The sequence below is a fragment of the Lactuca sativa genome, chromosome 9 (assembly GCF_002870075.4).
Source record: "Lactuca sativa cultivar Salinas chromosome 9, Lsat_Salinas_v11, whole genome shotgun sequence".
Taxonomy (NCBI): Eukaryota; Viridiplantae; Streptophyta; class Magnoliopsida; order Asterales; family Asteraceae; genus Lactuca; species Lactuca sativa.
In genome coordinates, this window is record NC_056631.2 from 216,381,059 (window position 1) to 216,445,160 (window position 64,102).

At 35.5% G+C, this 64,102-nt stretch overlaps 1 protein-coding gene and 7 non-coding genes across 8 annotated transcripts; 7 read left to right on the forward strand and 1 right to left on the reverse strand.

The window, feature by feature from the left end:
• The first annotated feature begins 9,672 nt into the window (after positions 1 to 9,672).
• LOC111919262 (U5 spliceosomal RNA) lies at positions 9,673 to 9,790 on the forward strand. The gene has a single exon (XR_002859441.1). It is a non-coding gene; the product is annotated as a U5 spliceosomal RNA (small nuclear RNA).
• A 32,693-nt stretch (positions 9,791 to 42,483) lies between these two features.
• LOC111919261 (U5 spliceosomal RNA) lies at positions 42,484 to 42,602 on the forward strand. Its single transcript, XR_002859440.1, has one exon. It is a non-coding gene; the product is annotated as a U5 spliceosomal RNA (small nuclear RNA).
• Positions 42,603 to 44,032: 1,430 nt separating this feature from the next.
• LOC111919260 (U5 spliceosomal RNA) lies at positions 44,033 to 44,150 on the forward strand. The gene has a single exon (XR_002859439.1). It is a non-coding gene; the product is annotated as a U5 spliceosomal RNA (small nuclear RNA).
• A 1,874-nt stretch (positions 44,151 to 46,024) lies between these two features.
• LOC111919264 (U5 spliceosomal RNA) lies at positions 46,025 to 46,139 on the forward strand. The gene has a single exon (XR_002859443.1). It is a non-coding gene; the product is annotated as a U5 spliceosomal RNA (small nuclear RNA).
• A 6,960-nt stretch (positions 46,140 to 53,099) lies between these two features.
• Positions 53,100 to 53,171, forward strand: TRNAE-UUC (transfer RNA glutamic acid (anticodon UUC)). The gene has a single exon. It is a non-coding gene; the product is annotated as a tRNA-Glu (tRNA).
• A 362-nt stretch (positions 53,172 to 53,533) lies between these two features.
• LOC111919265 (U5 spliceosomal RNA) lies at positions 53,534 to 53,652 on the forward strand. Its single transcript, XR_002859444.1, has one exon. It is a non-coding gene; the product is annotated as a U5 spliceosomal RNA (small nuclear RNA).
• Positions 53,653 to 54,073: 421 nt separating this feature from the next.
• Positions 54,074 to 54,191, forward strand: LOC111919266 (U5 spliceosomal RNA). The gene has a single exon (XR_002859445.1). It is a non-coding gene; the product is annotated as a U5 spliceosomal RNA (small nuclear RNA).
• A 3,540-nt stretch (positions 54,192 to 57,731) lies between these two features.
• Positions 57,732 to 60,497, reverse strand: LOC111919237 (WD-40 repeat-containing protein MSI1). Its single transcript, XM_023914849.3, has 6 exons — positions 60,089 to 60,497; positions 59,590 to 59,928; positions 58,518 to 58,670; positions 58,313 to 58,434; positions 58,121 to 58,216; positions 57,732 to 58,013 (listed from the first exon to the last, which is right to left on the reverse strand). The coding sequence occupies exons 1-6, from the start codon at positions 60,431 to 60,433 to the stop codon at positions 57,758 to 57,760; spliced, it is 1,311 nt and encodes a 436-aa protein (XP_023770617.1). The 5' UTR covers positions 60,434 to 60,497; the 3' UTR covers positions 57,732 to 57,757.
• Between the last annotated feature and the right edge of the window lie 3,605 nt (positions 60,498 to 64,102).

Genomic DNA, 64,102 nt, shown 5'->3' on the forward strand with positions numbered 1-64,102 from the left:
AAACAAAAGTGGCCTAGCCTATTTTTGGAGTTTGGAGAGGTGTCCTTTTTTAAGAAGCCTATAAAAAGTTAACTTTTTAAGCTATTGTTCTGATGCTTGATTGTGAAATACAGATGTTTAGTAGTAAAATGTTGGATTTTTTTTAAATGCTTGATTGTGAAACCTCGCTTAGATCTAATAATTGGGAAAATATGAACTCTCGGAAACGGTTAACACTACAAATTAACCAATTGATACTTGTTTGACATCGATAAAACCAACATTTGCATCTTTTGTATATTTGACATCTATCACACCCGATGCATGTCATTCTATGAAAAGGAATTTATAACCAAGGTAGGACAAATGGAGAAAGTATTGTCATTCTATGACCTTAATCCTAAATAAAAACTAAAAAAAATGGATAATTCAAGAGCACAGCTGCTAAGATTACATGCATGAGTCTCCTACCAAACAACAAGATGCTAAGAATGTCTATTCTTGGGACTCCATCTAACCTGACAACGCCAATTGATTAGTTGGTGTAAGAAAAATGTTAAACAGGTAAACGTATGAAGAGCAGTTGTCAGTTTTGGATAATCAAACAACTTCACAGTCTTGTTGGTTGAGCCCATAAAGCCGTAATAAAATGCCAACACAAAAACATAAATCCATTGTCATCCAGCGGTTAGGATATCTGATTTTCACCTAGGAGACTCGGGTATCAGGAATAAATCAACATAATCGGTTACATTAAATAGTTGATTTATTTTATCTTGTAAATTATTCTCTATATATCTTCATGTAATAACTTTATTTTGTTAATATATATTCAAATCCTCCCATATTGGCGAGGTATCCCTTTCAATTATCTTCCTGTAATAACTTTATTTTGTTAATATATATAAGTTTTTTTTATAACAGTTCTAGTGTGGCATCCTCACCTATTGTTGCAAAAGTATCAATAGAGCCGGTTATGCCCTCCGGGCGGCCTTGTTCCTCTTGTTTTGTGCCGGAGCAGCCTTCTTTTTCAAACCCAATAGCCTAACCACAGTCCAATGATGGACCACATGCAGTCTCCTTCTAGCCCACTTCATGATGATGAGCCCACCAATACGTCTAACGCTTCATATCCAATACCACAACCACAACCACCGTTGAATACAAACCAACAATCTCTTTCAACTCATCACATGAATACACAATCAAAAGCTAGGATTTTCAAACCTCGACACCAATTGGATTTAGCTCATACATCTTCTCATGCTCTTTACTCGGCTTTATTTGCTCAAAAGGATCCGAAAGGATACAAATCCGTTGCTAAAAACCCAAAATGGATGTTAGATATGCATGAAGAAATGACAACTCTTCAACAAAATGACACTTGGGTTTTAGTACAGTGCCCTACTACTGAATGTCGTCAGTTCCAAATGGGTGTTTCGCACAAAGTATCATTCAGATGGATCGATTGAACGCCTCAAAGCATGACTTGTGGCTCAAGGATTTACTCAAGTTCCGGTTCTTGATTATTCTCGTACATTTAGTCTCGTTGTTAAGGCATCCACGACATGTATTGTTTTGTCTCTTGCAATTATCAATAAATGGCGTCTTCATCAACTTAATGTAAAAAAAAATTCTCAATAGTTATTTGAATGAAACTGTATTTAGGGAACAACCATCTGATTTCGTCGACCCTCGTTTTGCTAATCATGTTTGCAAATTAAAGAAAACATTATATGGCCTAAAAGAAGCTCCGCGAGCATGGTTTCATCTTCTTAGTTCATTTCTTATTGCAAAAGGTTTCAGGTGTTCTCGGTCATACACTTCGCCTTTTGTTTTTAAACGGGAAGTGTGCATTATTTATCTTCTTGTTTATGTTGATGATCTCATTTTAACCGGCAACAACAAAAAATTTATCTCTTCGTTTATTGCTAAACTTCATCATGAATTTGCCATTAAGGATCTTAGTGACCTAAACTACTTCTTGAGTCTTGAAGTTTCATATACGGATGATGGACGCATGACATTCTAGATAGAGAAAATTGTCTCCATGCTAAACCAGTAGGTACACTTCTAACCGCCATGAGATATTCATGTCCACCGATACCTCATATTCTAATCCAACTGAGTATTGCTCGTTAGTGGGCATGCTTCGGTACTTGACCATTACTCGGTCTGATATTTCATATATAGTTAATCAAGTAAGTCAATTTCTTCAAAACCCTACAACATATCATTTTCAAGGTGTTAAGAGAATTATTCGTTATATCAAAGGTACCATTTCTTTTGGGCTTACTTTCAAACAGCCTAATGACACATCTATTTTGGGTTATTCGGATGTTTATTGGGCTAGATGTACAGAAACTCGGAGGTCCACATCTGGTTACTCCATTTTTCTTGGGGGTAATCTAGTTTCATGGAGTGCTAAAAAGCAACCTACATTTGCTCGTTCGAGTTGTGAGTCGGAATATCGAGCAATGGCAAACATCGTTGCTGAAATCCTTTGGGTCACTCACTTGTTGCGCGAACTTCATGCTTTAGCGCCAGATCGCCCAACTCTATTATATGACAACCATAGTGCTCAATTCCTAAGTCAAAATTTTGTAACGACCCAATTTTTCAAAGAAATTTTTCATGTTTAATTAATCAAACAAATTTCCATAAATCATGAAATTCCAAAATAATTGTTTTCAAATCCACATTCATTACAACTTTATATTCAAAAACATCGGAGTGTCCCGTAAAACATCGGTGGGAGAGTGCACGCCGTGCCATCAAGCCTTGCCCTTGCCCTTGGGCTCAAATGTACCTGAAACAAATCCACAAATTGTAAGTTAATGCTTAGTGAGTCCCCAAGAGCATACCCCACATGCAATCCACATATCACATATCATATTAGTTATAAAGCTATCTTGACTACATAACATATCATATTAGCTAAAAAGCTATCTCTACCACATATCCTTGCATGAGGATGCCATGGGCTCCCCCCATGGTCTTTCTCTACTGGACAACCATGGGCTCCCCCACATGGTCTTACATCCAAGTGCCATGGGCTCCCCCCATGGTCTTACATACAAATATCACAAAATCACTAGCATGCAACTTAACATAAAGTTAACTATCATACCATATATCTCTACTACAGCTAGTGTACCACATATCATAAAAATGGGCCGGCCTTGGTGCCTTAGACCCATTGGTATGGTGAGAAGACTCACCTCTGGAATGCTGAACTGGTAAGCAGAAGTCATATATGTCCCACGCTACCTCTACTCAACTGCCTATATCATTAAGTGATTAACTTAACACCAACCCATAAATACCCTCAGAGTCAACCCTGGTCAAGGTCAAATTCAAGGTCAACAATCAATGCTGACCTCAACTCGTCGAGTACAACCAACAACTCATTGAGTTCCTTGCATAACTCGTCAACTCGCTAAGTCACTTGAATGACTTGTCGAGTTCCATAATGTTTTCGGCCGTGAACCCTCAGCCGCAAACTCCTGACCGCAAACCCCTTCTAGTCGAATACCCCTTGGTCATAAACTCCTTGGCCGACTCGTCGAGTTGATAGGGGAACTCGCTGAGTCCCCTTTCATGTTTGCTTGTCGCGATCATACAGGGATTCCAAGGCTTATATTTGAAGCCCTAAGGTACCTATAAGGATAAAGTTTCCAACTTTACCTTTTAGAACCATTCCAAACGCTCTAAGGTCCTTCATAAAGGTTGGAAAGCTCCAAAGCTTTTCCATTTGATCCAAAACTTTAGGGATCTGAAATCCCTTTTTTCCAGAAAGGTTCCTAGTCCTCAAAACGTCCCAAAGATGGAAGCTTTATGGACATGCATGTCCAATACATGTCTTTATGGAAAAATAGCCAAAAAGAGGGAAATATGCCCTAAAACCCTTGCATGGTGTCCTTACTCGACCAAAAGCCAGATCTAGCCCACCTTGGGACCATTTTGCTCTGAAGATTCATAAAGTTGCAAACTTTATGAATCTCATGCATGCATTCAACAAGAAGGGTAGGAAATAAAGAGTAAACTCAAGATCTAGCCTTATTCTTTGATAAAAATCGAGTCTTGAAGACATACAACAGTTCACAAGATGATTAAGCTCAGGGATGGGTGATTGGTTTGCTGGATCTCCTCACTATCTCCTTCTTCTTAAGCTTCACAGGTTACTCTAGCTCACAAAATGGAAGAGAATGGGGATTAGGGTTAGCACTGACGTTCTTAGTGTTTAGAGGCTAATGGGAGGTCAGACTCAAAGCTCATTAGGAGATTATATAGGGTGCAAACCCTAAAATTAGGTTTTTGTCTTAACAGCGCTTACTCGCCGAGTCGGACTTCCAACTCGTTGAGTAGGGTGTAAATCTCGCGTCCCTGAGATGACTTCTACTCGATGAGTTGGGCTCCCAACTCGCCGAGTCCACCACCAAAACCCTAGATCTTACATAAATTAAGTAATACCTGGAAGAGGTGTTACAAATTTGGTGTCTCATAAACGGGAAAAACATATTGATCTTGATTATCACTTTATTTGTGTTGTACAATAAATTTGAGGAACCAAGCTTCAGGTGGCTGACATTTACACAAAAAGTCTTTCACATCCACAGTTTGAATTCTTTCGAGCTATGCTTCATCTTGGACCACCATTGTCTCGCTTACGGGGGATATTAGTAATAAATCAACAGAATCAGATACATTAAATAGTTGACTTAATTTATCTTAGAAATTATTCTTTGTATATCTTCCTCTAGTAACTTTATTTTGTTAATATATATTCAAATCCATATTGGTGAGGTATCCCTTTCAATTATCACACTAGCTTCGATTCCCACAAGTGAACTTTTTCGTATTTATCAAGAGATAGAAGTAATAATAATTCAAACCCAAATTCCAAATGTAAAAAAGATATCCAAAAGCATTAAAAGAATTCATATTTACAAACGAAAATAAGCTATACAAAAAGAAAAAGAAAAGAACTAAATCGCCTGAAAGGCCAAAATCAAGCGGCTACCATATCATTTGTAGTACAACGATCATCATACAAGTTGTAATAAGTTGAAATTAGCCCTCAAAAACAAAATCTGGAACTGGAGCTAGACTCTGGAGAATGGGAGGATCTAGAAGGCATAATGCATAAACTTCCAAAACAGTTGTTAGTATTTTCATCTGAAAAGTCATTACGATTTTTTATGTGAAAACAACAGTTAGTATTTTTATCTAAATAGTGCATAAACTTTCAAAACAGTTGTTAGTATTTTTATCTGAAAAGTGCATAAACTTTCAAAACAACTGTTAGTATTTTTATCTGAAAAGTCATTACAATTTTTTTGTATAAAAACTATTGATAAAATGATTTTTTTTTTCATTTAAGCTATTACTTACCTACTAAAATCGGTTAGCAAATTATAGATGTTTACATTAGTTTCCTGGCAACATAAGGTGTATCACGTTGGGCTATTTTGGCAGATAAATAATGAATTAAATGAAACAAATAAAATTATAGTAGTAGTTTTTCTACCATATATATATATATATATATATATATATATATATATATATATATATATATATATATATATATATATATATATATATATAAAGGAGGTTGTAATCATTTTTTAGTATAATTAATGGTGAAACTATAAAGACTATAGTTTAAAAGGGTGTATAAAGTAGAGTTAATGGCATTCCCACATCGCAAGGTAAAAAAAATGTAGATTTAGAAATACATGTATAAATAAGGCCCTCCAACAGGTTATGAAATCATGCAAGCCATGTGATGAGCACAAAGCGAACTATTCTTTCGCCTTTTACTAAAGAACTAGGCGAATGCCCGCGCGTTGCGCAGAAACACCTATATAGTTGAAGTCTTTACAAATATATGATTTTTTAAATATAACAATAACGTTGTTGTTAAATTTGATATAATAATTTGTATATACTAAATTGATATAATATATTTATTATTTTGAATTATATGATAATATATACATTTATTATAACTTCATAATCTCAATCATTTGAATGACTTCTACCCGCGAGTTACACATGAATAAAATTAAATATAATATATGATTTGATGTTATTTATAGTTGTTTTTATTATTAATTAATTTTTAAAAATTTATTTGCTTAATGTTTTAATTTCTATCATTATAATTATTTAAAACATCAAACATTGTTTTTTTATTTTAAAGCTAACAATATAATCATTTATATAGAGTTGTTTTTAACTATTGTTATTGTAAGTTATTTTAAGCTACTTATTTGGAAATTTTTAACGATTATAAATATATATTTAATAAATATTTTAGTTAAGTTGAGATTACAATTTAGTTTTTGCTTTTATCACTACAATTTATCACTTTTAACTATTTACAAAATATTTTTTAGTTTTTTTAAATGGAACTGAAATTTATATTTGAGTTGACATTGTAATGCGCAATAACACCTATATAGTTGAAGTCTTTAAAAATATATATTTTTTAAAATATAACATTAACTTTGTTGTTAAAATTGATATAATAATTTGTATATTATTTTTATATAATATATTGATTATTTTGAATTATATGATAATATATAAATCTATTATAACGTCATAATCTCAATCGTTTGAATGACTTCTACTCGTGAGTTACACATCAATAAAATTAAATATTATATATGGTTTAATATTATTTATAGTTGTTATTTTTAACTAATTTTTTAAAATTTATTTGCTTAATGTTTTAATTTCTATCGTTATAATTATTTAAAACATTAAACATTATTGTTTGATTTTAAAGGTAACAATATAATCATTTATATAGAGTTATTTTTAACTATTGTTATTATAAGTTATTTTAAGCTACTTATTTGAAAATTTTTAAACATTATATAAATATATTTATGAAATATTTTAGTTAAACTGATATTACAATTTAGTTTTTGCATTTATCACTATAATTTATCACTTTTAACTATTTACAAAATATTATTTGGTTTTTTAGTGGAACTAAACTTTATATTTAAGTTGACACTGTAATGTTATATTTAAATTAACAATTTAAGTATTTTGTCCAAACTGTTCAAAAATTGTAGCTTTAAACTTATAATGTTTTACATGCAATAACATTTTAAATCTAATAAATTAAGTATAATATGTTAAAATTTAAAGAGATAACTTTATAAATAGAAGTAAAGATATTATTTTAAAATTGAAATTTAGTCTATTTATGATTACACTTTAGGTTTGATATTTATTTAACCTTATTAACTAACTTACAATCATTATTAGAAAGACACTACAATTTTTCACTTTTAACTATTTATAAAATAATCTTTGGGTTGTTTAAGTTAAATAAAATTTATATTTAAGTTGAGCCTATAATGTTATATTTTAATTAATAATTTAAGTATTTTATACAAATTGTTCAAAAATTATACCTTTAAAATGATAATGGTTTACATCCAACAATATATTAAAACTAATAAATTAAGTATAATATGTTAAAAGTTAAATAACATAATTTTATAAGTAGAATTAAAGATATTATTTTAGTTTTGAAATTTAGTTTATATATGAATACACTTTAGATTTGATACTTATTTAACCTAATTACCAAATTATAATTATTATTATAAAGAAATTGAAAAGTCATGGGAGTTTCAAATGAATGTGGTGAAAGGAAAAAATAATGGGGGTTTCAAATGCATGAAACTCAAGAAAAAATGATAGCTTTATAAGTATGTATGATACCGTGTGTTCTTCACATTAAGTGGCACACGTCTATTTTTCTATTATAGGAGAGGTTTCCCTTTTGGGGATGCTTCTAACTATTCATAGTTTTAAGCTTCAATTGTGCAATTGGTAAAAAAAAAAATCAAATGCTTGGTTGGGAAATTTGTTGCAGAAAAATAATTTATGAACTATAAAATATGAAAGCATTTGTGTTATATTGATCCTTTGGCTAAAGATGAAGTTTGATATTGTCTTTGAAATGGTTACAACTACAAGTCATATGATACTTGTTTGACATCTAATGGGCCATGAAAGATACGCCATAAAAGCTATTTTGAGTTATGGGAATGAGGGCATTCATGTCTTTTGTGTAGACAAGAGATCGAGGGCAAGTCTTTGCCCCATCTTGTTCCATTTTTTTGTATGTGGGAAAAACTGCATCTTTTTTATAATTGACGTGTGTCTGGCCAGTGTATGCCAAAAACAATACAACATGTTCTACCATATCCATTACTACGTAACCAACTGGTCGTAAGAGAATATAAACTACGCTACAAAGTTTTTTTTAAAGCTTATTGATATATGTAACCAGTTACTCTTTTATTTACAAGATGAAAAGTTAGAGTAACAAAACATAGATTAAGAAAATGAAAAAAAAAACATTTGCCTACTTATATTTGTTGTCTTTGTATGAGGATTGGGTTAGTCTTCATTCATTTTCAACGCAATCATCTTATATTCCAAAGGTTAACATATTATTTGATAAGTTCAAAAGAATATTACCCAAGTTTGAACAATTTATGTGATCATACTAAAAATCTAATTGTAAGAAGTTACACTTATATTCCAAAGGTTAAGTACACCTTACGTCCTTACCTCCGCGACTCCTCTTAACCTATTAAGACTTGTTGTATGCATTAAGTTAAAAAGAAGTGCTCCTATATATCTATCAATATGGATTAAGTCTTGTTTCTATTAAGTAGTAAAAAATAAACTTCACCTTAGACATTTTATGGGTCATGAAACAGTTTTTATATAAAAAGATTGGGAATTTATTGCATATCTTTGAAAGTTGGTTTGGAAATGAAAGCTACAGGCACAACAAAGGCTATTTTCATAAAAGGTGTTTTATTTCAACAACCAAATATTAGAAATATTTGTAACTGATTAGTAACATTGATTAATTTTGTATTTGAAAACCACTTGATTTAATGTCATAAATTAGAAATGCTTCATTTGTGTAACCGATAAAGATTTGTTTTTGTGCAACGTCGATTTCCTTGCCATAGTATCTGGAGGACCATAAATCAAATTTAGTCAAAGAAGTTTGCACAAGTTCGTAGCCATAAGATATATAAATCCCATCAATGAATGAAAATAAAAAAAAAAACTTATGATATAAATTCAAGAGAGACTATGACAAACATGTTTCACTTATCTGGTAAAAATGTGAAATTTTCAGTTTATTGCTATGAGGTGGTACTATTAAAACTAAAATTAAGTTTCAAAATAATTGAATTACTAGTAATTAGGATACTATTTGCTACTAATCTCAGGGCACCATAGCATGTCGAGAATAAGGGGGGACATACTAGACATAACCACTCCCTTGATTGGGGGTTGTGCCGCCCCGCCTTTCGATTGATACATAGTTGAGGAGGCCGATCACGAACGCAACAGGTGTGGGAGCGACCCTGGTCAGGGAAGGCTAAGACAACGCCTTGCATATGGGTAGCAAGAGGGCGCTTATGCCCCGACGGTAGGGGCTTATGCAATTTGATAGTATCTTTGGAATTGAAAGAAAGGAAACACCAACTTTCATTTACTACTAACACGTCATAATATAATAATTCAATATAAAGAAGTATTGCTACATTCCCACAGTGTTAGTTGAATGGAAATCTACAACTTTTACAAACCATATAAAGAAGGCCCTTCACCATGCTTTAGAAATCATGCAGCCGTGTGATGAGCACAAAGCGAACTATTCTTTCGCCTTTTACTAAACAATATCGTGTGTTCGTCACATCAAATGGCATATGCCTATTTTTGTAGAGGTGTTCTTTTATAGAATACCTCCAACAACTAGTTGTTCTAAGATTTACAAATTGTTGATAAATTTAATTAAGAGAATAAATGTTATTATCCAAAGTATCCAATGCGTGAAACTCAAATTTTATCTCCTTCCATACTTCACAAGCAACAGCTAGTTCAGGACTCCATTTGGTAGCCTCATGGATAATTTCATTACCCTCAGTAGCAAGATCGCGTCCCTCGTTAGGAGCTTGTACAAATGCTTCTAGAGCTACGAGATTAGCTACGGCACCAGGTGCATTTCCCCAAGTGATATTCAGCTTTGAAGTATATAATATAAGTGTTTTCCTCCAAATGCTTGACTATAAGACTAGCTAATAGTATTAAATTAGGAAATAGAAAAATAGAAACCAAATTAATTAAGATATAAACATTTGTGCTTTATTGATTTTTTGGCTAATGATGAGTAGAACTTGAAGTTTGACAGCAAACACCACAATCCATTGAAACTTATGGTTAGAGATGCAGTAGGGACGGCCTACCCAAGCTTTGGCCAATCAATAGATCAAGCGGGGTAGGACAACGATCCTCAAACATGCTATTTTTTAGGGTATTCATCCCAAGCCTCAAACAGACATACTATACCGGGTTCTTGCAACCTGCCCGGGTTTATACTCGGGCCGACCAGATAGAGCCATAGAGGGCTTTTATACTTTTTTAAAAACTTTGAAATTTTTTAACATGAAGATTTGAATCTTATTAGGAACAATTGAAAGTAAGATGTTATAATGAACAAATCAACGAAACTGCATTGCTATTTTTTGCTTCTAATCCAACCTAAACTAATTATTTATATTGGTTTTATGTATTTATATAAAAAAAGGAATAAATATCAATATATTTTTATAGATGTTGATCTTGGTTCTAGGTACTCGACTATAGGAAAGTGTCTTGAGTTGGTTATAAATGAAAAAAATACCAATATATTTTAGTATGTTATTCAGAGCACCGTAGTCTCATTTCTTTCCATTTCATGATGAAATGAACGTATGATGATATATGAGTAAAACAAGTACAAGGAAACTTAAACAAATGAAAAAGAAAAAAAATCGGAATCATCCAGACCTTCCTGAGGAAGGTCAGGTAAAGTCCATAGGCTTTAATAAGCTACTTTCAAAAGAGGGAGGGGTGCACATCTACTTGTTTGGCATTTCAAAAGAAAGTTATATAAAGCAAACCTTTCAGGTTAGAGAAATCCCACATTGGTGGGGAAATGAAAGCTCCGGAATGGTGTTGTAATTTATATTTTTGGTTCAATTTTTTTTCAATTATGGTTAAGTTTATGTAATGTTTGTGGTATCCTTCAAGTAAAGGTATTATTTTTGGTCGATGTGTATATATAAACTTTGCAATTTTGATACCAAAATGATAGACATTTTATTTGACATAGGGACTAAAAAAATAATGAAAATCTCAAATTAGGACCAAAACTAAAAGATAAAACCTTTTAGGACCAATATTGATAAAAGACAACTATACTTAAGGACCAAAGATGTAATTCATTCTAAAGCCATAGGGAAAATGACATTGTAGCACATTGTTGTATTGCTTTCGTCCGGATTAGGTCCTCATTATTTGTTTTTTGCACAGTAGATCACTTCACTTGTTTTTAAGTGTTGAATAGGGGATTGAGCCCTAATTGTATTGGTTTAACGGTTACATAAGGTTAGCTAGATCCCTTATAATGGATAGACCACATGTTAGACATGTCCTCAAGGATGCGTTTCCATGATAAGACCCTATACTCCATCTGGTAGCCCTTATCATTTATTATTCCCATTTTTTGAGCAAATGAAAACCAAAAATAGTTATCTCGATGTATCCATCTTCATCTTCCTCTCATCAACAACTACGAGTTGTAACCACTACGAGAGACATTAAGAAGTGCTTCCGTGACTTTCTTTCCAAGGAACGAACCTCTTGAAATTCGGATAACCCTAGATGTTGCTTCTACGTTGAGGTTCCGATTTTGGTTCCATTAACTATATCTAAAGATGTATGCAAAAAATTGTGAAATTTATTTGTAAAAACCCTACATTTTCATTTGGAAAAACCCTTATATAACATCTACTCTAAGTTTCCTTATACTCATCTTCTGCTTATGTAAAATTTGGTTTGTATAGTGACTCCTTATCTATGCATATGTAACAAGTGACCCTAACTAAAAGTTTTTTGCAAAATTGTGTTCACTCTTCAAATACTTTATCTAGAAGGTATCTTCAACACCCATCCAAGATACCTATAACATGAATGTGCAAGTTGTTGGATTAATGTCTAAGTCCATAACTGTAATTAGTAAGACTTGACCCGACTCGACATGGTCCATTTGGGTTGTATGTCATCATGCATTTTGATAGACTATAATGAGAGAAATAAAACTTAAGGTTGGTTAATATATTATAAGTTCTAATATATTAATAAGATTATTTAATTAGTATTGATCAAGAATTAATCTAGTATTAATCAAGTAATCAAAAGAAGACTAATTAAATATATGGGTTGATTGTGTAATCATCCATACTTATATAGTGGGCTAATGCTCCATGGATTGCCAAGTTGGGCTAAAACCCATAAGATGCTCCATGGTGTATTTGTACCCATGGATCATGGAAATGAAAGGCCATGACAATTAGGGTTTACATAGTGTAACCCTAACTATATAATGATCTTATTCTTGGAGAAAATCGGCCATTATGTGTGAGGAAAAAGGGCTAGCCGATTTCATGAAGTGTGTATGTTCTCTCAAGTTATTCCAAGTGTATTTGGTGTTGTGTGAACCATTTGAGGTGTCAAACTTGGGGCACTAGGCACTCAAGCTTCATGAAGACATTCTACATCAAAGAGGTACGTAATTCTAACTTGATATATTCATATGAATCAATGTTATTATGCTAGTTAGGATAAATACCTTGGAAAGTTCATATTTACATGTATATTAGAGAAAAACATTGATCCAAGGTATTTAGGGTTGCATGTACACTTAGGAGTGTTAGAATGCTCAAAACCTAATAGTGGTATTAGAGCCTAGGCTTGCTTTCTCTTATACTTGATGCAAATAGATTTTTCAAAGCCAAAAATCTGTCATGGCCTAAAACTCGACGAGTTCTAGTAGAAAACTCGACGAGTTCATGTATTAGAGCATGAACTCGACGAGTTCCATTAAGAACTCGACGAGTTTGGCCTCCAGACAGCATATCTTCATGTTTTTTGGCTGGAATTGGACTAGGAACATTACCATAAGCTGTTTTTGAACTTATAAACTTGTTTTTGATGTGATAATGTTCATGCTAATCCAATTTGAGAGATAATTATCAATAGATTCATGTTTTGTATTAATTTAAGAGTTATGCTAATTACATGAAAAAGTTTGATGTGAATTATCTCTGTTCATATGAGTTGCTTAGATTAATAGAAAAGTTAATTGATTATGTGTTTTCAATCCATTTTAATCTAAGAGTTGATTCTAAAATGTGTTTTTATAACTTGCCCTCAAGTTATATGAAAAGTCACATTTAAGATTCATAAAACTCATAAGTATTTCCATAGGTTATGAATAAAGAAAAGTCACATTCTTTTAATAGTTTGAAGTCTTCCATAACTTGTCCTCAATTTATGGAACTTAAAGAGTTTTTGGATTAAAACTACTTTAAACACATAAGTTATGGAAATTGAATAGTTTCAAAACTTGCCCTCAAGTTTTGGAATTTGAAAAGTTTTCTCTTATGAATACTTTAATTCCAAGTTTAGCCCTTAGAATTTTAAAAGTTAAAATTCAACCCTTATACTTTATAATATTATAAGTTAATAATATTTATATATATGTATAAGAGTAAAGTCAATCTTACCGTTAATAGGCCTCATTCACGAAGCCGGTCTATAAAGGGGGTATAAGGTTACTGCCTATAAAATGGTAGTTTAATGGGTGTCCACTCTCACCCACCGCTTCCTTGACCGATGGAGGGTCGTTAGCCGAACGGGTAGGACAAGGACTAGAATTCTCCCTTCATTAAAAGTATTAATGATAAATACTAAGTAACTAAACTCTTATTAATACCCAATCTTATTTACTTAGGAAATGTGAATAAGGTGCTAATCCATGAAATTACACTTTGCACTTTGTTTAAGCCGTTAGTGGAGCGTGTGTGGTTAACCGGCACACTAACCTGAACTTAACAAGGTAGGCAAAGGGTAACTTAATATTTATCATAGTATCGGCGGAGCGTGTGTGGTTAACCGGCACATCGATTAAGGGGTAAATATTAAGGGTACCAAGTATATTTGCATGGTTACTTCACACCTTGTTTTGTGATCCTCGGCATCCCAGTCACAAAACCTGAAGGGCACACTCGAGATTGAAACATGCCAATGAACAGTTCAATGAATCTCAAAAGAATCTAGGAGTTTCAAAAACCAATTAAAACCTAATAATACATTTCGTTTATCTTGGTGGAAATTGGTAAATCGTCATTCACCTACCTTCAAATATTTTATAGCTTGGATTACAGCATCCCTCTTCCAAGTTATAAAATAGTTTGTAGGGTCCTAGCCTTAATATTTCATATTGGATGTTATATTAAGGACTTTTAATCAACTATCTTGAATATCTCCCAAAAGATGTCTAGTTCAGACATCTATGATCCTCCCAAATCTCTTGGAACTTCACTTCCTCCACCTCCTACAACTATTCTCCCTATCCCACAAGTTCAAGGTCACTCAAGCCCTATTGGCAAGGTAAGGTCTAGGTGTGCTCACATCTTGGAGATGAAGTCATATACTGACAAGCCGGGAGAGTTGGGTGTCAAAGTCTTGAGAAAGTTGGATGTCCAATCACTTTCTAAGTCATATAGTAAGTTCCTTTAGGACTCCTATGAAACAGACTATGACATGACCCTTAATGATCTTATCTATTTGCTTGGTGCTGCTGAATCAGCAGCACTGGGAGAGCAAATTTGATTAGTAGATCAACTTCCCAAACTACCATGGACATTGCCAATGGTAACATTAGATATCTAGAAAAACCTTCTCTTCCCAAGGAAAGGGATTGGCCATAGTCAACTAGGTTAACCAAATGGTAAAGAGAAAAACTAAGTATGTGATAGTCCCATGTACCATTACCAAAGGGTCCATAAGTTAAATTGCCAAAGGAAGGGGCACTGATTGCGAAGCTGCCAAATTTTTACCTAAGGATGTTAAAGTCAATAAGTTTGACTCTACTTCAGGTAAAGACCACTATCTAACTCTGTTAAGTTTCTATTATGAGATTCTTGATACATGATGTGACTGGGTCACATGTTGATGTTTTAAGAATCAAAGAAAAGTGAAGAAACTTAAAGAAAGAATATGTTGAATCTGATCGCGTAGATGGATTTCAATCGCATAGTTTGAAGATCGGATTCTTGAGCTAGTTCTTAGGAGTTATGATATATTGCTTAGGAATAGATAACAACAAAGTTTTCATGTGCTTTGCACTGTAAGGATAGTTTTCCGCAGAGTTTTTAAAATAAAAGGAAAAATTTTTGATTTTATTTATTTTAAAATATCCTTACAGTGGCATTTGTGAAAAAACTTTGTTGCTTATATGATTCCATTAATAGTAATATTGGAAATATGAATTTGATTCTTTCATTTGTGGTAGTGTCTAAATTTACCAAATAAGGAAAGATTCTCATCACCCAAGTTTCAGTTGGATAGAAACTATGAATCATGCAAGTTATATTATGAATGAGAATTTTCATCTTTGGAAAATTAAGACTAATTCCTTGTTCACATGTTTAAGTGAGTCAAGTGAAGGACTAAGGGACCGAGTACACATTTTTGTGCACTGGCCAAAGTCCACCACAAAAGGTGGATAAGACTATTCGTCATGATTTACTAAGTCTAGTAAATATGGTTATACTTACAGGCCTAAGTATAATTCTGAAGCATTGAAAAGATTTCAGTGTATGGCAGAACGAATGAGAAGAATCAAATTAGGCAGAAGGATAAAAGTTTCTCAAATCTGAAAAGATGGGAGAGTACTTTAGTATCATGTTATATGATCATCTTAATGATTAAGAGACCTTATCACAATTCATCCTCTATGTTTATTCTGATAGCTAAGAAGAGGAGCTATGAATTGTTGAAGTGGTCAAATCAAGAAGATGATTCATACCTCGTTCCAAAACAATTCTTAGATTCATACTCCAAGATTGTAACTTAAGTGACATATCTTAAAAGAAGGTTTTATTAACACTAGTCAAATGTAAGAGTAAAAGGTTTTCTACTCTTGTACATTTGAAATTGGTAAGTTGTGATGTTTTGGATAAAACAAGGACCAACTTAGGCCAATTGTGTGAAGTGCTTGTCTTGATAAAGAATCCGCACTATCTCTTGGATGTTTGACAAGGGAGTCTTATATGTCAAGAGGACAGTGGGAGTCTTAAAGGTCTTGAAAGTCTCAAGAACTAATCAAGAATAAAACCTGAAGTTCTTCACTAGCACACGACTTGAGGTTTATACCTTGTCGTGTTGACATATTCTATGCCCATTCCAGTTAAAGTTGGCTTTGCATATGAGTTCTTAGAGTTCTCAATTGGTTGCATAACAACTTGGAAGCAATGGCAGGCCCTTGAGCTGCCAGATGACAAGAAATTCAGATTGAGTTCAGTCCATATGAGTTTGGATTTGTCATTATCCTTGTCTTGTGACTAGGGTTTTGACAATTCACATGGATAAGAACACATACACCATGAAATCTAAGGTTCATAAGGTTTCTCTCCGATTCATGAAAATGATGGTGAGGAAACACTTTCACTAAGTAGATTTTAGCTAGATAGCAATTGTGATATTTACATTCTCAAAGTCGTTAGTGGAGCGTGTGTGGTTAACCGACACACTAACATGGACTTGTGAGAAGTGGCAAAGGTCTAAAAAATCGAGACTATGATTACGGAATCCCTTTTCATAGTTCTTAAAATTGTTTAGACACACATGTGAGCTATCTAAGATAAGGTGTATGATATTGATAAAGTTTTATAAAAGCAATCTAGTATCAGAAATTTGAACTTTGGTAGGAAAGTCAATAAAGTATTGTCTTTCTAGAAGTTCAACTGATTTCTGAGTACATGTCAAAGCTAGTGGGAGCCTAAGTGTTATGCTAATAATCATCATGTTAGTGGGAGCATGATAATTATGATAAAGGTTGCAAGTTAGCAATGTTAATTATAGAAAACAAAAGGTTTCAATTGGGAAAAAGTTGTTTTGCTATAATTAAGGGAGAGGAAATTACACTTCATCTCAAATCTATAAGCTTAGATTGTGAGATTTTAATCAAATTTAGTCAAGTATATGTATATATATGTGTGTGTGTGTGTATATATATGTGTGTGTGTGTGTATATATATATATATATATATATATATATATATATATATATATGAATGTTATGTTGGACTGGCTCAACATAAGAAAATTCTATATATGGGTCCATTATTTGCGTTCTAAAGTTCGATTATGATTACGGCATCCCTTTTCATAATCTGAATTATGAGAACTTGGCAAATTGAAATGGAAATATTATAGCAAAAGACTGGTTTAGTCTTTATGTGAGACATCATGAATCGTGTCCCATATGCTTCGGATATAGGATCGATTGCATGTGCTATATTCATCATTTCTAAAATTTTCCAAATCCATGGGGCATTAAGAAGGGAAAAGGTCTAGAACTGGATATGACTAAAAGGACTAAGAAATTGTCAAGGACAATCTAAGGTTTTATCGAGGATTGGTTGCTCAAGGACAGTTGGAAGTATAGTGTTAACTTTGGAAGGACCATATTGACCTAATCTGAAAAGAGGCAATTCTTGTTCATAAGGGGTAGTCAAAATGGGAATATGGAGTTGTCTCCATAGGTGGAAGTTATCTGTGTAAGATTAGGAAACTTAATGCAATAAGAGTGTTCAAAGGCAATGAACTTTGAATATGAGACTTTGGTTCCATGGAGTTGATCTCCATTGGAATACTCTATAATGTTGTTGACAAGTCTTTGTGACTTTGTGTGTAACCGTTACAAGATGACCAATGCATATAAGTTTAGAATCGAACAGATTTCAGTAAAAGGAATGAGTTTGGAATTCTTGCATTGCCGCAAGGACTTGGGACTGTGAAATGAGAATCATTGGAGTTATATTCAATCGATCTATTTCACAAGGTAAAGATCATAGACAAACTTGGTATGCATACTTGGAGGATGGAATAACTAATGTTTAGACAAACATAGAGTGCATTCTTGGTGTATGGCAAAGCTATTTTTTAGAAAAACATAGTGTACATGCTCGGAGCATGGGACAACTAATGTTTTAATTCAAGAATAAAGTTGATAGCTGAAACAGTATGCAATGAATAATGTGTAATCATATGGTGATAACTAAAAGGTGTTTTATTTATATTCATAAGTTCTAAGACAATATTGGATTCAATTATTCTTGTGTTTCATTTTGCATGTTTTGACTTCCAGAATAACTAGGTCGTTCTTCCTGAATGACTAAGTTATTCAAACCATCCACAGTCGGTCATATGTTGGAAGTAGATATGAATCAAGATTGTCATGGGTTGGGCTTGTAGAGGTCTAAGATGTTGGACAAGGTGGTGCTACAACACTCATGAGTGCTCATAAGTTCTGAGTATTGGATTCAACCCACGCTCATTGGAATGACTTCATGGATTTTATCACGAGTGATCATGAGACGATAATATCTTATATTCTTCAAACCTAAAGATATGAGTTGTTACAATGAGTTGGTTGTACATTGATTGCACGAAAACGCATTAGTATCTTGATGTTATAAAACGTGTCTTTGTGTATGATTCAACAAGTAGTAGAACAAGCCATATGAGTCGAAGTTTATCCATTCCTTTTACCTTCGGGATAAAAGCGATATTTGTGGGCCCCTCGATGATTTAATGATGATACATGTGAGTGCTTGGCCAAGTCAGGACTGATTTGATTTGTTCAATCAGTCAGTCATCATGAATCAAAAATCGGGAAACAACAGATGGACAAAAAGAATGATTATAATCCATGTTTCAGTCCATATGATATCTAGAATGGAGGATTATATGATCACTTATCTAATGGACAAGTCGTTGACAAAGGTCAGAGATCATCAGCAAGGTCAGATTTCGACAGAAGCTTTTGAGAGCTATGATTGCCAGTCGGTTCTTGAAGTCATATGCAATAATATTTTTAGACTTATCCAAGTGGGAGACTGTTGGATTAATGTCTAAGTCCATAACTGTAATTGGTAAGGCTTAACCCGACCTGGCATGGTCCATTTGGGTTGCATGGCATCATGCATTTGGATAGACTATAATGAGAGAAATAACACTTAAGGTTGGTTAATATATTATAAGTTCTAATATATTAATAAGATTATTTAATTAGTATTGATCAAGAATTAATCTAGTATTAATTAAGTGATCAAAAGAAGACTAATTAAATATATGGGTTGATTGTATAATCATCCATACTTATATAGTGGGCTAATGCTCCATGGATTATCAAGTTGGGCTAAAACCCATAAGATGATCCATGGTGTATTTGTACCCATGGATCATGGAAATGAAAGGCCGTGACAATTGGGGTTTACATGGTGTAACCCTAACTATATAATGATCTTATTCTTAGAGAAAATCGACCACTATGTGTGAGGAAAAAGGTCTAGCCGATTTCATGAAGTGTGTATGTTCTCTCAAGTTATTCCAAGTGTATTTGGTGTTGTGTGAACCATTTGAGGTGTCACACTTGGGGCACTAGGCACTCAAGCTTCATGAAGACATTCTACATCAAAGAGGTATGTAATTCTAACTTGATATATTCATATGAATCAGTGTTATTATGCTAGTTAGGATGAATACCTTGGAAAGTTCATATTTGCATGTATATTAGAGAAAACATAGATCCAAGGTATTTAGGGTTGCATGTACACTTAGGAGTGTTAGAATGCTCAAAACCCAACACAAGTACCTTAATAACACAAAACCAACAGTAGTTTCCTATCATTCTTTTGAAAACAAAGTTGGTACCTATTAGCTACAACATAGTTGAACAACATGGTTTTCACTTATTCCTAGGTCCTTAAACCTCATAACAAGTACGAGCTTTTTCTTTTTACAATGTAACTATCCATTAAAAACAGGATGCACGTGTGCATATTGGTCTTACTTTCACCCCTACCGGCTTCATCATTGTTGATGTTGAAGTCCTCTCCCTCATGAGCAAACAATCTACTTAGAATCTTATCATTTGATGTTTTGTTCATAATTATTGTTCCCTCGGTATAATCAACATCAAATTCTCTTATGTTAGCTACCTCTTACTTATTTTCCCCACCCATGATGCATGAATCATGTTCATCATCTTCATTGACTTCATCAACAAACCATTCCTCTATTCTAGCACCAGTATCGTCCATATATAGGGAAAGTTTACCATATGTTCTATAAGAATAAAAGAATGCAACTTTCATCATCTAGATCATTTGTAATATGGAGAATCTCATCCAAAAATGTTTTGTCTAGCTTGTAGCAATAAATTTTCCTGTATTCTTCTTTCATGAAAAGTTCAAGTGTAACACCCATAAAATTTCATAAAAATTTAAACTTTTTCAAACCAAGCAAAAATCATAATTGTTTAAATTGTAGTTTTCAAAACAAGTTTAACATTAGAGTTTTTCAAAAAATCACAAAACACAACATGAGGAGGTGCACGATCAAGCCTTTGCCTTCCCACGATCATCTGAGCTACCTAAAACACAACCCAAAGCTTAGTGGGTTCCCTCAAAGTACCAACACAATAATTAACACATATACAATAACAACATACTATGGGTCCAATCAACTATCGGGTTGGAATACCCCAACCCCTCAACCATTAGGTTGGAATGCCAACATACTATGGGTCCAAATAACCATCGGGTTGGAATACCCCAGACCCCTCAACCATCGGGTTGGAATGCCAACACACTATGGGTCCAATCATCGTCAGGATGGAATACCCTACTCCCTCAACCATCGGTATGGAATGACCCAGCCTGTTGTCTAACACACAAAGCAGTGAAGCCTCAGCCACCGACCAAACATGTGCACATATAACAGATAATCATATAATAGTCTACAGTCAATCAAACATATCTACATATCACTAAGAATAGCAACATCCTATCTAACTGGATACCGATCTAAAAGATCATAAGTAGCACATAACTGATAATGCCCGACTCTGAATCTCAGCTCTCAACTCAAATGCCTATAACGACCAAGTGACCAATTCCATCAAACCCAACAATACCCAAAATACCCTTAAAAGTCAAACGTGGTAAAACTTGTTCTACTCAAAGTCTACTGGTCAAAGTCCACAAACCCACTGAGTCAACCCAGCCACATCAACCCAACCGAGTTAACCCAGTCTAGTTAACTCGAAAATGGTTGAACCATGTGAGTACGTAGGGCGTACTCCGGAGGTACGTGCAACGTACGCAAGCCTCACATTGACTAATTACGGAAGCGTTAACCGAGTACACAAGGCGTACTCCCTTCTACATGGGGTGTACCCTCCAAAGCCCAAAACTTCATTAAGTGCTTAATGGCTTAAGCACTTAAGCCTAAACTTCAGATCCATGGTCCAAATGCACCCTATAGTCATAAAGTCTCCAACTTTATGACTTTAAACATCCAAAAATCCTTAATACATTGTATTAATCCATTAAGACCTTCTACAAGAAGCATGGAGCCAAACTAGCTAAATGGACCTCGTTTTTATGGCTTAGAACCCTTCCTGGGGTCTGAAAGCACAACCCAAAACGTCTAAAAACAAACATGCATAACAATGGGACTTTTGGGACAAAAAGAATATCATAAAGCTACCGAAATGAGATCCAAGCAAACAAAGCATAAAGGTCAAAACTTTTTAACTTCTAGAGCTTCCCAAGAAGGTGACGATCCAAGATCCACAGGCTTGCTTCAGCTTCTAATATCCTTGATGCAACTCCTTCTTCCTTAAGCACACAAAGAAACACACTTTTAGCTCAACACACTCTCTTATAGGGTTAAGGTTTTCCAAAAACGGCTCAAAGACTTGGAGGCTAAATGGATGAGGCTAAATGATCCATAAGGGTGCTTAAATACCCCACAAACCCCAATATATAGGATTTCACTCAGACATAAGTAGGCCCACCATACTAGGATGCGCCCTAGTACACATAGCGTACTCGCATGTACGCTTAGCAAACATTCTCAGGCTATAAGATCTTAGTTATGTATAACCATGATGCCTACACTAAGCAACTACAGTAATGATGTCAATTCCATAAAAAGAAAGGTCCTAGGCTATCAGGAATCATATACTCAGGCAACTCTATCATGAAATTCCTGAAGATCTCTAGCCTATCACTAGCATATTGTTCTAACATATCACGATATAAGTAATAATGTAGTATTTTGGGGTCTACTTACTGGCTCCGGCCGATCGTACACCTTGCTTCCTCCTCGACCATTTTGAAAATTGTTTAAAAATTGGTTTTGAAAATATTTTTCCTTAGTTTGAGACTAGATTCACACGAGTATTCCTCCAATTCACTCAAACCAAGGTTCTGATACCAACTTGTAACATCCATTAATTTTCATAAAAATTTAGACTTTTTAAAACCAACCAAAAATCACAATTGTTTAAATAGTAGTTTTCAAAACAATTTTAACATCAGAGTTTTTCCCAAAATCACAAAACAGAACATGAGGTGCACGATCAAGCCATTGTCATCCCACGATCATCTGAGGTACCTAAAACATAACCCAAATCTGGAAGCCCAAAGCTTAGTGAGTTCCCCCAAAGTACCAATACAACAATTAACACATATAAAATAACAGCATACTATGGGTCCAATCAACCATCGGGTTGGAATACCCTAGGACCCTCAACCATCGGGTTGGAATGCCAACATAATATGGGTCCAATCAACCACCGGGTTGGAATACCCCAGACCCATCAACTATCGGGTTGCAATGTCAACACACTACACTATGGGTCCAATCATCCTCGAGATGGTATACCCTAGGCCCTCAACCATCAAGTTGGAATGCCCCGCCCTGTTGGCTTACGCATAAAGCAGTGAAGCCTCAGCTACCGACCAAACATGTGCACATATAAAAGATAATCATATAACAATCTACAGTCAGTAAAAACAGATCTACATATCACTAAGCATAGCAACATCCTATCTATCAGGATATTGATCTAACATATCACAACAACACAAATAACATGCATAATAGGATATCAATCCAATGGGTCGGCATTGGTGCCTTCGACCCACAATAACTGTGAGGAAAACTCACCTCACAAGCAACACATAACTGATAAGGCCCGACTCCAAATCTCAGCTCTCAACTCAAATGCCTACAACCACCAAGTGACCAATTCCATCAAATCCCAACAATATCCAAAATACCCTTAAAAGTCAAACTTGGTCAACTCAAAGTCAACTAGTCAAAGTCCATAAACCCACTGAGTCAACCCAGCAGAGTTAACTTGAAAATGGTCGAACCATGCGAGTACGCAGGGTGTACTCCAGAGGTATGCATAACGTACGCAAGCCTCGCATTGACTGATTACGAGGGCATTGACTGAGTATGCAGGGCGTACTCCCTTCTAAGTGGGGTGTACCCTCGCAAAGCCCAAAACTTCATTAAGTGCTTAATTGTAACGCCTGTGTTTCAGGGCTTGCCATTTTTAGCAATGTAATAGTCTAGGTTAACCTCTGTAACCTGTTTTGAAATAATAAAGATTGTATTATTTAAGTATTGTGTGTTTTGTGCTTAATTGCTTAATTATGTGGTTTGATTAATTAAGAATAAAAATAAGAGTCAAAATTTAAGTGTAAAATAAACGTAATATCTTTGAATAATGTTGTAGTAGTTGAAACGAGGTTTCCGAATATATATAGAACGCCCAAATCTGACTTCGTATGAGGAAGTTATGATTTATCGAAGTTTCGGCTTAGCGGTGTGCAGCCCGAAATACTCGATTTGAGATCGAGCGGTTTTTAGCCGAAGTAATCTAAACGAGGATCGAAGGTCTCGTTGTTGGTATCGAAGCGATAAAAAGTTAGGCGAGAACGGACGTCAAACGAAGAAGTTATGAATTTATAACGAAGTTTTTCTGTCGCGGCCTATTAAAAATAAATAATAAAAATAAAGTCAAAATTAGCCGACGGAGTCTAAACGAAAGTTGTAGAGCGTAGTCTCACCTTCACGTGGATATAAAGAACGTCGAAAACGGAGTTCGTATGAAGAAGATATGAATTTCCAAAGTTTATTAAATATTTTGTATTTAAATTAAATCTTTAATTCGGAGGCATTATCCGAAGAGGAGTCAGCAATCCGATCCGAAGTACGCCCCGCGTACACCAAAGATGTCGACACTCGCAGCAAGTGGCTTCGGATATGTAAGCAATGACGTTTCGGGCAGTACGCCCCGCGTACTCCGAGGCTCCAGCCTCCTATAAATAGGATCCGAAGGCAGCCGATTCTTTTGTTCATTTTCTCTCCTCTCTCTCCCGTTTTGCATCATTTTGCGTGCCAGAAATACCCCGAAGCCCCGGTATCATACTCGAGCCCCGAGGCAAGTCCCGAGATCCCGAAGATCCTGAGAAGTGTGGTTCCCGAGCCGAAGCTCTGTCCGCGAGAAGTTCGATTTTTGTGAAGATCTTCCAGATCTGCTGAGGATTACTACTTCTGCAAGTCGTAGTGCTGTCTGATCATCTTCTGATCAAGTGAGTGTGTAGTTACCTTCTTCCAACACATTATTATAAAGTATTTTATATAAAATACGTGCTATGTGTATATATTTTGTTGTTATATGTGTGAACGTATATTCACTCTCTTCTATCTCATAGATCTGAGTTATTCTCTATGAAATATGTGTTATGTGTGTGTGTGCCTCATCTGTTATGTGAAATATGTGTTGATCAAAGCATGCTATACAGGTTTTTATCTATGTATAAAAATGTATATTTTTATCTACTAATATGTTGGGTAGAACATGGGTAGATAGTTGGTGTGTAATAAACAGATGAGAGGCCTCGTTGTTGTTTGGTTTAGTCATCTAGCGGAGTTTAGATGACGATCATGGACTTTGCTAGATAGTCTTGTGGAAACATTAGCAGGTTCGCCACCTGTAGGTGTTAATGAACTTGGGTGTTCATTCGCTGTACTCCATCCCCCTCATGGTTGCCTTATTTGACTTATATTGCTGAGGTACCCACGAAGCATGTGTTGTCGCCCCGATGAAATATTCTTAGACTAGGTCCCTTATGTTAGTTGTTTTAGGGACATAAAGTGAGAATAACGGGAATGGGTAATTGGGTTATTGTTGGTTGGTGAAAATTAAATATGATTATTTATTGTGGGTTGAAAACCCTATATGCTCACCAGGCTCCCAAGCCTGACCCACTCAGTTTTAATTTGTATTACAGAAAGTGGCGCGAGGGCATAAGATGGATGAACCATCAAGTTGTTTTGTTTACAAGTCTGTATATGTATATATTTGTTGAATGATTGTAATGTTATCGTTTATGCTTATTGGTTTGTATCGGAACATGACACCCCAAGTTTTGATTATATAATGAAAAATACATTTCTTTTATGAAATGCTTTGGTAAACATTGTTTTATCATGTCTTGTTTTTGGGAACAAATTCCGCAACTCTTTCAAATCAAAAGGATTTACTCTGAAAATATTTTAAAAGCATAAATGAAAATCGGTCTTTTCCGGCCGAGATTTTGGGGATGTCACATTCATGGCTTGAGCACTTAAGCCCACACTTCATATCCATGGTCCAAATGCACCCTAGAGTCATAAAGTCTCCAACTTTATGGCTTTAAACATCCAAAAAGTCCTTAATACATGGTCTTAATCCATTAAGACCTTCTACAAGAAGCATGGAGCCAAACTACCTAAAGGAACCTCATTTTTATGGCTTAGAACCCTTCCTAGAGTCTGAAAGGACAACCCAAAATCTCCAAAACCAAACATGCATAACAATGGAACTTTTGGGACAAAAAGAACAACATAAAGTTACCAAAATGAGATCCAAGCAAACAAAGCATAAAGGTAGCAACTTTTTACCTTCTATAGCTTCCCAAGAAGGTGATGATCCAAGATCCACAAGCTTTCTTCAACTTATAATCTCCTTGATGCAACTCCTTCTTCCTTAAGCACACAAAGAACACACTTTTAGCTCAACACACTCTCTTAAGGGGTTAGGGTTTTCCAAAAACGGCTCAAAGGCTTGGAGGCTGAAAGGATGAGGCTAAATGATCCATAAAGGTGCTTAAAAACCCCACAAACCCTAAAATCTAGGGTTTTACTGGGACATAAGTACACCCAACATACATATATGTACGCCCAGCATACTCACATGTACGCTTAGCGTACACCTCTCGCCTCAAAATTACCATTTTGTCACTAGGGCTTCTTAGGGCTACTTTCTTACAATCCTAGAAACAAAGTGACATAATTCAACACCAAAGGAGAGATTTTAAAATACCTAAAAACTCGGGATGTTACATCAAGCCATGTCACACACTTAGAGTAATCCATACCAACAAAATCATGATCGTCAATGGTAAGGGTAAAACCATTAGCATAAGAGAAGGGATGTTGAACAAATGACCCGTTATGGTTGAGCTCCACTTTCGCATAAACTCCGTTAACATTAAGATTTTCCATGTCTACTGCTTTGATGCTTTTACACTTCAAAAAACCCTAGTTTTTTTGGTCTACTTTTTTTTTTGTTTATGGAACAAATTGATGAGAGAAACTATATCGATACCTTTTTAAAACGATGTGGAATTACTTATGTGGCGTTAAAAACATATAGTTAATATTATCAAATCCATGTTAGCAACAAAACCAAATGACCGCCTCACATTTCTCCAAATGGTGTAATTGACAAGTGAATTAATACATAAATGACTTATTGCATCAAAAATACATTAATAACCAAATATGGACGAAAACAATACATTAATGTTCTACAATGTCATTCTCCCAATACTATATTCCTTGACTCTGATGTGAAATATTGTGTGATTGTGGAAATTGAATTTTTCTTCATTTAATGGGAAAATTATGCAATAATTTAAAACACTATCATACAAAATAAGGGTGGAGAGATATGTGGGTAAGTGGGTTATTCTTTTAAATGTATGGAACAACTCAAAGGTTGTTCAACTTAAACAAATTCTTATAAAAATTTATTAAAAAATCCACTTCCACACTTGCATCACATGGGACTCAATAAGATTTTGAAATTTTCATATAATGCAGTTAGGTGAAAATCATGCAACCATCAAAACAAAAATCAATTTGAAATTTTAAAGCATGACACCGTTTGTAGATAACTAAAAACACCAACTTTCATCATAAGTATAGAGAAGAAAGAAGTAATGTTATATTCCCACAACACAAAAAAATGGAAATGTAGAGTTTGAAAGATCATGTGCTTGTTGCAACAAGTGGCATATACCTATTTTTGGAGAGGTGTTCCCTTTTGGGATTCCTCTAACAACTAATAGTTTTAAGTTGCTATTGTCGAATTGATAACTATTTATTTGTTTTCCAAATGTTTGATTGTGAAACATGGCTTAAAATTATTAATTATGAATGCAAAATACGAAATCATTTGTGTTATACATATCTTTTGGCTAACTATGAAGTTTGATACTCTTGGAGACTATAAACACTACAAGTCATTTGATACTTACTTGACATCTAATAGGTCATGAAAGAGTTTGAATTTAATGGGGTACACCGGTGAAAGATATTTTTATAATAAGAATATGGGCATTCACGTCTTTGGCATAGACAAAAGATCAAGAGCAAGTGTGTCTTATCTTGTTCCAACTTTTTTTGGTGGGATAAAAAATGCATATTTTATTATAATGACATCTTTCCAATCTAATGCATGACAAAGGCAATACAATGTGTTCCTATCATGTTCCATACTAATTAAGTAACCAACTTACCGTAAGGAAAGACCAACTTATTAAATCGTAATATATGTAAACTAGTTACTCCTTTATTTACTAGATGAAAAAGTTAAATAACAAAACATAAATTAAAACAAATGCAAGAAAACATTTATATTTATTGTGTTTGGTTTGATATTAGGTTGATCACACTCAGATCAACCCATTATCTTATCATGGTAGATGTCTACTACCATCTACCGAATGTTCGAATCATACACTAGCATGACCCGATATTTACATGGGTTCCATGAGAAATTTGAAACTTTACTAATATGTCCACCATGGATAAAGAGCAATCTCGATGGCCCATCTGTAGCGGCCTGTAACGTTAGCTCCATGTCACTCAGGCATTTCAAATAATTCTCAAAACTTATAGTAATTTTTTAAAGAAAAAACGTATATAAATTTTATTTTAAAAATAAAAACAGATATTAAATTCTCAAGCTCTCTACAAAATTTTTACTATTTTTTAATTGATTCCAATATAGTAATATTATTAGTTCTATGTTATCATATTCATATATAGATGTATATATAGATGTATATTTTTTGTTTTTCCTATAAAAGTTAAAATACAAAGCCGAAGGGCCTTTCGGCCACCATAATCATGAGTTGACAGAAATGTGTTGAGGGTTCAAGCCCCTCTTGGAACGAAAAGTGTATATTTAAAAGAAGAGTAGTTGGTGTGTGTGTGTCGGTTAGCTTAGCTTTTGGTTCAAATTTTTAGTCGGATCGCAATTGTAGATGTCACGTCAACACACTTAAACTTAGTAAAAGGTACATTGATATTCTATGACATTCACCATTTATTGATTTGTCAAATGCATATCATGTCAGCAAAACATAGCGGTTAAATAGGTCAACACCTTAACGACCAGTGTAAGTGGCATATGTTTTGTGTCTACAATGACTTGACTTATTAACACATGAAAAAAGAAACTACTAGAAAAGGCTCTTGTTCCTACGAAAATTTTCATAGGAACATTTTACTTCATAAGTTTCTACGCATTTCTGAGGGATTTCCTAGTAATCATGTAAAATAGTTTTCCATGGAAATTCCTACGCATTCCCAAGGACATTCCTAGAAAAGTCGAAAAATTGACAGTTCCTCATAAATCATTTGGAAGTTCCTATGCATTTTCGAAGAAAACATTTATTTTAGGCATTTCCTCGGAAATCTCTTGGAAGTTCCTATGCATATTTGATGAAGGTGCTACTGTTGATATATGTTCGCCAATTTTTGTCATTTTGTTGTTTTTAGTGGCGGTGTCGATTTTTTGGTACTTCTGGTGTTATTTTAGTTCGTTATTTGGGGATTGTTTTTTGTTGTTCCTCCTTGCTTGTTGCATTATTTGTCTTAGTCTAAGTTTTGTTTGCTTAACTTATTGGTTCTTTCTCTGTTTAGTTTTGTTTGAACTTTTTTGTTTTTTGCTAGCTTCCTGCTAGCGTTTATTTTAATGTTATTTGATGTCGTTCGAAAAACTAAAATTATGTATGTTTGTTTTAACATGTTTTTAGGTTCGGGAGATGGAAGAAAGACAATTAGACAAACCCAAATGCAAACTCAAGCTGAACGACATGTACAGTTGGATGCTCAAATGGCTAAAATCATGAGAAAACTCCATATTAACATTCCACCTAATGGTAATTAGTTATTGTTGAAAAAGCTCATATATTTCTTAGATATTTAAATTATATTGTGATTTTAGATGTTTTCTTAAACTTATTTGATAATGAATACATTTTAAATTCATATACCGGTGCACATTTTCTCAGAAATCCCTAGGAAAACACTAGGAAAATTTGTCACAAATATGTGACAAAAACACCAAAAAGCTATCATTATAGAGATTCCATCGGAATTCCTTAGGAAAAAATTTCCCTTGCAAATCCAAAGGAAATAAATTTCCTTGGAAATTCCGAGGAACCTGTTTCCCTTCGGAAATGCCATGTAAATTTTCCCGGAAGAGGCATTTATAGGAAAGTCTTCGATATTTCCTACAAAATATATTTTCTTGGAAATGACTCTGGAAAATTCCTCGGAAAGCTTTTCCTATGAGGGGTTTTTTTCCAATGAAGTAATTTCCTAGGAAACTTCTATTCCCAGGAAATTTCAAGGAAAATTTTCGTAGGAATAACTATCTTTTTTCTAGTAGTGAGAATTGGTACGTAACCGACGTAGGATAAATGGAAAAAATTAATTTTGTCATTGTATTACCTTAATCCTAAATAAAAACTAAAAAATGGATAATTCAAGAGTATAGCTACTAAGATTACATGCACAAGTCTCCTAAGTCCTAGCAACCAAACAACAACAAGATGCTAGAAATATCTCTTCTTCAAACTCCATCCAATACTACTAGAAAAATGAGAAAACCTACAGAAATTTTTCGTAGGTAATTACCGATGGAATAATGACCGAATACCTACGAAAAAGGATGCCCTAGTTCAGTAATGGAATTATGACGGAATAGCTATGAAATAGCATAATGACCGAATACCTACGAAAAAGGATGCCCTAGTTCAGTAATGGAATTATGACGGAATAGCTACGAAATAGCGACGGAAGGAATCACGTAGGAATTCCATCGGTATTTACCTACGGAACCACCCTTACATGCGCCATTTAACTGTACCTCTGGACAAGATTCGAACTCAGGTCTCATTTGTATCGTGCCAAATACATTACCAACCGACCGAGCATGCCACGTCCAATTATAAACACTACTTGATTATTCTTATACAATAACGTTTTTCATTTCTTTTATTATTGTTATTATTATTCCTTTTTTCTTATTATTATTATTATTATTATTATTATTATTATTATTATTATTGTTATTTTTGTTACTATTATTATTACTAGATTCATGATGATGATGATGATGATGATGATGATGATGATGATGATGATGATGATGATGATGATGATGATGATGATGATTATTATTATTATTATTATTATTATTATTATTATTATTATTATTATCAGTTTGGGTTAACCTAATTGGTACATAGTTTTTCATCTTTTGCATATGTCTAAGAGAAGTCATCAATGCAAGCCTAATCATAGGCGAAAATCACATAATGATGTGAACTATAGCGTGAAAGAATTACATGTATATATCTACACATCGCAAACATTTCAAGTTCTTCCAAAGAACTTTGCTAAATGAAGAACCATTTTCCTACACCCGAAATTTACGCATATAACATGGGGTCACACACGAAAATGTTAATTTCTCCTTTTCTCCTACATGGGCCTTAAATGCATAGACATACACATATATGAGTGTATGTTTATATGTAGATGTATGTGTGCATATGTGTATTTGTATGTATACATATGTATATGTCTGTATGTATGTATGTGTTTGTGTGTGTATGTGTGTACGCATATATGTATGTCTAAGTGTGTCTATGTGTATGTGTGTATGTATGGATGTATGTGTGTTTTAGTGTGTGTAAAATCCCAAAAACACAACCCAAAAATTTTTGTTTGAAAAACATTACTAAACCATAATATCAAATATCAAAAGATAAAAACCATGAATTGTGTATCTCAAATGTCATAATAAATTATCAAATCAAAACTAGTGTCAAGATCATATCAAAATATCAGAGTCAATCTCCCAGGCTAAATTGTGGTGTATGTCATACCATCATCCTGGACCCTTCCCCTTGCTAGCTGAAGTACCTGAAACCAAAACTAAAACTGTAAGCACGAAGCTTAGTGAGCTCCCCCAAGCTACTACATACCATACAGTAACATATAAACACATATTGGGCCTTGTCCATTGCATCGGACCAAGGTCCGGAAACTGCATCAGACCGAAGTCCGGAACTAACCAGGGCCTTGCCCTCTGCATCGGACTGAAGTCCGGAAACTACATCGGAACGAAGTCAGGAAACTGCATCGGACTGATGTCCGGAACTAACCAGGGTCTTGCCCTCTGCATCGAATCGAAGTCCGAAAACTGCATCAGACCAAGGTCCGGAACTAACCAGGGCCTTGCCCTCTACATCGAAATGAAGTCCAGAAACTGCATCGGATCGAAGTCCGGAACTAACCAGCGCCTTTTCCTCTGCATCGGACTGAAGTCTGGCATATCATAATCATATCTACTAGCATAAACACATATATTGCATATTGCATCGAACCAAAATTCGGAACACATATCACAAAGCCATGCTTGAATCACAAAGACATCAAACACACTGAACTATTGCATCAGACCGAAGTCCGCAGGGGCGGAGGTTATATAGGGCCAGGGGGGCTATGCCCCCCCCCCCTATTTTTTATATATATAGCCTTTATGTATTAAAAAAGTTACATATTATGCCCAAATCTATAAAATTTTACTTTGGCCCCCCCCCTGTTCTTCAATTTTTATACATATTTTATTTTCGGCCCCCCTAATCGAAACTTCAATCTCCGCCCCTGGCAGTCCGGAACTACTGCTAACTAAACGGGCCGGCATTGTGGTCGTAGACCCGTTCTTACTGGAAGGAAACTCACCTCGTAACGCTGGCTGCTGAGATGCTAAATCTAAAATTGTATGATTGCTGCTCTGGAACTCCCCGACTACAAATCCCATAAACACTAAATCAGATACTGATAACTACTCCCAGGGTAAAATGACTATTTTACCCTGGGTCAAAGTCAACTTTCAGTTGACCGGACTCGCTAATTCGGGCCGCCAACTCGCCGAGTCTCTAACATCCTTTCTAATCATCTTCCCACTTCAACTCGTTGAGTTTGGCAAAGACTCGACAAGTTCTTCTTTGGTAGTAACATCGAGTCTAACTTCATCCAACTCGTCGAGTTGTATGAACAACTCGTCGAGTTCTCCTTCATCGCATGAACACGTCCAGAATATGACTCGTCGAGTTGTATGAAAAACTCGTCGAGTCTATTCCTGAGGCAAGAAGATTGCCTTGGACTTGCCGAGTCATGGCGTAGACTCGCCGAGTCCCATGCATGTCATTACTATACAGTTGATTCTAGTCGATTTCAGTGCATCCAGTTCATATATATGGGCTTCTAGGGCTGGTTTTACACGTAAAGTTTCCAACTTTACATGCATGCATAAGAGAATGGGGCTTAAACACCAAAATCATCCAACAATAAGCACTTAGGGTTTGGAACAAGGCTATATTTGCATAAAGGTAGCTACATTGATCTCCTAGAGCTCAATAACATCCAGATCTATGGTTTCCATCGTATGTAGACTTCGATTCTCTAGCTTGAATCATATAAAGTTCCAAGAGAACCATAAACAAGCATAAAAGAGGGTTTAATGGAAGAATAAGCAAGGTAATAACTTTATTACTAGAATATGAAGCAGATGGAAGCTAGCTCTTGGATCTCCTTTCTCTTCTATTGATCTTCTTTCCTTCCTTCTCTTCTACAACTCCCAAGCTATCACAAAACACTCACGCTCAACAATGGGGACTAGGGTTCTACAGAGAAATGATCTAAAGGTGTTGGAGGCTGGGGTGGGAGGCTATAATGACGTTTAAATAGGGTACAAACCCTGGGATTTAGGGTTTCATCCAGACTAGCGGACTCGCCGAGTTCGGGATACAGACTCGTCAACTCGCCTCTAAAGACGCGTGCAAATCCCGTCTCTACTCGAAGAGTCGGGCTACTGACTCGTCGAGTTTCTCTTAAGGAAGGAGAAATACTATATTTAAATTACATACCAGAAATGGGGCGTTACAATTCTCCCCCACTTATCTTAGACTTCGTCCTCGAATTCTGCTACTACCGATCCTGAAAATAACTCCGGATAGTGCTCCCTCATCTCCTCCTTAGTCTCCCACGTCCACTCTGAACCCTTCTTGTGCTGCCACAAAACCTTCATTAACTAGACCACCTTGTTTCTCAAGGTCTTCGTCTTCCGATCTAAGATTGCAACTGGTATCTCGATATAATTTAGGTTGCTATCAACCTGAATATCCTCCAATGGTACCACTGCTGACTCATCCACCAAACACTTCCGCAACTGAGAGACGTGGAAAGTGTGGTGGATCTTGCTAAGCTCTGCTGGAAGATCCAAACGATAGGCAACCCGACCCACCCGGGCCAAAACTCTAAAGGGACCAATGAACCTGGGGCCCAGATTGCCCCTCTTCTGGAACCTGATAACACCCTTCCAGGGTGACATTTTTAGGAGGACCATATCGCCCACCTGAAACTCCAAGTCCAAACACCTCCTGCCGACGTAACTCTTATGCCGACTCTATGCAGTCTGCAGTCTGCTACAGACCCGTTGGATCAACTCTGTGGTCTTGAGCACCACCTCAGTGCTCCCAATGACCCTCTGACCGACCTCGCCCCAACAAATCGGGGTCCTACACTTCCTCCCGTAAAGCATCTCGAAAGGAGGGCGGTCAATACTGGCGTGGTAACTGTTGTTATACAAAAATTCCGCTAATGGAAGATACGTATCCCAACTGCCACCAAAATCTAGAACACATGCCTGAAGCATGTCCTCGAGAGTCTAAATCGTTCTCTCGCTCTGCCCGTCCATCTGAGGATGGAAAGCAGTGCTGAAGTGAAGACGAGTCCCCATCTCATCATGAAACCACTTTCAAAACCTGGAAGTGAATTGGATGTCTCCATCTGATACTACCGATACAGGTACTCCATGTCTTGCCACTACCTCGCGCACATAAATATTGGCTAGCTTCTCGGCCGATATACTCTCCTGAATCGGTATGAAATGCACGCTTTTGGTCAGCCGATCCACTATGACCCAAATCGAATCAACTCCACATGCGGTCCTGGGAAGCTTAGTGATGAAATCCATAGTGATATCCTCCCATTTTCCACACGGGAATGTCTAACGGCTGCATCTTGCCATGGGGTCTCTGGTGTTCCGCCTTGACCTTCCTGCAGGTCAGGCATTTCTCCACATACCAAGCTACGTCCCACTTCATGCAGGGACACCAATAATCGGGTCGAATATCTCTATACATCTTTGTCGCCCCTGGGTGGATAGAGAACCGAGACTTGTGGGCCTCATCCATCAGCACCTGCCGTACTCCTCCCCAGTACGGTACCCAAACTCTCCCATGAAGGATCAACAATCCTCGACTATCATAGTCAAAGGAAGCTACTCAGCCAACAATCCTCTCACACTTCTGCCTCTCCTCCTTCAGGACCTCAACATGTGCCTCTCTAATCTGCTCCAACAATGGAGTAATCACTATCATTCTCATACATATATCCCTGATCGGGGTTGCTACTGCCTTGCGGCTCAGGGCATCGGCCACTACATTGGCTTTTCCCGGATGATAAAGGATCTCACAGTCATAATCCTTTACCACGTCTAACCATCAGCGCTGCCTCATGTTCAGATTCGGCTGATCTATGAGGTACCTCAAACTCTTGTGATCTGTGTAAATGGTATAGCGGACCCTATAGAGGTAATGCCGCCAAATCTTGAGGGCAAACACTACTGCCCCAACTCCAAGTCGTGTGTAGGATAGTTAGCCTCGTGAGGCTTCAACTGTCTAGAGGCGTAAGCTATCACATGGCCTCGTTGCATCAAAATCGCTCCCATACCTGTGATCGAAGCATCATAGTAGACTACAAAATCCTCTACTCCCTCTGGCAGGGTAAGAATCGGCGTCATGCACAATCTCTGTCTGAGGGTCTCAAATGCCGCTTGCTGCTCAGGCCCCCAGCAAAACACCACCGACTTCTTGGTCAGTCGGGTGAGCGGAACTGTTATCTTGGAGAAATCCTGGAGGAATCTCTTGTAGTACCTTGCCAGTCCTAGGAAGCTCTGAATCTCAGATGGAGTTCTCGGGACCTCCCACTGCATCACGACCTCTATCTTAGCCGGATCTACTAGTATACCCTTCTGGTTGACGAGGTGTCCAAGGAATTGCACCTCGCGCAACCAGAACTCGCACTTGGAGAACTTCGCAAACAGTCTCTCCCTCCTCAGCGTCTCTAGCCCTCTCTCAGGTGCTCCTCATGTTGCTCCTGAGTCTTGGAATAAACCAAGATGTCATCAATGAACACTATCACTGACCGATCTAGCATCGGTCTGTATACGCGATTCATGAGATCCATGAATGCGGTTAGAGCGTTGGTGAGCCCGAACAGCATCACCACAAACTCATAATGACCATAGCGGGTCCTAAAAGCGGTCTTCTGCACATCCTCATCACTGACCCGCATCTGGTGATATCCTGACAGTAGATCAATCTTGGAGAACCAAGATGCTCCCTGAAGCTGGTCAAACAAATCGTCTATCCTCGGGAGTGGGTAACGGTTCTTCACCATTACCTTGTTCGGCTCCCGGTAATCTATGCACATACGGTGCGACCCATCCTTCTTCCTCACGAACAGGATCGGGGCTCCCGATGGTGAACTACTTGGCCTGATGAAACCCTTGTCTAGCAGCTCCTGCAGCTGTGTAGACAACTCATGCATCTCTGTAGGAGCCAGCTGATGTGGTGCCTTGGCTATCGGAGTCGCACCCGAAACCAGGTCAATCCGAAACTCGACCTGTCTTTCTGGAGGTATCTCAGGCAAGTCCTTCGGGAATACGTCCGAATACTCTCGTACTACTGGTACATCGCCAACTGTCGCCTTACCCTTCTCCCGGGCATCTATAACATAGGCGATGTATCCTGCGCAACCCTGCTGAACGTAGCACCTTGCTCTCGCTTTTGAACAAAGAATTGATCCACGTTGTGGCCTTTCGCCCTAAATCACTAACTCTCCTCCACTGGGAGTGCGAACCCTCACTAACTGCAACTCAAAATCAATCACTGCCCCATTGGGGCTCAGCCAACCCATACCCACTATAACCTTATTCCCTCTCAGGGGAGCAGGAACCAAGTCCACTGAAAACTACTCATCAAATAACTGCAGCGAACACCCCCTATGCACTCTCACGACCCTGACGGTCCTGTCATCCTCTATCTCAACCTCAAGTGGACAACCCAGCTGCCCCGGAGCTCTGCTAAACCTCTTGCTAAGCTCAAGTGAAACAAATGATCAGGTAGCCCCCGAATCAAACAATATTGTAGCTAAAATGTCGTTCACTAAGAACGACCCTATATGAAAACATATAACCATGAGAAACAATCAATATCAATAAAGAGATAAGAAGGAAATACATACCCGTCACCACATCAGGAGTCGCTCGTGCCTCCTCTGCTATCATCTGGAAAGCTCTACTCTTCGCCACTGGTGCCTCACCCCGGCCCCGACGGCCGTCTGTAATCCTCAATGTAGTAGGGGCAGGTGTCGTCACCTTCCCTGCTGCTAACAAACTCGGACACTGGGACTTTTTATGTCCCATCTGATTGCAATGGAAGCAAATCAGATCAGATGTTGTGGTGGTGGTGGTAGTAGCTGTACAATCTCTGTTCATATGCCCTGTCCGGCCGCACTTGTAGCAACCGGGACTCCCTGCCTTACATGCCCCATCGTGCAACTTCCCACACTTGCCACACCGACTGTAGCTCTGTTGTCCTCTACATCTGTGGTCCGAAACCTTGGGATTTTTGACCGAAATCCCTATGCCAGATGCCACCTCTGGCTTCCTCTTCTTCTCCATCTCCAAATCTATCTCTCTCTCACGAGCCCTCGCAACATATCATCCAACGTTTTACAGTTGGATCGGCTCACAAACTGGCGGATATCACTCCGCAACATCTCATGACAACAGGCCTTCTTTATTTCTTCATCAGCTGCATACTGAGGAACGAGAAGAGCCTTCTCCCTAAACTTGGCGGTAATCTCCGCCACTGTCTCTGTAGTCTGTGTGAGATCCTGAAACTCCCTAGCTAACTGTTGCACCTCAATAACCGGTGCAAACTCGACTCTGAACTTGGTAGTAAAATCAGCCCAGGTCATCGCATCAAGAGATGCGTCATCCCCGATGACATGCCCGATCTCCTCCCACCAATCTCTTGCCCTGTCCTTCACGAGATAGGATGCAAGTCTGACCTTGACCCCCTCGGGACATCTGCTAATGCGAAATGCGTTGGCGACATCTGCCAACCACCTAGTGCTTGCTATGGGGTCCCGCGCCCCATGATAGTCTAAGGCTCCACAAGCCCTGAACTCCCTGAAGGTGAGTGTGCACGACCCCATCATGGTCGCCACCTCTACATGGAATGTGCTCAACCTCTCATTCATCAACTCCAAAATACCCTCTTTGATCGAACCAAAGATCATAGGAGTCTGCTCGAGTATGGTGTGAGTAACCTCTGAGGAGAGGAACTCCCTAGTCTGCTCATCCAAATGCTCGGCCCCCGAGCCTGATTCTGATCCCTCGCCGGCTCCTGAACTGCCGACTGCTGGCCTAGGGCGTAAAACCACCATTCTGAAAATGCATGATGATAAATGTCAGAAACACTGATATATCTCGAGGGATCGCTACTACTACAAGTTTCCTGGTCTCATCTCAGCCTTCCTCCATTCAAGTACGGATCCTCTACTTTTAGTAGTACGGGCCCATACTACCTTCCACATCTATCCGTACTTTCCTCAAGAACTTCCTTGCCTCTACCAAGTCACTTCTACTGCTACTGATCTCTGCTACTCTCATTCTAGGCTTGCCCTAGGGAAATATTTGACTTCACCCAACCCAGTCCTCATCTGCTAAAGGCCTCCTTGTAATGCCACTTAGCCATCACCTGAATACCATCACATGTGACGAGGCTCAGATAATCCTTCGAGTAAAAGACTCGTCCCTACAACGGTTAGACTCAAACAAGAGTTGCACAATATGGCCAAATCCAACACTCTGAGATTATTCAACCCTGATCACATGTGACGTGACGTATTCACCTAATGGCTAACTCCCATCACTCAGAGTCCCACAAAGCACAAAGCAAGCAGCATTCATACACAGGAAACTACTCAAGCAATTCTATCCTCATAACAAGAAATTGTACGAGCATACAATGCTAAGCTCATACTATCAGGCATAACCTAAACAGGCTATCCTACTACTGTCTACTCAATACTAGCATGTAATTCTCATAAAGCTGAAACACATATAGCAGGCAGATGAATCATCCTCCTAGATCCTTAGTCCTATCATAGCATGTCGTTCTACTGAAACTAAAACTGATAATCATAACATAAACTTGTATGGGTAATTTGGGAGTACTTACTTGAGCTCGGTTGATCGCATACACCACACCCTTTTTCTCTTTTTCAAAAACTCTTTTCTTTTTAAGTTTTCTTTTTCAAAAATTCTTTCAAAAACATTTTTCTTTTGAAAATCTTTTTACCATTTCTTCAGTTTGAGTCTAGTCACACCCGAGAGTGTGCCTGAATCCCTCAAACCAAGGCTCTGATACAAACTTGTAACATCCCAAAAATACAACCCAAAAATTTTTGTTTGAAAAACATTACTAAACCATAATATCAAATATCAAAATATAAAAACCATGAATTGTGTATCTCAAATGTCATAAGAAATTATCAAATCAAAACTAGTGTCAAGATCATATCAAAATATCATAGTCAATCTCCCAGGCTAAACTGTGGTGTGTGCCATGCCATCATCCCGAACCCTTCCCCTTGCTAGCTGAAGTACCTGAAACCAAAACTAAAACTGTAAGCACGAAGCCTAGTGAGCTCCCCCAAGCTAACACATACCATACAATAACATATAAACACGTATTGGACCTTGCCAACTGCATCGGACCAAGGTCCGGAAACTGCATCTGATCGAAGTCCGGAACTAACCAGGGCCTTGCCCTCTGCATCGGACAGAAGTCCGGAACTAACCAGGGTCTTGCCCTCTGCATCAGATCGAAGTCCGGAAACTGCATCGGACCGAAGTCCGGAACTAACCAGGGCCTTACCCTCTACATCGGACCGAAGTCCGGAACTAACCAGGGTCTTGCCCTCTGCATCAGACCGAAGTCCGAAAACTGACTGAACATAGCATATCATAATCATATCTACTAGCATAAACACATATACTGCATACTGCATCGAACAGAAATTCAGAACACATAACACAAAGACATGCTTGAATCACAAAGACATCAAGAACACTGAACTACTACATCGGGCCGAAATCCGAAACTACTACTAACTAAACGAGTCGGCATTGTGGTCGTAGACCCGTTCCTACTGGAAGGAAACTCACCTCGTAACGCTGGCTGCTGAGATGCTAAATCTGAAACTGGCTGACTGCTGCTCCGGAACTCCCCGGCTACAAATCCCATAAACACTAAATCAGATACTGATAACTACTCCCATGGTAAAATAACTATGTTACCCTTGGTCAAAGTCAACTTTCAGTTGACCGGACTCGCTGAGTCGGGCCGCCAACTCACCGAGTCCCTAACATCCTTTCTAATCCTCTTCCCACTTCAACTCGTTGAGTTTGGCAAAGACTCGTCGAGTTCTCCTTCATCGCATGAACACGTCCAGACTATGACTCGTCGAGTTGTATGAAAAACTTGTCGAGTCTATTCCTGAGGCAAAAAGATTGCCTTGGACTTGCCGAGTCATGGCGTAGACTCGCCGAGTCCCATGCATGCCATTACTATACAGTTGATTCTAGTCGATTTCAGTGCATCCAGTTCATATATATGGGCTTCTAGGGCTGGTTTTACACGTAAAGTTTCCAACTTTACGTGCATGCATAAGAGAATGGGGCTTAAACACCAAAATCATCCAACAATAAGCACTTAGGGTTTGGAACAAGGCTATATTTGCATAAAGGTAGCTACATTGATCTCCTAGAGCTCAATAACATCCAGATCTATGGTTTCCATCGTATGTAGAGTTCGATTCTCTAGTTTGAATCATATAAAGTTCCAAGAGAACCATAAACAAGCATAAAAGAGGGTTTAATGGAAGAATAAGCAAGGTAATAACTTTATTACTAGAATATGAAGCAGATGGAAGCTAGCTCTTGGATCTCCTTTCTCTTCTATTGATCTTCTTTCCTTCCTTCTCTTCTACAACTCTCAATCTATCACAAAACACTCATGCTCAACAATGAGGACTAGGGTTTTACAGAGAAATGCTCTAAAGGTGCTGGAGGCTGGGGTGGGAGGCTATAATGATGTTTAAATAGGGTACAAACCCTGGGATTTAGGGTTTCATCTAGACTAGCGGACTCGCCGAGTTTGGGATACAGACTCGTCGAGTCGCCTACTAAAGACTCGTGCAAATCCCGTCTCTACTCGACGAGTCGGGCTACTGACTCGTGGAGTTTCTCTTAAGGAAGGAAAAATACTATATTTAAATTACATACCAGAAATGGGGCATTACAGTGTGTTTATGTGTATGTGTATGTGTGTATGAGTGTCTAGGTGTGTCTATGTGTGTATGTATGTATGTATGTATGTATGTATTTGTATATGTGTATGTATGGGTATATGTGTTTCTAAGTGTGTTTATGTGTATGTGTATGAGCCGTCGGTTCAGCTTACATGGTAATTTGCCAAGTAATCCACTAAATAATTCTATATTTTATGTTTTTAAGCACTTAGTTAAACATTTATAGTTGACACTTTTAATGTGTATTGTTATACACATTTAGTATATTATTAGACAATGTTCATTAGTAATGCATTTATATTTGATACTATTTAAGGTATTAGATGATGTTTATTAGTTTTACTGTAATGTCATTAGTTTTGTGGTTGAATTTCAATATTATTATAAGTTTAATCTAATGAGTTTTGTCAATATCATGGAGAAAAAAAAAACTAGAATTTTTGTTATTTATTGCTTTTTTTTTAAAGAGAGATATTTAGTGACGGAATACTTACGGAGAATCCGTCGGTAATATGAGTCGTCGGAAATCCGTAGTTTATTAAGTCAATGTCAATCAAAGTGGGTCATGTCGGTAATCTGTAGGTAATCTGTCGCTATAATGTTCCCTATGTATTCCGTAGTTAAATTACCGACGGGAAAATGTTGTCGGTATTCTCAGTAGCAGCTAATCAGTTGCAAATCCGTCGGTAAAATTTACCCACGAGCGTTTATGCTACGGCCCATTTTCCGTCGCAATTCCGTAGGTAAAACCCTATACCTACGGATTTTGTCGTAGGAATTTTTAGATTTTCTAGTAGTGCAACCTGAAACACCAATAGATTGGTTGTTGTAGAAAAAGAGTTAAAAAGGTAGTTTCCAAAAACATATGCAAGGACTCTTACTCGTGACTATTAAATATTGTATGAAGAGTGGTCGTCAGTTTTTGTAATGTTTCCAAAAGAAGTAACTAAAAAACGTAATCTGAACATAAATCCATTGTCGTCCAGCGGTTAGCATATCTGGCTTTCACCCAGGAGACCCGGTTTCGATTCCCGGCAATGGAATTTTTTGTTGCTCTTTTGCTTGTATCAGGAAACTCTTTTGTACGTGTATTAACAATCCAATCCCAAATGTATCCAAATTCCAAAACATCAATAAAACAAACACATTCATCATCTGTTTTTACTTCCGTTAGTTTGAAAACGGGAGTTTGAGGGGAATGTTTTACTTAGAGTATGCATGTAAAAGTGTCAAATTGCATTCCCACATGGCTACTAGAATAGAAATCTACAATTTAAATAAGCTTTATAAAGAAGACCCTACAGCAACCTAATATAATCACGCAGCCATGTAATAAGCACATAGCGAGCTATTTTTTCGCCTTTTACTAAAGAATACCGTGTGTTTGTTACATTGAGTGGCATACGCCTATTTTTGGAGAGGTGTTCTTTTTTTGGATGCCTCTTAAAAATTTTAGTTTTAACTTTTTAAGCTATTGTTCTGATGCTTGATTGTGAAATACAGATGTTGAGTAGTAAAATGTTAGTTTCATTCGTTTAAATGCTTGATTGTGAAACCTCGATTAGATCTAATAATTGGGAGAATATCAAGTCTCGGAAACATGCATGTCAAAAGCCGAATTATCATGACCAAGTGGAATGTTTTTTGTAAGTACAAGATGACTTGACTTAACACATATGAAAAGGAATTTATAACCAAGGTAGGACAAATGGAGAAAATATTGTCATTCTATGACCTTAATCCTAAAACAAAACTAAACAAATGGATAATTCAAGAGCATAGATACTAAGATTACATGCATGAATCTCCTACCAAATAACAAGATGCTAAGAATGTCTATTCTTGGGACTCCATCTAACCTGAAAACACCAATTGATTAGTTGGTGTAAGAAAAAGGGTAAACAAACAGGTAAACGTATGAAGAGCAGTTGTCAGTTTTAGATATTCAAACAGCTTCACAGTCTTGTTGGTTGAGCCCATAAGGCCGTTATAAAATGCCAACACAAAAACATAAATCCATTGTCATCCAGCGGTTAGGATATCTGATTTCACCCAGGAGACCCGGGTTCGATTCCCGCAATTGAACTTTTTCGTATTTATCCAGAGATAGAAGTAATAATAATTCAAACCCAAATTCCAAATGTAAAAATGATATCCAAAAGCATTAAAAGGATTCATATTTACAAACGAAAATAAGCTATACAAAAAGAAAAAGAAAAGAACTATAAATCGCCCGAAAGGCCAAAATTCAAACGGCTATCATACCATTAATTTGTAGTACAAGGAACATCATACAAGTTGTAATAAGTCGAAACCAGCCCTCAAGAAAAGTCTGGAATTGGAGCTGGACTCTGGAGAACGGGCCATTTGATGATTTGAAGGATCTAGAAGGCATAGTGATAGTGTATAAACTTTCAAAACAGCTGTTACTATTCTTATCCGAAAAGTCAATATGATTTTTTTGTATAAAAACTATTGATAAAATGTTTTTTTTTTTTCATTTAAGCTATTACTTACCTACTAAAATCGGTTAGCAGATTGAGTACAGATGTTTACACTAGTTTCCTGCCAACATAAGGTGTATCACGTTGGGCTATTTTGGACCCATTTTAGCAGGTAAATGATGAATTAAATGAAACAAATCAAATTATAGTAGTGGTTTTTCTACAAAAAAAAAAAAAAAAAAAAAAAAAATGGGTTGTAATGACTTTTTAGTACTTAATGGTGAAAATATAAAAACTATAGTTTAAAAGGGTGTATAAAGTAGAGTCAAGAAGGTTCAATTGCATTCCCACATTGCAAGGTAAACGGAAATGTGGATTTAGAAATACATGTATAAATAAGGCCCTCCAACAGTTTATGAAATCATGCAAGCCATGTGATGAGCACAAAGCGAACTATTCTTTCGCCTTTTACTAAAGAATACCGTGTGTTCTTCACATAAAGTGGCATATGCCTATTTTTGGAGAGGTTTCCCTTTTCGGGATGCTTCTAACTATTCATAGTTTTAAGCTTCTAATGTGCAGTTGGTAAATTTAATTTTTTTTTTCCAAATGCTTGATTAGTAAACCTGCTGCAGAAAAATCAATTATGAACTACAAAAATATAAAAGCATTTGTGTATTACTGATCCTTTTGGCTAAAGATGAAGTTTGATACTGTCTTGGAAATGGTTAACATAATTGTTTGACATCTAATGAATCAACCATGAAAGATATGCCATAAAAGCTATTTTCGGTTATGGGAATGAGGCATTCATGTCTTTTGTGTAGGCAAGAGATCGAGAGCAAGTCTTTTCCCCATACTATTCCATTTTTTTTTGTGTGTGAAAAAGTGCATCTTTTGTATCATTGACGTGTGTCCGGCCAGTGTATGCCAAAAACAATACAACATGATCTATCATGTTCATTACTACGTAACCAACCGGTTGTAAGACAATATTAACTATACTACAATTTTTTTTTTAAGCTTATCGATATATGTAACCTAGTTACTCCTTTGTTTACAAGATGAAAAAGGTTGAGTAACAAAACATAGATTAAGAAAGTGGAAAAAAAAACATTGCCTACTTATATTTGTTGTCTTTGTATGAGGATTGGGTTGGTCTTCATTCATTATCAACGCAATCATCTTATCATGGTAGATGTTTTCAACAATCTATCAAATTTGAAGAATGTTATCCGAAGCAACACTAGCAACGATGCAATCTTCATATCGGTTGTTTAGAAGTGATAAATAACAAATGATTGTTTATTTAAAAATTGTAAATGACCACATTAAAAAATAATTATAAATAAAAAATATAAATAATAACATGATTAACAACTTAAAATGAACATGCTATAAAATAACTTCAAAGAATAAAACTAACTCCAGATATTTGAAATAGATTAAACAAACCGACTACATAAACCGAACACGATTTATATAATAAAAAATAACATATTATTTGATAAGTCCAAAAGAATATTACCCAAGTTTGAACAATTTATGAAATCATACTAAAAATCAAACTGTAAGAAGTTACACTTATATTCCAAAGGTTAAGAACACCTTACCTCCGCGACTCCTCTTAACCTATTAAGACCTGATGTATGCATTAAGTTAAAAAGAAGTGCTCCTATATATCTATCTGGATTAAGTCTTGTTTCCATTAAGTTCACTAAGTAAAAAATAAACTCCGCCTTAGACATTTTATGGGTCATGAAACAGTTTTTATATAAAAAGATAGGGATTTTTTTGCAAATCATTGAAAGTTGCAGGCACAACAAAGGCTATTTCATAAAGGTGTTGTATTTCAACAACCAAATATTAGAAATATTTGTAAATGATTAGTAACATTGATTAATTTTGTATTTGAAAACCACTAGATTTAATGTCATAAATTACAAATGCTTCATTTGTTTAACCGACAAAGATGCGTGTTTGTGCAACGTCGATTTCATTGTCATAGTATCTGGAGGACCATAAATCAAATTTAATCAAAGAAGTTTGCACAAGTTCGTAGCCATAAGATATATAAGTCACATCAATGAAAGAAAATAAAAATCTGATGATATAAATTTAAGAGAGTCTATGACAAACAAGTTTCACTTATCTTGTAAAAATATTAAATTTTCAGTTTGTTGCTTTGAGGTGGTACTATTAAAACTAAAATTAAGTTTCAAAATAACTGAATTACTAGTAATTAGGATACTATTTGTTCCTAACTAAAACACCAACTTTAATTTACTAGTAACACGTCATAATATAATAATTCAAAATAAAGAAGTATTGCTACATTCCCACATTGCTAGCTAAATGGAAATCTATAACTTTTACAAACCGTATAAAGAAAGCCCTTCACCATCCTTTTGAAATCATGCTGCCATGTGATGAGCACAAATTGAACTATTCTTTCGCCTTTTACTAAAGAATACCGTGTGTTCTTCACATCAAATGGCATACCCCTATTTTTGTAGAGGTGTTCTTTTATGTAATACCTCCAGCAATTAGTAGTTCTAAGATTTACAAACCCCTATTTTTGTAGAGGTGTTCTTTTATGTAATACCTCCAGCAATTAGTAGTTCTAAGATTTACAAACTATTGATAGTCATATTCAGCTTTGAAGTATATAATTATAAGGTTGTTCCTCCAAATGCTTGATTAAAAGCCTAGCTAATAGTATTAAATTATGAAATACAAAAATAGAAACCAATTTAATTAAGCTATAAACATTTGTGCTTTATTGATTTTTTGGCTAATGATGAGTAGAACTTGAAGTTTGACAGCAAACTCCACAATCCATTAAAACTTATGGTTAGAGATACAGTCGGGCCAGAATGGTGTTGTAAATTAAAGCTCATTAGTCACCTGGAATAGTGTGGGAATGAAAGCTCATTAGTCACCTTGAATGGTGTTGTAAATTATGTTTTTGGTTTAAAAAAGTTTTCCTTTTCAATTTTGGTTAAGTTCCATGTAATGTTGGTGGTCTCTTTCAAGTAAAAGTATTGTTTTTGGTCAATGAGTATATATAAACTTTGCAATTTTGATCCCAAAATGATAGACATTTTATTTGACATAAGGCCTAAAAACATAACAAAAACCTCAAATTAGGACCAAAATTACAAGATAAAACCTTTTAGGACCAAAATTTAGAAAAACAACTATACTCAAGGACCAAAGATGTAATTTACTCTAAAACCGTAAGGAAAATGACATTGTAGCACATTGATGTATTGCTTTCGTCCTAATTAGGTCCTCAATTTTTTTTCACAATAGATCACGTAACTTGTTTTGTAAGTGTTAAATAGGGTATTGAGCCCCAATTATTGGTTTACCGGTTACATAAGGTTACATGGATGACTTATAATGGATAGACCACGTGTTAGACACATCCTCAAGGATGTGTTTCCACGATACAACCTTATACTCCATCTGGTAATCCTTCTCATTTATTATTCCCCTTTTTGAGCAAACGAAAACCCTAAATAGTTAGCTCGATGTCTTCATCTTCGTCTTCTTCTAATCAGCAACTACGATTTGTAACCACTAACAGAGACATTAAGAAGTACTTTCGTGACCTTTGTTTCCAATAACGCACCTCTTGGAATTTGGATAACCCTAGATGTCACCTCGGTTTCAATTTTGGTTCCATTAACTATAATGTAAAGATTTATGCAAAAAAATTGTGAATTTTATTTGTAAAAACCCTACATTTTCATTTGGACAAACCCTTATATATTAATAGTAAACCCTAATATTCGTTCATGTCTCCTTTGCTGTCACACAGGAGTTACTTGAACACCAAACTTCTTTATAACTTCTGCTCTGAGTTTCCTTACACTCATCTTATGCTTATGTAAAATTTGGTTTGTATAATGACTCCTTGTCTATGCATATGTAACAAGTGACCCTAACTCAATGTTTTTTGCAAACATGTGTGCACTCTTAAAATACTTTATCTAGAAGGTATCTCCAACACCCATCCGTGATGCCCATAACATGAATGTGCAAGTACCTTTACAACACAAAACCAACAATAGTTTCCTATCATTCTTTTGAAAACAAAGTTGGTACCTATTGGCCACAACATAGTTGCACAACATCGTTTTCACTTGTCCTAGGTCCTTAAACCTCATACAAGTACAAGATTTTGCTTTTTACACTGTAAGGATTCATTAAAAATAGGATACACTTATGCATATTGGTCTCACTTTCACTCATATTAGCTTCATCATCGTTGATGTTGAAGTCCTCCTCTCCCTCATGAGCAGACAATCTACTTAGAATGCTATGATTTTTTGTTTTGTTCGTAAATTGTTGTTTCTTCGGTATAATCAACATCAACTTCTATCATGTTAGCTACCTATTGCTCATTTTCCCCACCCATGATGCATGAATCATGTTCATCCTCTTCATTGACTTCATCAACAAATCACTCCTCTATTCTAGCACCGGTATCGCCCATATATAGGGAAAGTTAATCATATGTTCTGTAAGAATAAAAGAATGAAACTTGCATTGTATAAATCATTTGCAATAGGGAGAATCTTATCCAACAATGTTTTGTCTAGCTTGGAGTAGTAAAGTTTCTTGCATTCTTCTTGCATGAAACGTTCGAGCCAGATCACACACTTAGAGTAATCCATACCAACAAAATCATTATCGTCAATGGTAATGGTGAAACCATTAACATAAGAGAAGGAATGTCAAACAAATGCCCCATTATGGTTGAGCTCCACTTTTTCGAATAAACTCCATCAACATTTAGATTTCATGTCCACTGCTTTGATGCTTTTACACTTCAAAGAACCCAAGTTTTTTTGGTCTACTTTTTACGAATCGGTGGAAGAAGCTATATTGATACATTTTTAAAACGATGTGGAATTACTTATGTGGCGTTAAAAATATATATATTTAATATTATCAAATCCATGTTAGCAACAAAATCGAATGACCGCTTCACATTTCTCAAAATGATGTAATTGACAGGCGAAAACAATACATTAATGTTCTACAATGTCTTTCTCCCAATACTATATTCCTCGACTCTAATGTGACATATTGTGTGATTGTGGAAATTGAAATTTTCTTCATTTAATGGAAAAATCATGCAAAACTTTAAAACACTAGCATACAAAATAAGGGTGGAGGAATATGTGGGTAAGTGGGTTTATCTTTTACATGTATAGAACAACTCAAAGGTTGTTCGACTTAAATAAATTCTTATGAAGGTCGTATATCTTTATAAATAAATCCACTTCCACACTTGCATCACATGGGACACAATAAGATTTTTCAATTTTCATATGATGCACTAAGGTGAAAATGTGCAACCATCAAAACAAAAATCAATTTGAAATTTTAAAAGAGGACACCATTTGCACATAACTAAAAACACCAATTTTCATCACAAGTATGGAGAAGAAAGAAGTACTGCTACATTCCCACAACACAAAAAATGGAAATGTAGAGATTGAAAGAGCATGTGCTTGTTGCAACAAGGGGCATATACCTATTTTTGGAGAGGTGTTCCCCTTTGTAATGCTTCTAACAACTAATAGTTTTAAGTTGCTATTTTCAAATTGATAATTATTTATTTGTTTTCCAAATGTTTGATTATGAAACATGGCTTAGAATTATTAACTATTGTAACATCCGGATTCCCAGGTACATTATTTATTCATTTATTTTGGAGATTTTGGAGGGACTCGGCGAGTTAACGCTTAGACTCGCCGAGTAGGATCGCGAATTCTATCAGGGTTAATGACCGGACTCGACGAGTCGACTAGTGGACTTGGCGAGTCTGTGTTGTTTAATGAAACCTGAATTCCCAGGGTTTGGAACCTATTTAAAGGGGATTATAGCCACCATTTGCGGCTACCAGACCCTTGAGCGAAACCCTAAGAGATCTAGAGCGTTTGTGAGGAAGAAGAAGCCATTTTTGATCCTTGTGTGGGTGTTTTTGCAAGAAGAAGGTGACCAAGGCAAGAGGGAACTGAAGAGGGTGCTATTCTGCGGATTTCAGAGCCTAGGGACTTCATATTGAGGTACATATTCGATCCTTCTTTAGTTTTGGTGTTAATATTTGAGAGTTAGGGTTTCTAGCCCCCTTTAGAGTACGAATTGTGAAGCAATTGGTCCCTTCTTGTGTTGAGACTTTGGATCTGCATCCAAAGAGGTCTAGAGACCTTAACTCCTTGATCTTTATGGGTGTCATTGGGGGATACAAGCTTAGGATGTCATATTGAGGCCACTTCTTCAAATAGAGCCATTAGGTCTTTGCATGGGCATCAAGATCCAAACTTTACGTGTTTATCTTGCTTAAGGAGGCCAAATCTATGGGTTAGAGGAATGGATCTGACCTCAGGAGGTCATTTAAGTTTGAGCATGGCATGAACTCGTCGAGTCCAAGAACAGACTCGGTGAGTAGGATAGTTTTCCCCCATGAATCACCCAGTTGTTGACTCGCTGAGTTGGGGAAGTGACTCGGTGAGTCATTGGGGATTTTGAGGACTTGAGTTCATGAATGAACTCGCCGAGTCACAATTGTGCACTCGGCAAGTCTGGTCAAAGAGTTGACCGTTGACTTTTGTTGACTTTTAGAGTATGGTCAACAATTGGACTTGTGGACTGTTTGAAGGGTGAAATGGTCTTTTAGCTTTCTTAGAGGACGTGTGAGGATTTAGTCTAGCCTGGAGAGCTGTTATTAATTGGGATGATCGTTTATGTGTTTAGCCAGAGGCTAGATCAATGTTACAGCGAGATATTACCGAGACATCCGAGGTGAGTCTTCTCACTATACTTTACCTTGAGTGGTAATTAGAGTTATATGATAGAGTATCTCATATGCTCTGTATGTGATGTGTTGCATTTCATTATTTCTATGTGATTTATGTTGTGTGTGTTCCAGTGCTTGACATAGTTAGGACCGGAAGGTCCATAGAGTTAGAACCGGAAGGTTCACAGAGTTAGGACCAGAGGGTCCACAGAGTTAGGGCTCAAGGGCCCACATAGTTATAGCCTCGAGTGTCTAGTATGTGTTATATGTGGTATATTGGGGAACTCACTAAGCTTCGTGCTTACAGTGTTTGTGTTATATGTTTCAGGTACTAGTGAGGATCGCAGGAAGGCGCCGACATGATCAGTATACACACGCGCGTAGAGTTTTATTGATATATTATGATCTTGGGATTTGTGATAAGATAATGCTGATACATTGTTTTCTTGAAAGTGATTATGAATGAATTTACTTGGTTTTAAAAAAAGTGAAAAATTGTTTGAATTTTTACGGCGTTACAACTATGAACGCAAAAAATGAAATCATTTGTGTTATACAGATCTTTTGGCTAACTATGAAGTTTGATAGTCTCGGTGACTATAAACACCACAAGTCATTTGATACTTGTTTGACATCTAATAGGTCATGAAAGAGTTTGAAATTTAACGGGGTACACTAGGGAAAGCTATTTTTATAACAATAATGGGGCATTCATATCTTTTGCATAGACAAAATATCAAGAGCAAGTGTGTCTTATCTTGTTCCAACTTTTTTCGGTGGGATAAAAAATGCATATTTTCTTACATTGACATCTTTCCAATCGAATGCATGACAAAGGAAATACAATGCGTTCTTACTAGTTAAGTAACCAACTTTCCGTAAGGAAAGGCTAACTTATTAAATCGTAATATATGTAAAATAGTTACTCCTTTATTTACTAGATGAAAAAGTTGAATAACAAAACATAGACAAAGACATATGCAAGAAAACCTTTATATTTATTATGTTTATTTCTACGCATTTTGAGGGATTTTCTAGAAATCATGTAAAATAGTTTTCCTTGGAAATTCATACGCATTTCCTAGGACATTCCTAGAAAAGTCGAAAAATTGACAGGTCCTCGGAAATCCCTCGGAAGTTCCTATGCATTTTCGAGGAAAATATTTATTTTAGGCATTTCCTTGGAAATCCCTCAGAAGTTCCTATGTCTATTTGATGATGGTGCTGTTGTTGATATATGTTCGTCGGTTTTTGTCATTTTGTTGTTGGTTTTAGTGGTGTTATCGATTTTTTGGTACTTTTAGTGTTCTCGATTTTTTGGTACTTTAGGTGTTATCTTGTTTTTTGGGGGATTGTTTTTGTTGTTCCTGCTTGTTGCATTATTTGTTTTAGTCTAAGTCGTGTTTGTTTAGCTTCTTGTTTCTATGTTTAGTTTTGTTTGAACTCTTTTGTTTTATGTTAGCTTCCTGCTAGCGTTTATTATAATGTTATTTGATGCCTTTCAAAAAACTAAAATTATGTATGTTCGTTTTAACATGTTTTTACGTTCGGGAGTCAGAAGAAAGACAAACCTAAATGCAAACCCAAGTCAAACGACATGCACAATTGGAAGCTCAAATGGCTTAAATCATGAGACAACTCCATAATAACACTCCACCAAGTGGTAGTTAGTTGTGGTTGAAAAGTCTAATACATTTCTTTGATATTTTAAATTATATTTTTGATTTTAGATGTTTGCTTAAACTTGTTTGAAAATGAATACATTTAAATTTATGTTTGTCTTTGTGAAATATATATATATATATATATATATATATATATATATATATATATATATATATATATATATATATATATATATATATTTCTGCATTTTGGATAGAAAATATGGATTTTTGTGTGCTTTTCGGGTTTTTTTTTACCGGTGCACATTTTCTCGGAAATCCCTAGGAAAACACTAGGAAAATTTGTCACAAATATGTGACAAAAACGCCATAAAGACTGTCATTATAGAGTTTCCCTCCGAAATCCATAGGAAAAAATTCCTTCGGAAATTCCGAGGAACATGTTTCCCTCGGAAATGCCGCGTAATTTATTTATAGGAAAGTCCTCAATATTTCCTACAAATATATTTTCTCGGAAATGACTTGGAAAATTCCTCGGAAAGCTTTTCCTTGGAAAATATATTTTCGTGTGTGTTTCCGCGTAATTTATTTTCTCGGAAATATATTTATAGGAAATATATTTTCTTGGGGATTTTTTGAAGGAATAATTACCTTTTTCCAGTAGTGAGAATTGGTAACCGAGGCAGGACAAATGGAAAAAATTAATGTTGTCATTGTATGACTTTATTCCTAAATAAAAACTAAAAAAAGGATAATTCAAGAGTATAGCTACTAAGATTCCATGCACGAGTCTCTCCTAAGTCCTAGCTACCAAACAACAAGATGCTAGAAATGTCTATTCTTCAAACTCCATCCAATCTGAAACGCTAATAGATTGGTTGTTGTCATAAAAAGAGTAAAAAGGTAGTTTCCAAAAACATATGCAAGAACTCTTACTCCGTGACTATCGAATGTATGAAGAACAGACGTCAGTGTATGTAATCAAACAGCTTCACAGTCTTCTGTTGACCCCGTTTCAAAACAAGTAATTAGAAAATGTAATCAGAACACAAATCCATTGTCGTCCAGCGGTTAGGATATCTGGCTTTCACCCAGGAGACCCGGGTTCGATTCCCGGCAATGGAATTTCTTTTTTGCAATTCATGTATTACAGCATAATCCATTTTATTCGTTCATAGAAGTATTAATAATCCAATCCCAAATGTATAAAAAACATCAATTTAATTCATATTTAGAAACAGTCTTTTTTTTCTGTCATCAAATCAAAACCTTTGCAGTATAAAAACGGAATTTTAATAGACACATTCATCATCGGTTTTTACTTCTGTTAGTTTAAAAACTGGAGTTTGGGGGGAATATTTTATTCAGGGCATGCATGGAGAAGAAAAAACTGTCAAGTTGCATTCCCACATCGCTACTTGAATAGAAATCTACAATTTAAATAAGCTCTATAAAAAAGACCCTACAGCAGCCTAATATAATCATGCAGCCATGTAATAAGCACATAGCGAACTATTCTTTCGCCTTTTACTAAAGAATACTGTGTGTTTGTTACATTAAGTGGCATACGCCTATTTTTGGAGAAGTAATCCTTTTTAGGGATGCTTCTAGCAATTAATAGTTTTAACTTATGAGTTATTTTTCGAAGTTTTGAGAACTATTTACCTTTGCAATGAAAAAGTTTGAAACTATTTTTGTTTAAATTTTATGGCTAAGTCCTCTCAATTTGACAGTCTTGTAAACACTTGAAACCACACCTCATCTTATAAGTCATTGCATAATATTTTGTTTTGGATTATAAACCATATGTAAAGGAAGAAAGCTAAGATTTAAAAAGATGCGAACAATTGCTTTAATGAAGTGAACACGATTTATTTATAAGGTTTCTTTGTGTCCAAGTAAGTACTTCAAGCATTTAAAGTAGAGTCAAAGAGGTTCATTGCACTCACACATCGCAAGGTGAATGGAAATGTAGAGTTAAAAATACATGTATAAATAAGACCCTCCAACAGCTTATGAATTCAAGCAGCCATGTGATGAGCACAAAGCGAACTATTCTTTCGCCTTTTACTAAAGAATACCGTGTGTTCTTCACATCAAGTGGCATACGCCTATTTTTGAAGAGGTGTACCTTTTGGAATGCCTCTAGCAATTAGCAGTTTTTAAACTGTTATCCAAATGCTTGATTATGAAAGACATTTGTTAAGTTGCTAATTATTAAATTCTTTTTCAATACTTGATTGCAAAAACTGGCTTAGAATTATTAGACAAGTTAATGTTTTCATATTAACAATTTCCATTAAAATGTTTATCCCCAATACTGAAAAGCTTAAGTGACTCATTTAGTCACCATAGTCATTACAAATTATCCATTCTACCGGTCAAGATCTACATGATTTCTCTGTGTTAATAGTTTTAAGAAATATTTTAAACATTAATTTGGCTACCATGTTCACAAGCTTAAATACTACAATGTCCACAAACTTTATAAAAAAAGAAATAACCAACAGATTTCATTTAAAAAAGACAATTGCAAAAATGGTGTCATGTGATTAAGAAAAATATGTGGTTTTGGTCCAAAAAAGTTTGTTGTTGCATCTCTTGTATGATTTTGGATCTTTTTAGTAATTTTGGTCTGTATCAACATGAAAAAACTATTATACCCCTTATACCATCTTTCCACCATCACCACCTACTACCATTACTATTTGCCACCACCACCTTCATCTCCACCTAGATGTTTTTTTGCAACCTTAATCTCTGCCCAAAAAATCATTCCATAAACGATTAGACGCCATGCCACGATATGTACTCTAAAGTCGTGGATCTGCAAATTTGTACATTGGACGCCTTTGGAAACCCTAGTACTTTTCTTTGAATGGCATAAATTTTATTAGCAACCTACTAACAAGAATCTAGACGGGAAAAAAAAAAACGAAACAACAAAGAATTACATAACAGCCACAATTGGGTTGTGAAGCCAACCAACCCAATTAATAAAATTTATATGTCACCATAGTCGTCACAATGTACTAATTTTATTTATTAAAATCTACATGATTCCTCTACTTTATTGTCATTAATTTTTGAAAAATTGCCTACTAATTAAAGTAGCAATCACAAAGACTTGTTAGATAATATGATCATAAGATTAAATACCACAATTTTGTTGTAGCAACCACTTGAGGCTTTGCTTGATTAGTCTAGATAGTAAAATGTTGACTCATTTGTGGACATCAAAGACAATTGCTAACAACTCCTCATAAACTAAAAGTTGTTGCCACTTAGACTCTAATAATCTCTTGATATAGACCAATTTCATGAACCATACCGTCCTTCTTTCCAACCCAAACCATAGCGGATCCAAACGATTACCTTAGTAATTGAAAACATATCTTGAATGATGCAAAGCACAAGCAAAGAAATATCAAACTCTCGGTCCCATAAACAAGTGCAAACCCAACAAGAAAACGGATAATTAACTAGGATATAGAAATATAGTAAAACGTATAATAACATGAGAAACATATACCAAGATAAAGTAAATGTAGACGGAAAGGAAATAACTTAGGAGACATTAACATTTAATGTGGTTCCACCATGGGGAAAGACGGACTGTGTATATATCATCTCTAATAAATGAAATTTTTTTTGCCACTTATCACTCTTATTCAACTTGCCAAATGTCATATTTTGGTTATTCTGAATTATTTTTTTTCTTTATGAGTTTTTCTATTTTATTAAATTTCATATAATATTTTAATGTAATAATTGTAATAAATATAGTAATAGTTGAATATCAATTTCATTAATGAACTTACCTTTTTAATTTTAAAATTTCCAAAATTAAAGTTCATTAGTTTTTATTTATTTAAATTTAAAAGGTAAAAAACATTTTCATTATAATAATTCATTATTTTTTTTTATTTTCTTATAAATTCAAAGTTTTCAAATATTTTGATCTTTATATTTAACTTTTTTTTTTAAATTAACTCATATAATATATGGATCTCACAACTAGTTGATCGGCATATACAAAAAGGGGTTACAAACTTACAAGTAATCAAAATGAAGAAATAAATCTCTTTGTAGTGGTGGAGTAGTCATAATCAAAGTAAAAGAAAGTAAAAATGTATCCCAAAAATTTTCCGAAAAAATAACACTACTGAAAAGAAAAAAAAAAGTTACACTACTTAAAGTTTTTTGAGGGCATCCCAGACTACCCTGGGAACCACCTAGATCTGCCTATGGCCCTTTCTATTCAAATTAATAGTCAGAGAATGAAGGAAAAACTAGCCCTAACAAAGACTTAATCATGTATTTAAAGATAACTCATAAGAGGAAAATTGCCACTTGCAAGTTGACTCAACGGCCATACCGGATTCGGATGGCTACTGAGTCAATAATTGCCAACGACAACAACAACCAAAAACAACTCTGAGATATAAATGGGCTTTGAGCTATTCTTAATGACTCCATGAACTAACATTTCATGGACCATATTCTCTTTTAGTGTCTATTTGTTCGAGTGGGTTTTTGGAACATGGAGCTTGATGTCAAGCTCCATGTTCCAAAGTGGATTTTATGGTCAAATGGTCCTCTAGGAGGCGGTCCTTAGAAACATCCTTATAGTTCTCCATAAGTTGTTGCAAGACCTTAATATATCATCTTCTTGTGTTGTTCAAAGTTGGAGAAACATAATTGAGTTGCATTTTGCATCAACTTTAATTTGTGGGCACCTCATGCAAGACTTTGAGTTTATGGAAGGACACCCATTTTAGCATTAATAAAGATTTTCCACACCTAATTCAAATCAATTGCATATTGTACAAGGCCTAAGTATATATATCTGAGACCATATCACAACCTCCCGCTAGTACAAGCAAAGTATCAGCAGTAAATTTTCTAGACTGTAACATATCCAAGTGAAATCCTTGCAAATATGTTGATATATAAGGAAGATATTTCCCATCTTCCACAGTGTGGCATATTGAGGTGAAGGTTTCTCAATTTTGAAGCCAATGCTCTGATAGCTAACTTTAAATCCTAGAAGCTAGCTGTGAATGGTTCATGAGTTTATGAGGTATATATGCAAATTGCAAGGGTTTTCGACGATTCGATCTAATAGTTTTCAAGGATTATATAAAATGTAAATTTCCTTGATGCATTTTAATTAATTAATGACTCTTCATTGCATCTGAAATTGTTTTGGGTTTGAATGTCTTGATACAAAAGACTTAATATTAGGGCTTAAACCTCTTTCAAAACTTTCAAAGAATAATTCACCACTGATATGAGTATGCCTATGCATCATTAACTCATACTTTTCCACATAATCCTTACTCGAATCCACTTAATTGATGCAATTTTATTGAATTGCTCATGCAACCACATGATTGGTAACTAACTAACTATACAACAACAACAATACCGAACTGGATTCGCTCCCATACCAATGCTACACAATATTAAGGTGAATTAACAATAAAATGGTAGAGAACTAGAGAAATAGTAAACATAGAATATGATACGAGAAAGAAAGTGGATTTATTATGAATGAAACTTGAATGTATCTTTACACACAAAAAAAATCTCTTACAAGTTTAGTTACAAGTTTAGGTCTAATCAATATGCGTTAACCAACGTAGTTACTAACATATTCACATGGTTGAAAAGGTTGAGTAACAAAAAGAAAAACAAAACTCGATTGCCTATTTGTTTTTTTTGTTTTGAGATGGGCCAGGTTGATCTTCAGGTATATCAGCCCAATCATCTTCTTCATCATGATATATGTTTTCAGCCATCTTCCATATCTGAAGAATGTTATCTTCAGCAACACCAGCAATCACCCACTCTTCATTTGAATTCCATGAAAATTCAGACACTTTACTCGTATGCCCACCATGAATAAACAGCAACTCCGGTGGCCCATCTTTCACATCTTCCGGCACTTGCTCCTCTCCAATCCTACACATGCATTTTTTTTTTTTTTAAAAAAAAACTCGTAATTAACCTAAGGGTAAAAAAGTAATTTCATACTAAAAATAGGACGATTGAAGTACGTACGTAGTTACCTACTAATATCCCATATCATGAGTCGTCTATTAAGACAACTAGACGCTAAAACTGACTCTTTCTTCGGACTCCATGCAACTTGAATTACCTCGTCCCTAATGATCATGAGAGTAGATTGATTAATTGGTGTACACGTACGGAAAAGGGTAAAAACGTAATTTCCGAAAATTAATACATGCAAGAACTCTTACTCTTGACTAAATGTGTGAAGAGCAGTCGTAAGTTTTCGTAAATCGAATAGCTTTACAGTCTTGTCTGTTGACCCCGTTGCCAATTTCCACTCGTTAAAAGGGTTGAATGATAATGACATGACCTAATATATATTTATTTAAATACATGAATATATATTAATAAATATAAAGTATACATATGTATGAATAAATATGTAATGTATACCTCGTTTTGATGAGCCATTAGGGTTTGGATAGGTTTGGTGAATGTTGGAGATCGAAGATCAAATATGTGCAAGTATTTGTCATCACCAACTGAACCAAATAAGTATTCATGCTTTAAATGCCAAGCTACATCTTCTACGACTCCCTTATGAATCTGATAAATTAAAAGGAATTAATTGGGTATTAGAAATTAACAAACAACTTGTTTAAATATGGAATTAACTACAATGGAATTAGGAAAACGAATGGATATGGTCATTCATAACGTGTTTGTTTTGCCCGATGATGGAATATGTGATTCCTTTTGTTAGTTTTTGTTTCTTAGCAAACCGAAGTTTTTTTTTTCTTTGTTTCACCATAGAATTTTGCAAACATTCTTTTTTTTTTTTTAAATGTACCTTTATTTAAATTGAAAATTTGTTATTATATAAGGTAAAAGTATTATTTTTAGGGCAAATCACAAAAGTGTCAAAACGGGCCATATCACAAAATTCACTTAATATTTATTACTATCTATATTTGAAAAATATATTTCCCCGGGAAATTGCTTGATCAGAGACTCACCACTAAATTTAAAATAAAATAAAAATCGCTACCTTTTTATTTTTATCTTTTGCAAAAATGATGTAATTTCCTAAAAAAAATATCATTGTTACAAACTTTATTAAAGATTTTTCTATGGTGACTATTGATAAAGCAATTTTGTAAAAAAAAATGTATTTTACAAAGTTGTCTTGCGACAATTATTCAAGAAGATGATCAATTTTATGATTCTTGTAATAATTAAAATAATGTATAGAACAGATTTAATGAGCTTTTATGATGTTAAATTCTTTAATTCTTGTAATAATTAGAATAATGCATAGAATATATTTAATGAGCTTTTATGATGTTAAATTCTTTAAATCTTGTAATAATTAAAATAATGTATAGAATAGATTTAAAATTATGCATTGTGTTTAGAATCAAATAAAAAGATTCATATGGAAATTCATTTCATTCTTAAATTAATGTCAACCAATAATTAACATAATTAATATGTATTATGTTTAGACTTTAGACTTTAAATGTACCTTGAAGATTTGCATAGCATCAAGAGTCTTATTTCTTGGAGTTGCATGAACATCCCACAAACAAATTCTAGAATCATCAGAACCACTCAACAAATAACCTTTCTTGAATTTACTCCATGAAAGACCAAATCCCTCAGCAGTGTGACCCTTCAATCTCAAATCAGGCTTGCATTCTTTTTCTCTTTCTGAAGGTGGATCAGATTCACATGGATGTATGCGATAATCAAAAACATGAACCTCTGCATTTATCGTCTTTGATGCTATCACGAAAGGGTTTTGAGGCATATAACGAGCTCTGTTCACCTCTCCATCGTGATTGATTTTCTGAATCACTTGTACCTTCATCAATAAACGCACAATTAACTCCATTATCGAAACAAAAACCCCAGAAACCTAAGGATGTGAGTTCTCATGGCATCAAGATCGATAGCGAATTTCAAACGAACAATCAAACGAAACAAAATCATGGAGACGAAATTAGTAGAATCTCGATACTAACCTTGCCATTGGTGCATCCAAATCCGCCAAGATCAGGGCGGCTATCGTCGTACTGAGGAACGGCGATTTCAGCGTCTTTGACAGGCAAGTGAACCTTAGCGATCATGAGGTAATTAGGCTCGCCGACGGAGGTGTGGGTCCCGAGAATCAACTTCTGTATGGAATAGTCTTTTCCGGCGGGTTCTTCAAGATCAGGGAGCCATTCAACGGTGAGCGACGGCCATTCAAGCGGATGAGTCATGACCAGGTCGTATAAGAACGGGGTGTTCTTCTTCCAAATCTTGTATTCTTCGTTGATTTTTCGATCCTCGGCTTCGCTTCTCATATCACCTTCACTTGTCGCCATTGTCAGTGAAGGATTTTGTGGGTGGGTATCGCTATGAATTTTGCGGATTCTGTAAATGGATTGAAAATTTGGAGGGAATGTGAGAGTGGAAGAGGAAGATGGAGGTTTGTATACAAAATACAGTTGGCAAAGAAAGCGGAGAGAGTGAAACGAAATTAACAACTCAATGAGACTTCTTAAGTTTTATTGGGTATCCATACCAAAATGTGTGATTTTTTTTAATAAACATTGTATATTTTTTGTGAAAATTAATTTTAAACATGTGTCAAAAGATATTACGTAGCATTATATATTTATAATTTTTATTTATAATTTTTACTGTGTCCCCTAATAAATAAAGATAATTTTATCAATCGTTATCTTTTTATATATTATGTTACATGTTATTTTATGGTAAATTTTGATTAAATTATATCCATATGTTATTTTGTGGTTTTTTTTTCTATTTTATTAAATTCATATAATACTTAAATGTAATAATAAATATATATCAAATTCATTAAAACAACTTTCCTTATAATTTTTAAATTTCTAAATTGAACTCAATTATTTTAATTGTTTATTTATTTAAATTATTAGTTTAAATTTAAAATATAAATAAACACTTTAATTTATAATTAAATAATTTACTTTTTTCTTAGAGTTTTAAATTTTTTAAATTGTTAGATTTTTGTTTTTTTTAATAAACGCATGTAATACATGGATTTCACAACTAGTTAATATTAATTTAGTTTACTAGTTAATTTTTACAAATTAATGTAAAAACTTTTCATATAATTGATACTTCCAATTTGCTTTTAATAAAAAATAAGTTATAATTTGAGGAAAGCAAAAACGTACTACATATATTTTATTAAAAATCAACCATTGTTTAAAATATTAATCATAGTTGGTAAATTACACGGATGGTCCATGTGGCTTAGGGTAATTTGTACGTTTGGTCCCTAACTTATTTTTTTTTTTTAATTCGGACGGTCCCTACTATGCATTTTTGTTGCACGTTAGGTCTCTGCCAAACATAAAAAGACTAAAATACCCTTTTTATTTATTTATTTTTTATTTGCTATTTATTAAAGTTATTTATTAAACAAAATAGGTCCACCCACCCCTTAATCCCATCGTGTCTCCTGTTTTCAAAATCATCATCATCGAGACATCGACCACCACCCCAGACTCCTTCCTTCCTCCCTTTTTCCTCTACCTTCACCGGAAAGATCTCAGTCATCCCTTTCAGGACTCGTCGAAAATACCTTTTCCGGAAAGCTCTCCCCTCTCATACCTTTGTCGGACATCAATTACACTCGTCAAAAAGCCAAACAACATTTCCTCCATTAACACTACTGCTTTATTCACCCTCGATCGAGAAGAAATGATGATACCTGACGTTGTAGATATCCGTCATCGAAGACCGTTACTTAGGGCTTCACACCGCTGCTTAATTCCCACATCACAGCTCTGCAATGAGAGGAGGGACTCTTCACTACTGCTTGATTTTGGACCACCGTCGACCTCTGACCAGCGTTGGTGGTGTTAGGGTTTCACAATCGCTTCAGATGTTGCCCTATGAACCATCGACCTCTGATCCATTTGTTGCCCATCCATTTCTTTCCTTACCATTCTTGATTTGGGTATATTATGATCTGAAGCATTTGGTTTATGATTTGTGATTTTTTTTTCATTAGGTTGGTGATTCAACTTGCAAACTCGATTTTCAGATATTAGGATGTGAATCGTTTGATTTATAATTTGTCTTTTTGATCTGTATTTTTTATTTTGATTTTGATTTTCATATATTAGGTTTATTTTAGTTTGATTTTGAAGTTTTACTGGTATGATTTTGAGGGTTGTACTCATAGTGGTTATCGGAAGTCAATTGGGTGCTGGTGGGGTGGTCAGTGTTGAATTGGGTGTACGAGAACTTGAACGATGAAGGATATGGGTGAACAAGAATAGTGGGTCCCAATAAACAAATAAATAAAATATTAAAAATAATATTAAAAATTAAATTAATTAAAAAATATTTAATAAGGGCATTATGTCTTTGAGGGACCTAGCGCGCAATAAAAATACATTTTAGGGACCGTCCGAGTTAAAAAAATAAGTTAGGGACCAAACGCGCAGATTACCTCAAACCACAGGGACCATTCGTGTAATTTACTCTTAAAATTTTAATGTTGTTTTAAATGATGGTGTAATAATAAAGTTGTTTGTTAGAAACCAAATTATCGATGAAAATGACCTACAATTACTTCGTTTTGATAAATGACCACGATCTTTGGAAATGGACCGTTAGAGAGCATTCAATATTCTTCTAGAGTGCAAAACATATTTGTGAGACAAGATATAAAGGTTTACCGAAATATGACATGTCACGGTCGGACTCCTCATACATTTTGGACCGAATATCGAACATTCTAGAATGTATTTAACTTCATATTGAAATTTGAGGCCAAATGAATTTAATGGTTTATTATGATCTCAACATTAGTTTTGAGGTTGATGCGTCCGAATCCAAATTATATTGTGACATCCCCAAAATCTCGGCCAGAAAAGACCGATTGTCATTTATGCTTTTAAAATAATTTCAGAGTAAATCCTTTTGATTTGAAAGAGTTACGAAATTTGTTCCAAAAAACAAAGTATGATAAAATAATATTTACCAAAGCATTTTATCAAGAAATGTATTTTCATTATATAATCAAAACTCGGGATGTCATGTTCTGATACAGACCATAAAGCATAAACGATAACATTACAGGTCGTTCAACAAATATATACATATATAGACTTCTAAACAAAACAACTTGATTATTCATCCATCTTATGCCCTTGCGCCACTTCCTGTAATACAAATAAACTGAGTGGGTCAGGCTTGGGAGCCTGGTGAGCATATAAGGTTTTCAACCCACAATAAGTAATTAACTTTATTTTCATTAACCAACAATAACCCAATTACACATTCCCGTTATTCTCACTTTATGTCCCTAAAACAACTAACACAAGGGACCTAGTCTAAGAATATTTCATCGGGGCGACAACACATGCTTCAGGGGTTCCTCAGCAATAGAAGTCAAATAAGGCAACCATGAGGGGGATGAAGTACAGTGAATGAACACCCAAGTTCATTAACACCTACAGGTGGCGAACCTGCTAGCGTTCCACAGGACTGTCTAGAAAAGTATGTGGTCGTCATCTAAACTCCGCTAGATGACTGAATCAACAACATCGAGGCCTCTCATCTGTTTATCACACAACTATCTACCCATGTTCTACCCGACATATTAGTAGATACAAATATATATTTTTATACATAGTTTAAAACCTGTATACCATTCTCATTCAATACATATTCCAAACAATAGATGAGACACATACACATAACACGCATTTCATAGAGAATAAATCATATCTATGAGATAAAAGAAAGTGAATATACATTCACACATATAACAACAAAATATACACATAACACGTATTTCATATAAAATACTTCATAATTATGCGTTAGAAGAAAGTAACCACACACTCACTTGATCAGAAGACGATCGGACAGCACTACGGCTTGTAGAAATAGTATTCTTCGGTAGATCTGGAAGATCTTCATAAAAACCAAACTCCTCGTGGGCAGAGCTTCGGCTCAGGAATTGCACTTCTCGGGATCTTCGGGGC

Bases quoted from the DNA above. Each gene is read 5' to 3' on its own strand.
- LOC111919237 (XM_023914849.3), bottom strand. From the start codon at position 60,433: ATGGCGACAAGTGAAGGTGATATGAGAAGCGAAGCCGAGGATCGAAAA. The intron at 58,671-59,589 runs GTACATTTAAAG...TTAATTTATCAG, and splicing joins ATGCTATGCAAATCTTCAAG to ATTCATAAGGGAGTCGTAGA. The intron at 58,435-58,517 runs GTATACATTACA...AATATATATTAG, and splicing joins TAATGGCTCATCAAAACGAG to GTCATGTCATTATCATTCAA.